At 37.2% G+C, this 72,089-nt stretch overlaps 3 protein-coding genes and 3 pseudogenes across 3 annotated transcripts; 5 read left to right on the forward strand and 1 right to left on the reverse strand.

The window, feature by feature from the left end:
• The first annotated feature begins 20,228 nt into the window (after nt 1-20,228).
• Nucleotides 20,229-20,557, forward strand: LOC125858802 (uncharacterized; annotated as a pseudogene).
• A 29,226-nt stretch (nt 20,558-49,783) lies between these two features.
• Nucleotides 49,784-51,229, reverse strand: LOC125858154 (PLAT domain-containing protein 3-like). The gene is made up of 2 exons (XM_049537840.1): nt 51,026-51,229; nt 49,784-50,297 (listed from the first exon to the last, which is right to left on the reverse strand). The coding sequence occupies exons 1-2, from the start codon at nt 51,113-51,115 to the stop codon at nt 49,833-49,835; spliced, it is 555 nt and encodes a 184-aa protein (XP_049393797.1). The 5' UTR covers nt 51,116-51,229; the 3' UTR covers nt 49,784-49,832.
• Nucleotides 51,230-54,362: 3,133 nt separating this feature from the next.
• LOC125858155 (PLAT domain-containing protein 3-like) lies at nt 54,363-55,587 on the forward strand. Its single transcript, XM_049537841.1, has 2 exons — nt 54,363-54,691; nt 54,849-55,587. The coding sequence occupies exons 1-2, from the start codon at nt 54,608-54,610 to the stop codon at nt 55,314-55,316; spliced, it is 552 nt and encodes a 183-aa protein (XP_049393798.1). The 5' UTR covers nt 54,363-54,607; the 3' UTR covers nt 55,317-55,587.
• A 2,188-nt stretch (nt 55,588-57,775) lies between these two features.
• On the forward strand, nt 57,776-59,984 carry LOC125858149 (pentatricopeptide repeat-containing protein At1g33350). The gene has a single exon (XM_049537838.1). The coding sequence runs from the start codon at nt 57,805-57,807 to the stop codon at nt 59,389-59,391; it is 1,587 nt and encodes a 528-aa protein (XP_049393795.1). The 5' UTR covers nt 57,776-57,804; the 3' UTR covers nt 59,392-59,984.
• An 8,363-nt stretch (nt 59,985-68,347) lies between these two features.
• On the forward strand, nt 68,348-69,210 carry LOC125858153 (F-box/LRR-repeat protein At3g48880-like; annotated as a pseudogene).
• Nucleotides 69,208-70,345, forward strand: LOC125858803 (F-box/LRR-repeat protein At3g48880-like; annotated as a pseudogene).
• The last annotated feature ends 1,744 nt before the right edge of the window (nt 70,346-72,089 follow it).

Genomic DNA, 72,089 nt, shown 5'->3' on the forward strand with positions numbered 1-72,089 from the left:
TGTTGTTTTCAGACCATTGATTTGAATTTACTGGGACTCAATTTCTTAGATGATCTAAACTGTTTCCTTTATTTATGATAAATTTGGCTTATGTTAATTGGCGTTGCGTTGTTATCGGGTTAGACTTTGATTCTACCACTATGTGGTTTAGTGTGGATTCACCTTATGACAGTTCAGGGTCATGACATAAATAGAGATATGAATATTTTATTTCTTGACCCAAATTATGAACCAAAAACATAATGTTTTACTCTAAAATATAAATAAAAGAAAAATGACTTAGTTTTTTGAAAAATCGATCAAACTTTTGATTTAAGAGAAATTGAATTTCCAAAAGAACAGAGTCACCACATAATTCTTTAGTAAAAATCAAGAAAAAAAACTATAAGGTTTTCAAAAGACTTAAACAGATAAAATGAATTGAAAATAAAAGGGTTCAAAGTTCAATGTACATTCCGAGAAGGTGTTAGGCCCTCGGAATGCCCGCTAACTCGCGGTTGACCGGCGATTTGACTAATTTTTGAGAAATTTAACATAGGAATATTTAAATAAATTACAATATTTAATTAATTTTGAGAAAATAATTAGATAAACGACACATTTTCTTTTTTAGAGAAAAGAATTCAAAATAACACATTTGGCTTGTGATACAAGTGAATAGAATTTTAATAAAACTAGATTAATTAAAATTTATTTAATTCATTTTTAAAGTAATAATTTGAACCAATTTAATAAATTAAAGCATGAGACCATTTTAAATCAATTGGTAAAAAGAGAATACACATAATTCTATTTATTTATTTATTTATTTATTTATGGTTAATTTGAGAAAAGTGTTAACTTAAAACCATTTAAATAAGCAAAATGATTAAAGGAAGAGGCATTCAAAACATATCTTTTAAAGAACAAAATATTTAATTAAAATAAAATATGGCCAATATATTTGATTAGTAAGATAAATGAATACAAAAAGAAATAAAACTCCGAAGAAAACTCCGATCCTTTTGAAGCTATTTGAGAATGCTTATGTTCAGCTATCAACTCCTATTTGCTAACTTCTAAAATCCTTTTTTTTATGAACTATAAATTTCTATATCCTAGTCTCAAAACAGAATCCTCTTTTTTTTTTCCAATAGTGAACAAGAACAAATATATATAGAAGGGAAACATTAGGGTTTTGAGACTTGGAGGGAAAGAGATCAAAAATCGGATTCTAGGGCCCAATTTAAAATTCAAAACTCCAAATACCTTTCACCAATTTGAGGATACAACTTTTCTCTGAAAAAATCGTCCTATTTCGGAAGGGGAAAGGTAGACGGACGCCTCAGATCAATCTCTCGTCCATGAGTGCCAATGTGGAGTAATCTCGCGAGGCAAGGACAAAAGTGAGAACTGTGAGAGCGAAGTCGCAAGTGCTTTTCTGCTGCGACTGAGATGGACGTTGGAGGAAGACGACAACCAAATCTCTAGGCGCGTCCAAAGCGTGAGTTCGACGTGTATCTCCATCAACTCGCTGTTGCTGGATTGTCGTTTTGGGATTCTGTTTTACGCCGTGAACTTGCTCCGCTTTGTTGACGTTGTTCCTCTGTTTTCACGTCATTTCTGGGTCTTTTTTTGAAATTCAGAAGGTGGGGAGGGTTGTTGTTGTTGTAATGTGCTGATGGGTATGCTAAATGTATTGGGCTAAGTTTTCTAAATGTAGAAATTATGGGCTGTCCGAAATTCAGAGAAAAGGGGCCCAACTCCTTGGTCTTGCAATTAAGTACGAATTTCAAACGTAGCCAAACCGAATTAACATTTTAGCCGAAATGAATTTAGTTGGTAATTCGGCTAAAAACTAAATAAGGTGAATCAATAAAAATTAATTAGCGAGCTTCTTAATTTTAACGAAATAAAATAATTAACTTAATTATAAATTAAATAATTAAAAATATAAACAAAATCTTTTTTAGACTATTTTCAAATATTCAAAGAATATACTAATTGATATATACATAATTATGTAAAACATATATATTATTCAAAAAATTATAAAAATGACAAAATTATTTAAAATAACTTCAAAAATATTTTGAATTTTATAAAGCTAATTAATTCATAACGCTAGGAATTTAAGAAGCTCGAAAATTAATTCCTATCAGGGAGGATCAAAATTGGGTGTCAACAACTGTCCCTCATTTTACTTGGATTGATGCAAGAAATTCGAGGAAAACATAAAATTGACTAATCCAATTTTGACCAACCACATCTCCATCTTTTGGAAAAGTAATTCGGTACGGACTTTAGGGATTATGGCCGGACCCCGGAAATGAGTTTCCTACATATCTCAGGCTATATGAGAATTCGGGCCACTTGTAGTTCGATACGCTTGATTTAACGCCCGATTTCGACAGAATTCAAAAGCTATCCGATATCGAATTATGAATAAATCAGAATGCTAGGAAATAAGATTTAAGAGCGAATGCTGGAATACAGCCGAGTTTTCAACATTGATCCCGCCTACATATCCCTCAACTCGGGGAATCAAACTGCTTGTAGTTCAACTCTATCGGTTGAAAAAGAAATCTATTATGCAAGATAACTTTTGGTTCCGGAAAAGCGACAAAGTTAGTCGAGTATGAAAAAGAGGTTTGCAACCTCTTAGTCATGAATGTGGCGCACTTCACACCCATAATTAAGAATTTACACAAACATAATTTCCAAAGCTCTTGGTGCATTGTCACTCAGATTGGAAAGTTGCTTCCGGTAGAGACCAAAAAATTTTCGGATACGAAACTAAAGACCGCAAACCCAAAGAAATGCCCACATGCCTTCTAATAGGGGTGTGGTTTGATTGTGGTGGAAGTCGGTCCTCTGCTCGCGTCCTAAGAGTTTTGCACTCCTCTTTAAACGATGTCCCAGTTCGCTGCTAAGAAAAAATTTCACATTGTGCTGCATCCTTTTTGATGTCGTCCGCACCTGTGGTTTGTTTTGGAGAATTCATCCTTTCTGATGCTCTCGACAAAGACTGAGATAAAACTCATTAGCATAAAAATGCAATTCAAATGGAGAGATAGTGTCTTTTACCATGTTGACACTTAATTGCTCTCTTTGAACATTTGACGTCAACTCCATCGGGTTTGACGTAAAGCAAATAAAGCTTGTAGATTATATTTGCAATATAATCTTCAATGCACTCTTCTTTTGATGTCGAAGCAATAAAATAGGCTGATGTAATATGTTGATAGTTTCTCTTGACGTCGTTGTTGACGGTTCTCTTAAAATATTCTTGCAGATGGCAATGATGCAGTCGATGTTGATCTTCTTGTGATAGGTAAATCTTTCTCTTGTGGTGCATAACTTTTTTCTCTTGCAATGCATGATTCTTTTTCGCGATGCATGACTTCCTTTCCGCGATGCATGAATCTCTTTCTTGCTATGCATGAATCTCTTTCCCACGATGCATGACTTTTTCTCTTGCTATGCATGGTTTCTTCTTCTTGCTATGCATAATTCCCTTTTCGTGATGTATGAATCTCTTTCCCGCGATGCATGACTTTCTCTTGCGACACATGACTTCTTTCTCTTGCAGTGCATGGATGTCTTTTCCGCGATGCATGAATTTTTCTCTTGCAATGCGTGGTTTCTTCTTCTTGCTATGCATAATTCTCTTTTCCGTGATGTATGAATCTCTTTCCCGCGATACATGACTTTCTCTTGCGATACACGAATTCTTTCTCTTGTAATGCATGGATCTCTTTTCCGCGATGCATGACTTTTTCTCTTGCCATGCGTGGTTTCTTCTTCTTGATATGCATAAATCTCTTTCCCGTGATGCATGACTTCTTTTTCGCGATACATGAATCATTCTCTTGCTATGCACGAATCCTTCTCTTGCTATGCACGATTTCTTTCTCTTACAATGCATGAATCTTTTCCCGCGATGCATGAATCTTCTCTCGCGATGCATGAATCTTTTTCCCGCTATGCATGAATCTCTTTCTCGCGATGCATAAATCTTCTCTCGTGATGCATGAATCTTTTTTCCGCAATGCATGATTCTTTTGATGATGCCTCCTTGATATCGAACGAAGATGATGCTTCACCCAGTAACATAGGTGATCTTCTGGGTATCTCTTGGACGGCGGTATCGTCTCAATCGACAACATAAATAAAAATGACCCTCGAAGTAGTGGTATCATCTCTTTTGACAATACGATATAAATGATTCTCTGGGTAGTGATATCGTCTCAATCGACAATATAAATAAAAATGACCCTCGGAGTTGTGGTATTATCTTATTTGACAATACGATATAAATGACTCTCTGGGTAGTGGTATCGTCTCATTCGACAATATAAATAAAAATGACCTTTAGGGTAAAAATATTATCATATCTGATAATATAATGTAGATAAATATCTTCCAGGAATCTTTAGTTGCTGGAAAATAATAATATTTCTCTCTTCAAGGTTTTCATTTGTCTCATCTCCCAACATAATTGCATGTTCATTATGAACCTTGTCTTGCTGAAAATTTGAATAAAGTAATGCTACTCATATTCCCAATTCTTGGTATAAGAAGCATAAGATATTTCCTGCATCCACAGAAAAATTGTCAATTTTGGAGAGCTCCTCCCCCTTTTGACTTCTCCATATTTATAGAATGGAGGAATACACTGATCTCGAGGCAAACTTATAGACCTGCATCCACAGAAAAATTGTTAGTTTTTTAAAAAACGAACTAATCTATGTCGATCTCTTCAGTTGTCTGCTCCTTGTCTGACTATCTTCGGTTCATTTTTCTGATCTCCTGCTTCTTGATAGATAAGACAAAACATTTTCATGCGAAAATTTAAACATGAGGGAAAAGTTTTTTTAAGAAAAAATAGATTTTCAAAAGTAATGTTTGGAAAAGTCACTACCAAGTGTCATGTCACGTCAAGCTTAATGAACGCCTTTGGGGATGACGCATTGAGGTTCATTTGATTACTTGTTGGGAAGTATTCAAAGTTGTTCTAAACTGCCGATAAGCCCTGTTGAAATTTTGAGGCCATCTCAAAATTTCTGTCCCAGTTAACTGTCTTGGCTTATCTTTAACCGTTGGTGAGCAAATCACGAAATTCTTTAGATCCTCTCAAAAATTTTGTCCCAGTTGCAAATTTCAAGGTAACTTTAGTCTCGACTTTGTTGGAGAGATTGTCTTCTTGAGAATTTTTGAGTCTCTCTCAAAATTTTGTCCCAGTTTCTATTGTGAAGGAAGAATAGAAATCTTACGGGAGATATGACCGAGCCGTTGTGGCACCTACGTATCCCGTTGAAGCAGGAATCAGGCCAAATGTAGTTCCCCTTCTCGAGGATTAACAGGAATAAGAAATTTACAAAGAAACCGACCGAGGCCGATGTAGGCCGCCTACGTATCTCAGTTTTGAGAATTCAGGTTGAACGTAGTTCAAATATAAGAAGAAACATTAGGAGGGGATAAAATGGGTGATCGAGGCTGATATACACCGCCTACGTATCTTATTCTTGAGAATTCAGGTTAGACGTAGTTCATTACAAAGGGATAAAATTCTAAACAAGCGATTACAAGAAAATAGAACGATTACAAGGAAATGACAGAAAATACAAACTGAACTTCACACATAGTATCTCTTAACAGCATCTGAGTTGATTGGTTTTGGCCATTTGGTGCCATCCATCTCCGACAGGACTAAGGCACCTCCAGATAATACTTTGCGAACCATGTAGGTTCCTTGCCAATTTGGTGCAAATTTCCCTTGGTACTCATCCAGATGAGGGAAAATGCGTTTAAGGACCAGCTGACCGATTTCAAATATCCTGGCTCTTACTTTCTTGTGGAAAGCACGAATCATTCTCTGTCGATATAGTTGTCCATGCAGTTGACATTTATGACATTTTTGCACAAACTTGCAACAATCATGCTTCATAGTCATCCAAAAATAATCGACCCGGAGAATCTTTCTCGCCAAAGTGAGCCCATACATGTGAGTACCGCAAACTCCGGCATATATCTGTTCCAGAAGCTTCGTAGCTTCGCTAGCATCAATGCATCTGAGAAGACCTAAATTTGGAGTCCTCCTAAAAATGATTTCCCTACTTGCAAAGAAATTGAGGGCCATATGGCGCATCGACTTCTTCTGGTTGAACATTGCTTTCTCCGGATAAGTCCCGATCTCTAAATACTTCTTGATGTCAAAATACCAAGGTAAACCATCTGGTTTCGCTTCAACATGTGAACAATGGACAGGCTGCTCTTTTACCTCTATATCCATTGGATCAATATAACTTGTATCTGGATGCTTAATCCTTGACGCGATGGTGGCCAGAGCATCGGCCAACTCGTTCTGTGTCCTAGGATTGTGATTGAACTCAATCTAGCAAAATTTCTTGCACAACTTCTATATATACTGCACATACGGTGTGATCTTTGGATTCTTCACAACCAATTCACCTTGAACCTGATGGATTAGCAAATCTGAGTCTCCAATAACCAGAAGCTCATGAACATTCATGTCGATGACCATCTTCAAATCAAGGATACAAGCTTCATATTCCGCCATGTTATTTGTGCAATCAAATCGGAGTTTAGCCGCCATAAGATAGTGCTGACCAGATTCTGACACTAAGACTACTCTGATACCTTTCCCTTGATGATTCGCCGCTCCATCAAAGAATACTCTCCAACCAGGGTATGCCTCAGAAATATCTTCATCCACAAATGAAACTTCCTCGTCAGGAAAATAGGTCTTCAGCGATTCATCTTCAACAATTCATACTCCTCATCAACTGGATTCTCTGCAAGATGATCAGTTAAAGCTTGTGCTTTTATCGCCTTTTGTGTTACGTACACAATGTCAAACTCACTCAAAAGCATTTGCCATTTAGCCAACTTCCCGGTCAGCATTGCTTTCTGGAAAATATACTTCAACGGGTCCATCCTGGAAATAAGGTATGTGCTATAAGAAGACAAATAATGTCTCAATTTCTAAGCAATCCAGGTCAAAGCACAACTTGTTCTCTCTAACAGAGTGTAACGAGCCTCATATGGAGTGAATTTCTTGCTCAAGTAATAAATGGCTCGCTCATTCTTCCCAGTCTCATCATGTGAACCAAGCATGCATCCCAATGCATTATCTGGGATCGACAAATATAGCAATAACGGATTCTCTTCTCGCGGAGGGACCAACACCGGTGGATTGACAAATAGTTTTTTATAGCATCAAAAGCAGTTTGACATTCTCTGGTCCACTTGGTCGAGACATCTTTTTTCAATAACTTAAAGATGAGTTCACACACCACAGTGGATTGAGCTATAAACCGGCTGATGTAGTTTAACCTTCCCAGAAAACTCATCACCTCTTTCTTGGTCTTTGGAGGAGGCAACTCTTGAATCGCTTTGATCTTGGAAGGGTCAAGTTTAATGCCCCTCCTGCTGACTATAAATCCCAACAACTTGCCAGCTAGCACCCCAAAAGCACACTTGGCGGGATTTAACTTCAAATTGTATCGGCGCAAGCGATCAAAGAACTTCCTCAAGTGAATCCAGTGATCCGAACTCTCACGGGACTTGATTATGACATCATCTACATACACCTCGATTTCCTTGTGAATCATATCATGAAAGATGGTTGTCATGGCCCTCATATAAGTATCACCGGTATTCTTGAGACCAAACGGCATCACTCGATAATGATATACACCCCAAGGCGTAATGAAAGCTGTCTTTTCCGCATCTTCTACATCCATCATGATCTGGTGATAACCCGCATAACAATCCACAAACGACTGCATCTCATGCTTAGCACAATTATCAATGAGGATGTGAATGTTTGGCAACGGAACAACATTAGCCGACCAAGTCGGATACTGCGTCACTTCCACTACTTATGACTCGATCTGCTTTGTAATCTCCTCTTTGATCTTCAAACTCAACTCAGGCTTGAACTTCCGAGTCTTTTGTTTTACTGGACTGGAATCTAAATTGATCGACAATTTGTGGGACACTATATTCGTACTCAACTCTGGCATGTCTTTATAAGACCAGACAAATACATCAATGTACTCTTTGAGCAAATGAACCAGGTCTCTTCTTTGGGCTTCAGTCAGATGGACACTGATTCTAACTTATTTGACAATTTCTCATCTCCGAGATTCACGGTTTCAGTTTCTTCAAGATTTGGCTTGTGTTGATTCTCGAATTGTCGAAACTCCTCAGCAACATGTTCGGGTACCTCATTTTCTTCTTCATATTCTTCACACTCATCATCACCTGCCTCATTTGGTTCACTCGGTTCATGACATGACATTGGCAGGTTTTAAATTAATATTACTGAAATCATTAGCAAACAAAGTTAGGAAAGTAAAATATAAATAGATAAGTAAACAAACAAATTTCGATAAAAGAGGCTTTTCAAAGACACATGTCTTTTCTACCCGAATGAGTGGGAAATCAGGAGTGGTGTGGAGGTCTAGTTCTGCAATCGCTCTTCAGGTTCTGCATAACGGATGTCTGATGTCCAGCCTCTTCCTCGAGGACCGCATCAATCTCCTCAAAAAAGGCTCCAGATTCCTTCCCCGAGACCACCATTGTTGACATCTTATAGTACCAAAAATGACTGGTACAAATGAGTAATTGGCCTGGCCAATGCTTGATCAACACTCTTACTCTTCATCTCTGCTTCATCAGCCTCTGTGGGGACATACCCAAACCAAACTTTGCTCTTTTAGCGGGAATTTGGACAGGCTCGACGATTTCTTGAAAGTGCTTCCCTAATCCAAAACCTGGTTCAAAACCATTCTGGAGCATGACGATAGCAATCATCTTGTACACGGTAGGCATAGGAGGTTGTTGAGCCAAGTCATCACCGGTGACATTTACCAGCTCCACCGTGTAGAAATCACAACCTCGAGAGACATCATCAACGATCGGTGCATACCCATTGGAATGGCTCCCTTCACCATAAATGACCAATTCCTGGTCCTTCCAAAAAAACTTCATTAGTTGGTGAAGGGTAGACGGCACAGCCCCAACCATATGAATGAACGGTCTTCCCAGAAACAAGTTGTAAATGGTGTTGATATCCAACACCTGGAACTCGACGTTGAATTCTGTGGGACCCACCTGAATATCCAAGTTCACAGCACCCAATGTGTCTCTTTGCACTCCATCAAAAGCCCTCACGTTGACTTGGTTCTGGTGAAGCTTTCCCAAATAAAATTTTAGTTGCCTCAGAGTCGAAAGTGGGCAAATATTAAGACTGGATTCGTCATCGACCAAGATGCAATTTATTATCTTGTCTCGACACATAGTGGTGATGTGCAGAGCTTTGTTGTGCATCCTGCCTTCAAAGGGTAGCTCTTCATCACAAAAACTAATTTGGTGTCCTCGGATGACCTGGTTTATCATGGCTGCTAGATTGTCACTGTTGGTACCCACGGGCACATACGTATCATCCAGAGCTCTCATTAATGCTTGCCTATGCAGTTGTGAACTCATCAACAAAACCCATACAGAAATCTGAGCTGGTGTCCTCTCCAAATGCTTCACAATTGAATAATCTTTCGGCTGCATTTTCCTCCAGAACTCTTCGGCTTCAGCTTCACTAATCGGGCTTTTAGTCTGATCCTTTTTCTGCCCCCCTTGGGCCAATTCTTCCGGTGTGTAGCACCTGCCAGATCTGGTCATGCCTTGAGTAACAGCCGTTTCAATCACAAATTTTGGTCGGGTAAGAGTTTCTCTCGACACCAAGGCAAAAACCTTCTTGGGTGTTAGAATCACAAACTCTTTCTTCTCTCTAATGCTCAACGAAGCTACAGCCCTTTCCAGTTCATCAGGAGCAATCAGAACTATTGCCTTTGTCACGCACCAATCATCATCTGTCTCTATCATAGTGATGGTGACGCCTCCATGATTTGGCAAAGGATTACTATTGACATTGGGGGCGCTTTCTGAAGAGAGACCACATTCTGGTCAATCAGGTCTTAGATCTTATGCTTCAGGTTGATACAGTCCTCGGTATCATGTCCAACACTGTTGAAGTGATACGCGCACCTCTGGTCAGGTCTGTAAAACTTTGAGCTACTGTCAACCGGCTTGTGCCCCACTGGATGAATATATCCTGCTGCAATTAATCGCTCGAATAACTTTGTTCGACTTTCAATAAGCGGAGTGAAATTCTAGTAGACTTTTTCTCAAATCTAGGACGGGAGGGATCTTAATTGCCTTGTTAAGGGGGAGGCATTTGGCGATAATTTGGAGCATTCGAACGGGGGGCTTGATATCCGGGATATAAGTTGGTTTGATAATTTGGTTGTGGAGCTTGGTAGTTCGAGGGGGTATTTTGGTAAAGTGGAGTTGGGGTTTGGTACATTGGGGGAGGCGTTTGGTAATTCATTTGAACGTTGGCACAGTTGGGGGCGGCATTTCGATAGTGATGAGATGGAGTCTGGTAAACTGGAGGGGGAGTTTGGTAGATAGTGGGGGAGTTTGGTAGTTAGGAGGGGGAGTATTTTGATAACTGGGAGGGAGGTATTTTGGTAACTCTGGGAGGGGTATTCTGGTGATCAGACTGTGCATAACAAGCTGGGTATGAACTCTGTGAAGGTCGAGAACGACCTTGGTACGATGAGGATTTCCTTGGGGTTTTCTTCCCTCATAAGAGATAGAGGACACATCCTCTCTTTCCTTCTTCAACAAGCCCGAAGATCCGGGCGAGACAGCAACACGGGCAATCTTCCTGGTTCTCAATCCATCTTCGATAGTCTCACCTACTTTGACTATCTCGGCAAATTTTGCTTCAACGAGCAACATGATTCTGTCATAATATTTGGGATCCTACACCCGCATAAACACTTCGATAATTTCTTTTTCTGACATAGGAGGTCTAACTTTAGCTGCCTCTTTTCGCCATCTATACGCGAATTCTCAGTAACTTTCGGTCGGCTTCTGCTTCATCTTCTCCAAAGAGTAACGATCTGGAACGATTTTCACATTGTAGGCGAATTGTTCAATGAAGACCTTAGCCAGAGCGTTCCAGGTAGACCACTGTATCGTTTCATGAGACGTAAACCATTCTAGAGCCTCTCCGCTCAGACTTCGGCTAAAAGCCCGCATTAACAAAGTTTCGTCTATCCCAATTCCCCCAAGTTGGTCACAGTAGGCCCTCAGGTGTGCTAAGGGGTTCCCCGTTCCTCCGAAGATGTCAAATTTTGGCACCTTGAACCCTTTCGGGAGGTCCAAATTTGGATGAATGCACAGTTCTTTGTAACTCAACCCGGCGACCTCAGGAATACAATTTAACTCCTTCATGGCTTTTCTAATTTCCTCCTTCATATCTATCTTGGCAGTCACTTCCTTTGACCTCCACTCTCTCTCCCTCTTCTCATAGTAGTCGAGCTCCGAACCATGGGCGTCATACTCGTTGGGGACTGGTATTTGGAAAGTGACTTTTTGTGGTAGTGGTGGAGCAACAGAGGGACTCTGTCCATTTAAAGGGGCGTGATAGTTTTGGGGAAAAGTCTAGGAGTTGGTGTACTGGTTTTGGTGAAGAAGGGAAGTGTGTGGGTTATTAGTGTTTTGGCTGTAGGGGGGGTAGGCCAGTTTGGTGGTTTGCATTAGGGGGAGGGAGTGGTGCTTGGAGGTTGGTATTTCGAGGAGGGGGTGGTGTTTGATAAGAGGTTGAGGCATAGTGGGGGTTTTGGGTGGTAAGGTCAATGATTGAGGGATTACGAGCAGGACTTGAAGGTAGGTTTTGAGCTTGTTCCACGTTAGGAGAGGGAATTTGAGCTGGAGGTCTTCCGTCTGGTTGACCGTTGACAGCAAAATTCGAAGGAGGCAAATCTTGTTTTCTCTACATCTCAACCCTCATCTCAGCAATTTGTTGCATCAGCTGTAGGATCAATTCATTCTGATTAGCAAGGGGGGGCTGAGCCACCACGACATCAGTAAGGCTGGTTTCTTTGTTGTATCACCCATTGCTGCTTTTCCCTTTTGTGAGCTTTGACTCGGGAAGGAATCTGTAGGACCTTTAGATCTAGTGAAATAAGGATGATTGGCCAGTGTATCAACATAGATCAGTTCTAACTACCTGTAGAGAAAAGCAACTCAAAGGCAAATCTGTCAGTATTAGTTCTGGATGAATAATGCAAGATATCACATAGAAAGAAGATAAACACATAAAAGTTGCTTCGTTTGAGGACACGTTAACCCACGAGTAATGGAGACTGATTTTTTGAACAAGCAGGAATTTGCTCGTTTTATTTTGGAGCTAGTGACTCAGAAAGGCTAAATTACGTTGAGCTAAGGTCTTCTTGCTGCATCTTTTAGCATATGTTGATCTGAACTCAATGTTTCCTTGTAGAATGAAAGAGGGGGAAAGAAAGTTTGAAAAAGATAGGGGTCGGGCCTTGAAAGGCTGCCTACGTATCTCCCAAGGAGAATTCAGGCCCTACATAGTTCGAATACAAAGGAAATTTTCATCTTCATTCATTCATTTCTGGTGATTACAAGGAAAGTGAAAAATAGATAAGAAAGTTCCTAAAAGATAGATGGTGCCTTCACCGGTGCTCCTTCATCTGACTGTCGTATTAGCCACTGGGACAAACTCAACTTGAATCTTTCCCATGTTGACGAGGGATTCCACGTCATAGCGAAACCTAAGGCACTTTCCAATGTTGTGATCTATGGCACCATTATAAGGGTAGGGTTTCCAGATCTCAATTCCAACGGGATTGATTGTTTCATCATCATTTCTGATAGAGGCCAAGACTCCTTTTTGAACTAATAAAATGTAGATATCCAGCAACGTTTTCTTGAAAGGCGTGAAGTAATGACAATAAAACAAAGTATATCAGGTTGCAGATTGATGTCTCAAGCTCCACACATTCCTCTATAGTGTGTCCTCTTTGGTTCGGGTGGTAGGCACATGTCTTTTGAGAGCTTTCATGCCCAAACCCAAAATTGGTTCCTTCGAGAGGCTTCAGCATACCTGACGCCTTAAGGTGCTCGTAAATGAGAGTACACGAAACGACTCTTGCCCCCACGCTATATGTTCGCTCATAAGTCTGGAGAGTGATCTTTTGGTCCCCTCCTTTTAGACGTCCCAGGAAGGGAGGCGTATAGATGATTTCCTCATCGGCATCTTCTTCAGTAACTCCAGGTTGAGTGTCTTCTAGACCACTATTGGCTTCTTGATTGAAGAAAGAGCATTTCCCGCGTATTTTCTAAAGTCTCATAGTTATGTCATTCTTGAAGGCGCCATGTTCCTTCAGCACATCAACTGTCTTTTTACTTATAACATCGCATTTTGTAATCTTTGTTGCCAATTCCGCGTCTAGTGCCGCATTTGCTGGTTGTGCGACTGCGGTGGCAAACTCCACTTCTATTCTCCTTTCTCTTGTTTCTTGGATCTCTCTCCTGAGCCGCTGTAATTCCATCCTCAAATCCTCCTCGGTTAGCTCTTTGTCGATACCCTTGCCTTTTTCCATCTTAGCAACAATTTTACCTTTCCTGAGATGATAGAGTAATATTTTAGGATTTGGTATTGGGATTTTATTTCTAGTTGAAAAACTCAAGACTCATGGAATTTTGGTCGGACATTTTGGTAGTGACTTGTATATGATATTATAGGAATTTTTGAAAATTTTGAAAATGAGTGGGATAAGGATGTCCTCATTCAAAGCAACTTACCACATAAACAATTAAAGCACACAAGTAAACAGACAAATATCGCGTCCTAAACATACATGTGACCCTTTTGCGCCAAGAGTAGGCCTAGCGAATTGAAGGATGTATATGTCTTTTTAAGCTAATTCATTATCCCCAAAATATTTCATTAATAGCATTCAAAAATGTTTGACAAACATAAAATTGGGGAAAAGAGTTCGAAAAATAAATTACAAGACAAAGTTCAAACAAAGCAGTCCCATGCAGGGGATGATAACAAACTCCAAGCTCATCCTGATCTTTCACCAAGTCTGCTCATCTTGTCTATTCTGAACTCTTCCCACATAGCATATCTGTTCGCCCATAGGTGATCTCTTGCCAACCGAGCCCCTTCTTGATGTCTGAACCTCTCGATCGACTGAATCTGTTGCTCCATGCTATCATCTAATTCTGACATACATTACCTAGATTTTTGTAGCTCTTGCTTCAACTGAGCTATGACTTTGGTGTCTTCTGAGTGTCGACGTTGATGCTCTAACTCATTCCTATCAAACTTCCCTTGGCGTTGATGAAGTCGGATTTGATGCTTGGCTCCAACATCTGCAATAATATGGGGAACGTTTGGACCGGGTTCGATAGTTCCGGCGAGACTTTTCTTTAACCATTCTTTGTAATCCTTAGAACATTCCGGACGAAACCTATTTGGCACCGGCTCACCCAATACCCTTCTAGTCTTCCATAATTGAAGTATATTTTTAGTAAAAGTGACTTCGCCATTTTCATGATCCGTCACAAATCTTGTCATGTCTTCGATCTGAGGAAGCTCTTGTTTCCCTCCTAGCTGTCTAAGTACTCGAGAAGGAGCATATGGCCGAGTTCCTCTCAACCTAGCAAATATCAAGTAGGGGGCCTTTCCACTTCGGATCACAATTTGTTTTGTTACTACGAAGCATTGGATCGACCATTGCACATTTTCATCTCTCAAACCCTGAAGTCTCGGGTACCAAAACTCTTGGCCTACAGTCCTGTTAAAATGATTACGTTGCACCCACCAATCGTGACTTTCTAGTCTGTTTGGTCTTTCCAAGGGATCTGGTTCTGTTGGATCATGAGCTTTGATCAAGTGTCTCATCATCCACCATTGAAGTATCAAGTTGCACCCTTGAAAGAAACGTGTACCGCTTTTGCATCTATCCAATGCCCTGTAAATATCAGCAAGGATCATAGGGGCCAAATTGTAGTACTTTCTTGCAGACCCGTAGCCTACTCCATTAAAAATAGCATGAGTAACCATTACTACACTTGGATGGATGGTGTAGTTTGGTCCTTAGGAAAACACCATTGTCCCAAGTAGACTTATCGCAAAAGCGAGGGGACGTGTTTTCTTCTATTTTTCTTCCGAAACAAACTCTTCTTTGGACTTCTCGTAAGCTCTTGGGCGTCCAAATCGATAATACAACTTCCGAAGTGGAATATTTGACCCGGGCAGCCTGTCCATCCATTCAGCTTTGACGAATGACAATTTTTCTTTGATTTCGGCAAAATCCCATACTTTTGGAAAGAGAAGATCAGTATCAGGTTGGTGTTTCCTCTTGTTGCACATGCCAACACTCTCGTAACTGGCAAGAACTTCATCTATAGTCGGAGTCAACTCTACTTCCCCAAACCGAAATACCATGTTGTCGCTGTCCCAAAATTTCACCATCGTTCCAATCAAATCTGGGTAAGCCACCATTTCCATTAATGACGGGAGATGACCTATGTGTCTTTGAACTTTCAAGAATCTTCCTTGTTCATGAATTTCCACCAAACTTGGAGGTAAGGATCGGGTATAGCCACCATTCAGGTTCTCAACGGCTCAAACGTCGAATTTATCCTACAAAAAAAACAAACAGAGGTAAGTTAACCCCCACCCCCACTTGATAATTGATTCGTTTAAAAATGACATATACATCCTTCAGTTAGAACACATAAGTATGATTGTCTTTTTATTGGCAAATGGGCCAAATAGACACAAGGTGTGCTTCTAATGGGCCCAACACGCCTTGGGTGTTAAGTCGACTTAGTTCAAAATGCGCTAAATCAGGGATTTGGTTTCGCTCTACGCTAGTCGACTAACAGTGGCTTTGAAAGACTGAGAACCCAAGTGGACAACTTAGGCTGGAATTCACGACAACCATTGGATGCATGACGTACTAATAAATTGCCGATCCTTTCGAAAAAGAGTTAAGTATAAGAAGTCTGGCTGCGATTATGCAGAAACCGTCCTTAATATACCATACATACGATGAAATATGCTATGAAATGCAATGAAAGTTATAGCAGTTTGAGCACTTTAAGCACAACTAAATAATTCAACAGTCAATAACAATTAATCACATAAGTCAAATCTTATTGTTAGAACTTAATTAAATCACCAGCAGAGTCGCCATTTCTGTTTTACTCTAAAAGATAAATCAAAGAAAAATGACTAAGTTTTTTGAAAAATCGATCAAATTTATGATATAAGAGAAATCGAATTTCTAAAAGTACAGAGTTGCCACTTAATTTTTTAGTTAAAAAAAAAAACCATAAGGTTTTCAAAAGACTTAAACAGATAAAATCAATTGAAAATAAAAGGGTTCAAAGTTCAATGTACATTTCGAGAAGGTGTTAGGCCCTCGTAATGTCCGCTAACTCGCGGTTGACCGACGATTTGACTAATTTTTTGTGAAATTTAACATAGGAATATTTAAATAAATTACAATATTTAATTAATTTTGAGAAAATAATTAGATAAACGACACATTTTCTTTTTAAGAGAAAAGAATTCAAAATGACACATTTGGCTTGTGATACAAGTGATTAGAATTTTAATAAAACTAGATTAATTAAAATTTATTTAATTCATTTTTAAAATAATAATTTGAACCAATTTAATAAATTAAAGCATGAGACCATTTTAAATCAATTGGTAAAAAGAGAACACACACAATTTTTTTTTTTATTATTTTTGGTTAATTTGAGAAAAAGTGTTAACTTAAAATCATTTAAATAAGCAAAATGATTAAAGGAAAAGGCATTCAAAACATATCTTTTAAAGAACAAAAGATTTAATTAAAATAAAATATGGCTAATATATTTGATTAGTAAGATAAATGAATACAAAAAGAAATAAAAAAATGTATTAAAAGTAAGCCAATACAAGGAAAAAAAACTTATTGTTTGGGGAGTTTAATTAGGTTAGCTAACAATTTAAAAGTTAGAGTCAACACACAATAAACAATAAATAATCATAATTAAATGATTAAAGAGTAGGGAGAATTTTTTGACATGTGGCTCTCAGCCTACACGATTCATGCTAGCTAAACGAATGAAACAACCATTGCCTAACAGACTATAAGAACCGGCATTATAGATCCAGAAAATTCACAATCAAACTAACCCACAACCAACCAACAAGCTTAACAGCGAGACGATTAGGAAATAGAGAGACAAACAACTCAGAATCACATTGAGTCAGCTAGACTTATAACCAAATGAACTAGGAAATTTAAATAAATAAAACAAAGAAACACCACTGATTTTGACCTTTAGAGCAAGTCAAGATTATTTTCGAATTTCAGCATTTACCTAGCTTATAACCTTCAAGCAGTGAACAATCTACACCTTAAGAAATAAACGACACGAACAAGAATAGAGTTTACCTTTCTGAGTGCAGCAAACAGGACAACAAACGAGCAGAGCATCGAGGAAGATCTTTCACCACTGGAATGAGATTCCGAACACTTTGGCGAGCCCCGACGATCCGAGAAAAAAGAAACCAAATCCAAAGAAAACTCCGATAATTTTGAAGCTATTTGAGAATGCTTCTGTTCAGCTATCAACTCTCTATTTGCTAACTTCTAAAATCCTTTTTTTTTATGAACTATAAATTTCTATATCCTAGTCTCAAAACAAAATCCTCTTTTTTTTTCCATTAGTGAACAAGAACAAATATATATAGAAGGGAATCATTAGGGTTTTGAGACTTGGAGGGAAAGAGATCAAAAATCAGATTCTAGGGCCCAATTCGAAATTCAAAACTCCAAATACCTTTCACCAATTTGGGGATACAACTTTTCTCTGAAAAAATCGTCCTATTCCGAAAGGGGAAAGGTAGATGGACGCCTCAGATCAATCTCTCGTCCTTGAGTGCCAACGTGGAGTAATCTTGCGAGGCAAGAAAAAAAGTTAGAGCTGTGAGGGCGAAGTCGCAGGTGCTTTTCTGCTGCGACTGAGACGTTGGAGAAAGACGACAACCAAATCTCTAGGCGCGTCCAAAGCGTGAGCTCAACGTGTATCTCCGTCAACTCGCTACTACTGGATTGTCGTTTCAGGATTCTGTTTCACGCCGTGAACTTGCTCCGCTTTGTTGACGTTGTTCCTCTGTTTACACATCATTTCTGGGTCTCTTTTGAAATTGAGAAGGTGGGTCAGGTTGTTGTTGTTGTAATGTGCTGATGGGTATATTGAATGTATTGAGCTAAGTTTTGCTAAATGTAGAAATGATGGGCTGTCCGAAATTCAGAGAAAAGGATCAAAATTGGGTGTCAACACATAAATCTAATTTTAAAAAATATTTTCAACTAGATTGGAGAGTTCTTACCACCCAACCAACATTATGCGGAAAATCAGTTAACAAATGCATTTTTAATGTCAAAATTTAAGAAACCCATAACATTAATGAGTAAAATAATCAAACCAAATGACTAACTCTCATGATTTAGTCGAGACATGTACAACAACTTCTTAATAAAGTAAGACAAGAAACGACAAAATTATGTTATAGTATAAAAAAAGGGGAAATGTAGCACAAAAATATCTTTAACCGCCATAACTCGCATAAAAATATGTTTAACCATAACTCGCATTAGTGGTTTGTCGGCATATTATGATATGTATAATGAATAATATATATATATATATATATAAGAGATTTAACTTATGTGCATCTAATATATATTATATTAAACATTTGTGTTATGCAGTCATTGGGCCAAGGAGAGAATGTTATACTTCTTTATTAATTTATGTGTGACCCAATTATAATATAAAGCCCATAACTAATTTTTAATGAAAAATAACTTTATTTGCCAGATCAGTCACTTGTTGGACGTACCAGATTAACCCTAGTCTTTTATAAATTGATCCTCCATTCATTAGGGTTACACATATTCTCTACACTTTTTTATTACTGGTAGCGGCTAGGGCAAGGAGGCAACCAATTTTTCAACTAATGCTCTCACTAAGTTCTTCTCATCAGGTATGCTTTCTATGAATTTTTTTAGTGATATTATCATTTTTAAGACCCTAATTTGTATATCGAATATATGTGGTACTATGAAGTTTGTGCTTGAAGTTTTTGTAAACAAAAAAAAAAATCTAAAAGATTTAAGGAAAATTAGGGAAAAACTTTAAGACATCTTTGTAGATAAAAACACTAATGAAATATTTCTTATATTGTTAAGATTATTCACGAAAAAATTTATTTCTAATCAAACAAAGCTTTACAAGACTTCCTGAAAAGAAAATTTTATTTTTCTAATAAATTTATGATAGGTGCACCATTAATAATTCTAATCATACTCTTTATTTTTATCACATCATGCTACATAGGAAAAACCCAGCTGCCGACAATTTTATTCAACATAATCAATTAATGACGGGAAAATGCATAAGTACCCCCAGCATATCCCCAAAATTCTTGAGACACACTTAACCTTTACTAAGGTCCAATTATCCCGTCAAACTTATTTTTTAAATAATTTTCTACTCCTTTTTGGCCTACGTGGCACTATCCTTGAAAAAATTGTCAACACGCACTGGGCCCACGAGATAATGACATGTAGGCCGAAAAAGGGTAGAAAATTATATATAAAATAAGTTCGGAGGGTAATAGGACCTTCGTAAAGGTTAGGTGTGTCTCAACGATTTTGGGCATAGGCTGGGGGTTCTTATGCATTTGTATCTTACTTACCCGCTTAGTTTATCATTGAGCGAGTTATTATAATAGCACGTTTATAAATAATAGCTATATTTGTGTAGTTTTATTTAATCATTTTAAGTTTATATTTAGTTCCAAAATAACTTGTTTTAGCAAATTGAATTTGTTTCTACACATCTGATAATAAATTAAAGTCGCTGGTTTTTTTTCTTCAAAATACTTATGCGAGCAAATGTTAATTAAGTGTTGATGCATATACATTTTTAACACTTAATTATAGTTAAATAATAATTTTCATTACATTTTATTTATTAATTCTTAAAATATTTAATTAGGAAAAAACAGACAATTCAAAAAGTATTTATTATTTACCCTTATCTATTTTTTTTTATAAAGAGAAATGTGTTTATCATGAGTTATCACTATTGTTTTTTTTTCCTTATATAAGTTCTAAGTATGATTCATTTATAATATCAATCTACTTAGGGAAAAGTAATAAATATCCACTTTAGGTAAAAAGTTAAAAATTACTAACAAAATCCTTAATCAAATTTATTTGACTTTCTTCTTTTTTCATGTCAATTATAATGGTTAAACTATGGTGGAGGAGCTTGATCAGAAGCGAAATATAGCTTCATTGAGGCGTGAAAAAGATTATCTATTGAAGCGAAAAAACTTGAAATTTGGTTTCTAAAGCAGAAGCTTGATGAAGTAGACAGCACTCTGAAATTCTACAGTGGTGTATTTAGAGCACTGGAAAGGGAAAATATAGACCTAAAGGTGAAGCTTGAGGAACAAAATCAGTTGAAGAACAAGTTGGTTAAAGAATTGCAAGCTGAAGTTTCCGAATTGGAGAATAAACTGAAGATCCATGACGATGAGAATTCTCAAAGTCTCATTGATGAGAACAAACAAGTTAGTGGATAATCTAGTGTAAGAATAAATTGATATGCGTGCGTATTTTGTTATTACTTGTTTGAGGAGTGTTGTTGACTATAATTTTTTATCTTAAGAGAGTATTTCAACAACAACAACAACAACATACCCAGTGAAATCCCACTAGGTGGGGTCTGGGGAGGGTAGAGTGTACGCAGACCTTACCACTACCTCGTGGAGGTAGAGAGGCTGTTTCCGGGAGACCCTCAGCTCAAGAACATCAAATCTAAGTGACAGAAGAGATATATATAAAACATAACAACCAATCCAAAAGATAGTGTATAATCAACAAATGATACAATAACATCAAGAAAGTAATGTGAAGAGTGAAACGCAGTAAACAACATAAGGCTAGGACTGCTCCAAACGCTAACAACCCATACCCTCGCGAGGGACGGCAACACGCTAACCCTACTAACCTTCAACCTTAATACGCGACCTCCACTCCTTCCTATCTAGAGTCATGTCCTCGGTAATGTGAAGCATAGCCAAGTCTTGTCTAATCACCTCTTCCCAATACTTCTTGGGCCTACCTCTACCCCTCCGCGTACCCTCTACCACCATTACCTCGCACCTCCTCACTGGGGCGTCTGCGCTCCGTCTCTTCACATGTCCAAACCATCTCAGTCTCGCTTCCCTGAGCTTGTCCACCACAGAGGCCACTCCCACCTTCTCCCGGATAACCTCATTCCTAATCTTGTCGCTCCTAGTGTGCCCACACATCCATCTCAACATCCTCATCTCCGCAACATGCATTTTTTGAACATGTGCGTTCTTGACTGGCCAACACTCCGCTCCATACAACAAGGCCGGTCTAACTACCACTCTGTAGAACTTACCTTTAAGTTTCGGTGGAATTTTCTTATCACACAATACTCCAGAGGCAAACCTCCATTTCATCCAAGAAACCCCAATGCAATGTGTGACATCATCATGGATGTCATCACTCCCTTGGATTACAGCCCCAAGATACTTAAAACTTTCCTTCTTAGAAATGATCTGTGCGGCAAGTCTCACTTCGACATCTGTCTTATCCAACACATCACTGAATTTGCACCCCAAATATTCTGTTTTGGTCCTACTCAACCTGAACCCTTTGGACTCCAGCGTTTGTCTCCACACCTCCAACCGCGCATTACTCTGTCCCGCGTCTCATCAATCAGTACTATGTCATCCGCAAATAACATACACCATGGGACCTTCTTCTGAATAGACCGTGTCAACTCATCCATCACCAAAGCAAAAAGGAAAGGGCTTAGGACTGATCCCTGGTGCAGCCCCATCTCAACTGGGAAATGTTCTGAGTCTCCTCCAACTGTTCTAACCCGAGTCTTTGCTCCAGCGTACATGTCCTTTATCGCCCTAATATAAATCATCGGGATTCCTTTAGACTCCAAGCACCTCCAGAGGACATCCCTCGGTACTTTGTCATATGCCTTTCAAGGTCAATGAACATCATATGTAGGTCTCTCTTCCTTTCTTTATATTTTTCTACCAGTCTACACATAAGATGAATGGCTTCGGTAGTCAAACGTCCAGGCATGAATCCAAACTGGTTCTCCGAGATGGACACCCCTCTTCTCACCCTCATCTCCACCACTCTCTCCCAAATCTTCATAGTATGGCTCAACAATTTGATACCCCTGTAGTTGTTACAGTTTTGGATATCACCCTTGTTTTTATACAACGGAACCATTGTACTCCACCTCCATTCATCAGGCATTTTTGTTGTCTTAAAAATAACATTAAACAGCCCAGTTAACCACTTTATGCCTGCCTTGTCCATGCTCTTCCAAAATTCTACAGGAATCTCATCGGGTCCGGTCGCTCTTCCCCTGCTCATCCTACTAATAGCCCGTATAACTTTCTCGGTCCTAACGCACCTACAGTACCCAAAATCCTGAAGTCTTTCAGAGTGTACCAAATCACCCAATACAATGTCTGCTTCCCCTTTTTCATTTAAAAGTTTGTGAAAGTAGCTTCGCCATCTTTGCTTGATGGAGGTCTCTTCCACCAATATTTTGCCTTCCTCATCTTTGATACACTTCACTTGGTCCAAGTCGCGTGCCTTCCTCTCTCTTGCTTTTGCAAGCCTATACAACTTCTTATCCCCACCTTTGTCCCCCAGCTCGACATACAAGCGTTCGAAAGCTGTCGTCTTCGCCTTCGTAACAACTAACTTAGCTTCTGTCTTTGTCGTCTTATAGACTTTCTTAAGCGTCCGCTTCTCTTCCTCGACTACACACTCCGCCAATTTTGTGTATGCAGCCTTCTTCGCTTCCACTTTGCCTTGGACTTCCCCATTCCACCACCAGTCTCCTTTATGGCCTCCAAATTTACCCCTTGACACCCCTAAAACCTTAGAAGCAACTTCCCTAATGCAACTAGCTACTTTATTCCACATGCTGTCCGCATCCCTGTTACCACTCCAAGCCCCCATCCCCATCAACTCCTCACCCATCTCCCGCGAAAGGGCAGGGGTCAACCCACCCCATTTAATCCTCGGTCGATCAGGTACCATCTTTTTCCTCCTATCCCTCTTAATTTTCAGGTCCATCACCAAAAGCTTATGTTGGGTAGTGAGGTTTTCACTTGGGATGACCTTGCAATCCTTAAAGAGACCTTTATCCCCCTTCCTAAGGAATAAGTAATCTATCTGAGTCTTAGCTACCGTGCTACGAAAGGTAACCAAGTGGTTCTCCTTTTTCGAAAAGCATGAGTTAGCAATCACCAACTCAAAAGCCTTAGCAAAGTCTAGAAACGAAGTTCCACCTCCATTTCTCTCCCCAAAACCAACGCCTCCATGAACATCATCAAAGCCACTAGAAGTTGCCCCGATGTGTCCATTAAAATCTCCACCAATGACAATCTTCTCGGTATTCGGAATACCTTTAACTACCTCATCCAAATCCTCATAAAAGAGCTTTTTGGCCTCCTTGTCCAAGCCCACTTGAGGAGCATAAGCACTAATAACACTCAAAGTACATCCTCCAATGACTAGCTTAATCGTCATCAGCCTATCATTGATCCTCCTAACCTCCACCACTTGCTCCCTCAAATCCCCGTCTACTAAAATACCCACTCCATTTCTATCCCTTGACCATCCTGAGTACCACAACTTAAACCCGTCAACATCCCAAGCCTTGGAGCCTACCCATCTAGTCTCTTGGACACAAGCTATATTTATCTTTCTCTTCTTGAGAATTTTCACTAGCTCTATGGACTTCCCCGTCAACGAACCTATGTTCCATGATCCTACCCTCACGTTATGTTAACCCGTAACCCACTTACCACTATTTTCCCTCGACCTCGGCCTCAACCGAAGACATGACTCACTACCACCATCAGATACCAAATCCACTAGAACGATATTGCAACCACAGTAAGATCTACACAGGAATACACTAAAAAACTGCAATAGGAGTAAACTCTAAAAGACAATATAGCAACAGCTATACTATAGAGTCAAGTACAATGTGTATTCTAAAGGACACGATAACACCCAATATACTATATACTGAAGCACAGGTCTAAAGTATAAAAGAAAATAGGAAATACTATTTCGGGATATAGGATCTGCAAGAAAGGGCCCAGCAACTAGATTCAGAGCAAAAAAAAAGAGAAAGGAAAGATAGAACCTGGTCGGTGAAGATGGAGGGTTTCGGTGATTTATGGGCAACTTTCCGGCCAGATCTGGTTGATCTCCGGCGACAAACAATAGCACTGCCGTCTCTCTTCTAGGCTGGTCTCCGGGGAAGATAGGTGAGTTCGCTGGAGAAGCTGAAAAATGTTATTGCCTTCGTCGGGGTTTGCTGTTCGCCGCTCGCTGGTCCGAGCAGCTGGAGCTGCTACTTGTTGTTATTGTCCTCACTGGAGCTTAGGAGAAGCGAGAGAAAGAGGCTCGCCGGTCGGAGCTGGTCCTAGCGTTGCTTCTGGCTGGCGCAACCTTTGATTGCGGCCGAGAAGACCAGAGAGAGAGAGAAGAGAGAGAAGAGAGAGAGGAGAGAGAGAGAAAGCTTGTCTGGATTGGTAGGTAGCACCACTAAGAGAGTATTTCATTGAACTAAATTATTGAATGAATATGTAATTGAGTTTTTTGATTGAATTTAAATTATTGGAAAAACAAGAAAAGGGTAAACATAAAATACAAGGTAACTGATTATTATTTCTTACATATTTGAATGAATAAATTCTTGGGGGTTGTCCATTCCTTTCTTTTGAAAATGTATTTTCAAGAAATTATTTTTTGAAAAAAAAGTTCTTTATTTAAACATAATCTATGTTTACTAGATAAATGTAATAAATATATCCTCACGTATTTGAGCCATGCAAATTTTATTCTCGTATGAATTTTACATCCATAAAAGGGCAGCCTAGTGCATTAATTAAACCTCTCATGGTGTATGGGGTTTGAAAATGGACTGAATCATATGGATCCACAGTGTGTAGCCTTAGGCCTTATTTATTTTCATTAAGATTTAGATGTCTCAATCTAAATAAACGTTTGAATGATTAAGATGTTGTGTCTAGATCGGAACACTTAATGATTAAGATGGCTAGTTTTCCATGTCAGAATATACTTAATTAAATATGTATAAATAATTAATAAAATAAAATTATTATTTGATTAAAAAATGAAATACTTATAGTTGCTAGGGATGGTGGAGATGGTTTGTAGTGGTAATGGAGATGGTAAAATTTGTTGGTAGTGATTTGTAATGATTGTGGTGCTATTTGCAAATGTGGAAGTCTTGGTGTTGTGGTGACTATAATGATGGTGGAAATTGGTAATGGTGTTGGTGGTTGTAATGATGAGGTTGGTTGATGTTAGTAATTGGCAGTGTTGATGGCGATTGATGAAGAATATGCGGTGGTTGGTGATGTGTTTGTGATAATTGGCGGTGATTTCTTGATCTTTTCTCATATTTAGCTATCTAAAATCATTCCTAAATATCATGAGATCTTTACTATTACAAATCACAATCCTTGAATCCATAATTCAATTCAAGGAAAGTTAAGAGTCAAGTTAGAAGTTAAGAAGCAAGTCAAAAGAAGTTTTGTAAAGTTTTCAAAAAGTCTTTTCCAAATGTTTTAACTTTGTTTTAATACTTAAAGTTCAAGTTGAGTAAAGATTAAAGAGTAAAGTTTGAAGTTCATTTATTCAAAAGTATATGGGGACTATGTATTCCCAAAGGCTTTAAATGTTTTCACATTTAAACAAGAAAGGAAACCTCAATTTTTCAAGAGCCTTCGAGCCAGTTTTCATAAAAGAGTAATCGCTTTCTAAATGAAGCAAGAGAGGAAACTTTGATTTTCAGGATAGCCTTTGAGCTAAGTTTTTGTGCACTAATCTCAAATCACAGAAAGAAGTATGTTTTAAACATAAGAGCTAATATCATTTTTTGGGAATAGTATTGAGCATCGATATGGGGACAACTCACAGCCCCCATAAACCATGTAGCCATCATGGGTAGAAAAGGGTCATACATTTTATATGTGTAACGTCCGGCAATTTGAAATTCTATGAAGAGGTTAAAACTTGGAAATAGTCTTTTTGGAAGGAATTTAAAAATCTGGAAATTTGGCCAAGTATGGAAAATAATGAATTTTTAGCCAACTTTGAACAGTCATAACTCCTAGCTCAGGATGAGTTAAGTGTATTTATAGTCATGTTTGCAAAGTCCATGGAATGATCTTTCCAACGCCATAGAGTTTGCTCATTTTCTAGTTCGTATGAGCGAGTTATGCCCTTTGAAAGTTGGGCAATTGGCAGGAAATCTATCCGGAAATTGTAAGGGTATTTTGGTCTTTTCCCTAGCCTTGTCTTTGGATATATATTAAGGTGTAAGACTTATTTGTGATCAGTTTTTTTTTCCTTTTTCAAAAGGAGTAAGAGTTAGGGTTCTTGAGAGAAAATGAGAGAAAGGAGAAGAAGAAGCAAACTTCGTAAAGATCGTCGTGGTTTTCTTCGGGGGTGATCCCTATAAAGGTATGTGAGTTCATAGTGTTGGTTTGGTTCTTTCCCCCACACGCCAAGCTCGTTTAATTTTAAGAAAAGATTGATTGTGTTTGATTGAAGTTGTTGGTTGGAATTGTTGAAGTTGTAGTTCTTGTTGGTTTGGTGTATGTTTCCGGTGGTGTTTTTGAGTTAAATCTAGTGTATGTTAAGGTTTTTGATGATCCTAAGTGTTTGGGGGATATAGCTTTGAAGTTTAGAAGGTTTAGAGTTGGAGAAAAGGAGAAGAAAAGTCAAGTTTTTGGGGAAAAGGGCTAGGGCGTCGCGCCAGCCAGCGCGCCCCAAGAGGGACTCTAAGGTCCAGCCCTTGGGGCGCCGCCCCTACCAGAGCCCCAAACAGACCTCTCTAAAGTTTGAGGTCTGGCGCTCCGCGCCTCTCAGAGCGCCAAAAGCGCCAAGTCTTCCCATTTTTTCCCCACTTTCTCATGCATGTTCCTAGGTATTGTACCTACGTTCCCAAGTTGTTTCCAACACCCCAAGGTACGTTTAAACGTCAAGAACTCATCCATATCATGTGATCGAACACCTTGAATTCATAATTCCAATTCAAGGAGAGATAGTTTCCAAGTCAAGTGAAGTTAAGAGTTGAGTCTAGATGTTCAAGAAGCAAGTCTCTAAAGCTTTTCAAGAGTCTTTATTGAATGTTTTAACTTCATTTTAAGGCTCAAGTTTCAAGTTAAGTCAAGAGTTTCAAGTCAAGTCAAGTTAAGTCAAGAGTTTCAAGTTGAATAAAGAGTTTAAAGTTGAGTTCATATCTCAAAAGTATTAGGGAACTATGTATTCCCAGAGAAGTTTCTAAATGTTTTTACATTTGAGTAAGAAAGGAACTATGTTTCCAAAAGAGCCTTTGGGCTATTTTTCAAGAAAGAGGAACATCGATTCCAAGTGAGCCTTCGGGCAGAGTTTTGAGTAATTATCTCAAATAAAGAAAGATGTGTTTAAAACACTTATGAGATAAGTATTTTTGGGAGTAGTCTTGAGCACCGAATTGGGGACACGAATTTATATAAACTCAACTCTCCATAAGAACCATGCGCCAACATGGGAGTTAACGGGTCATACTTTTTAGATGAATCCGTAAAGTTAAGCTAGTGGATCCACTTGGTAAAGTTAGCTTCCTATATCACGGCAAGGTATAGGATGGTCCTTGGGCAACGTGAGGTAAAATGTTGTATCACCACTATGGCTCATAGTGGTGATTGTCGGTTAAAGAGTGTCCCACTAAAGTTATATTACTTTTATATAAGTAAAGTTGAGTTGTTATTGTTTTATCTTTAACAAGCTAAGTTGTTTACATTGTTTTACAAGCTTTATATATTGTATGTGTCGTATTGCTTTATAATTGAGTTCACTTATTCATGAGTTGAACAGAACCAAGGTAAGAGTTCTTTTGTACTCCTTTCAAGCTTGAGTTGTGGTTTAGCTTTCCAGCTCGCATACTCGTACATTCAATGTACTGATGCCAGTTGGCCTGTATCTTATTATGATGCAGACACAGGTACCCAGGGCCAGCATCCGGTTCACCGTTGATCCAGTTGAGTACTTCAGAGTCAGTGGTGAGCCTCTTTGTATTCCGGAGGACTCAGTTATTTTGTTCTCTCAGGTTGTGTTTTATTAGGATGTCGTGGGGTTTGTCCCAACATCCATCACAGTATTTTAGAGGCTTCATAGACAGTCAGTCAGTTAGTTTTGAGTCTCTCAACTATGTATATATGTACATATTCTATTTTGAGACTCGAGTTGCCTTTTTTGCCAGATGTTATTTCAGTCAGAATGTTTTAAAAACCTTGCATTGCATTGAGTTATTCCGCTGAGTTAAGAAAGCCAGACCAAGGGTTCGCTTGGGGGCCAACGATGGTCTTTGAGTGCCAGCCACGTCCAGGGTATAGGCTCGGGGCGTGACAAGATGATTCCTTTAGTGCTTTTTAGCATAGACTAGTGGATCCACTTAGTAGTTCAGGTTCTATAACCTCAGCAAGGTATAGGACGGCCCTGGCAGCGTGAGATAAAATGGTGTATCATCACAACAGCTCTTACGTGATGGTTGTCGGTAGAGAAACTCCCACAAAAGTAATTGTATTCTTATATACACAGTTTGTTGTATTTTTACATACATTTCAGAATTATATGTATCTTTGCATACACACAGAGTTGACATCATGTTTTAAACAATTTTTCTTTATATTGCACTTGTTTTAAACTGCTTTATATTGAAATGAGTTCAGTTATTTTGAGTTGAGTTGAGCCAGGTAAGTTCTTCAAATTCTTTTCAAGCATATGTTGTGTTTAGAATTTCAACTCGCATACTCGTACATTCAATGTACTGATGTCAGTTGGCATGCATCTTATTATGATGCAGACATATGTAACTAGGATTGTTATCCAACGCATTTATGATCTAGTGAGCACTCCAGAGTTAGTTGGTGAGTTTCCTTACATTCCGGAGGACTCCTTTTATTGCTTTCAGTTACTTTGTTAGTTCATTAGGATGTCGTGGGGTTTGTCCCGACATCCATCTCAGTTGTTTTAGAGGCTTCATAGACAGTCAAATGTTAGTTCTTTAGTTTTTTCATTGTCATTTCAATTAAGTTGAGACCTGAGTTGCCACTTTGGCAGTGAATGATATTTATTACATGTTAAGTTATATTTTGAGCAGTTCAGTTTACTTGCTTTAAAAGTATTTATCTTGAGTAAAGTCTTCTGTTGAGTATGTAAGTCAGGCCAAGGGTTCACTTGGGGCCAGCAATGTTTCTCGAGTGTCGGCCACATCCAGGGTGTAGGCTCGGGGTGTGACATAACAATAGTTGTGGTTGTGATTACTGAGATGGTCAATAAAGTGATGGTGAATAATATCCACAACAATACCTCTTAATGATATTAAGACTATGTCCTAGATTTTTAATGAATAATACATACTCAGACCAAATGCACTTAGTGGCCGTATGTCTAAACAATTTAAATTCAGACCTCCATTAAGTGCAATCAAATAAGGCCTTACACCGCCTCAATCATAATGTACTAAAAAATAAAAAGTTACGACAAACTAAGTTAGAGTTTGACCATAGATTTGAGAGTAGATTTTGAAATTTTATTTTAAAATATATGTTAGGCCATGTAATTTGCTAAAATTTTGAAAAAGTAGTCTTCAAATATTTTCAAATACTCATAAAACACTATTTTTATTTACCTAAATAAAATGCATGTCCTAACATAACTTCAAATTTCAAAAATCACAACTTCAAAACTCAAATATTCAATTTCAATGTCAATGATCAAATGTGAGTTATACATAATTATTTATATATGTTCAAATGATTAATGTTCTTATATAGGGGGGGGGGGGAGCCTTAAGTGACATGTCTTAGTAAACACGCACCTCGACGCATGAAACAACCATTGCTTCCTCCATCACCGTCATTGTAACCACTTCCACCTCCACCATAAATAAAAAATAAATATGTTCTTTCTTTTTAGTTGTTACAAAAAAAAAACTTTTTTCTTTTTTATGTAAAGATACAATTATGTATTTAAATTGTAACGACCTGACCCGATTGTTATAAATAGGCCTATAGGGATGAAATTTGGGTTAGAAAACTTTCCGGGTCATGAAAATTCTTGGCTAGCCCACCCTTAGATAAGATTTGGGCTATGTGAGGTCTAGGGTCATTTGGGAAAGGATGGGGTCCTTTATTATGATTTGCTTGATGTATACTTTAGCCAAGCTATTAAGGAATCCCAAGGTCTTTCAGAATATAATTCGGGTAAGTAGAACTCCTGAAATTGAACTTGGCATGAAAGGTATAAGTTGGGACGTCAAATGAAGAGTTTATGTTGTAAAAAGGACCTTTTTCTGGGGTTGAGGTTTTTAAACTTTCGTCAATCTTGCTATAGAGACCGACCTCCTGCTATAGCGGTGCCAAGACCAGTGCATCGAGGTAAGTTGTCTCTATAGCGGCATCACTATAGCGAGGGAGGAGTCTCTATAGCAAAAGAATCATAATTTTATGTAGAAAACTGCCCAAAACCTCTATTTTCTACCATATCAATTCTTGAAGCAGAGATGGGCAATTTTGTGCAGCCAACATAAATTTTCCAATGAAAATCGTCGGTAAAGGTGAGAATTTGACTCCCCGATCTTGTCAATTATTTCTTAAGACTTATAAACTAGCTAGTTAACGTTGGGGAAGAGGTTTAAGCATGAACTCACGGTGGGAAAGAGCCCTAAATTGGGGAAGATGATCATATTTTGGTCGGGGTTGGAATTTGTTAAAAAATTGGGTAAATTAGTAGGTCATTTGTGACTGATTGAATGTTATATTGTTTATTTTAGACCAATAACAAGTCAAGACATTTCGCAAGAGAAAATCTGGGGCTATCTAGAGTTTTTAAGGGGCTTAATTTGAGGTAAGTGATAGTTCTATGCTTGTGGGATATGTGTATTTGCATGTTTATTGCTTATAATGTCATATTGTACAATATGTGATAGTAAGCATTTGAAATAAACTAGTGATATAACCTGTGGGTTCAAATAGTCTTGTTCATTGTGCTATGTGTTGATGCATTATAATCATCCTCGGGTCATTTATGTGTTTTATGCATGCACTTCCTATTTTTCCCCTCCCTGTATTTATCTATAGCATGTGTGTGGTGATGGGTAGGGTGGCACGCTCTCCGAAGTGTTTGGTTGAGTTTGGTGCGACGTTTGAATTTTGGAAGCTTAAGTACTTGGAAGAGTTGACTTCAGTCAACATCCAGAGATTCTGACGTCGGATCGAAATTCCGTCAATTCCATCAGTGGGCTTCAAGACTTCATTATTCTTACTACTCGCTCTAAGTATTCCACTCGTTGGATCGGGAACACTAAATGTTGAGATTGAATCTTTCGCTAATAGATCGTAGCTTAGTTTATTCAATCCATTCCTGAAGTGGATGGCACTGTTCAAGAAAGCTCACCATTTTTTGCCCTTAAATATTGGTGGGATTGCCTGAAAATAGAACTGATTTCACTTCAAAACCTGACAACCAGGTTTGGAAGAAGCAAACCAAATGGGTTTTTGATGATTTCTCCGGTTAGGGAACGCCTTATATATTCCTTGAGCGGATCCCACGTTAGCCCTAAGACATTGGTCTATAACTAGAAAAGCAAATGCTAGAGCTTGAGAAGCTTTTTGTTCAGCAGGCCTCTAGAATTCACTAGGATAAGTGATTACAACGTTCTTTTTTTACAAAGATTTTTGGTGAAAACTTCAATCTTGACGCATGGGAGCTTCTTAAGATGTGCATGAACAACTGTTTGCATGACTTGTCGTTGAGACTTCTGCCCCAAGTTAAGGGATTTGATGACTTGTGCACTAAAGCTCACAATGTTGATTATAACCTTTAGTTTTGATTCTTTCAATAATTCTATCTTCTATCTGTTGAAGAAGAAGGAAGCTGGCGATTGGAACATGTCAAAGGAACATGTCCAACGAAGCTGACTGGCGTGTCTGTAGCAAGTGTTGATGAAGAAGGAAGCTGACGATTGGAACATGTCAAAGGAACAGGTTCAACGAAGCTGACTGACGAGTTTACAACACTACTGTAGAATTAGAGTCGCACTAGGATTAGACTACTTATATTAATTAGGATTATAATACGACTAGAATTATATTATTATTAGGATAATATTACGACTAGGATTAGATTATTTATAATTGCATTATTATTATAGTAGTAATAGGTATTGTAGTAGGACTCTAAGTATAGTTAACTTAGGACTCTACAATTCTCTCCCTATATAAGGAGGTTGTAACTCAACATTATTTTAATCAATAAAATCCTTGATTTCTCTAATCCTAGATGTGAGATTTCTACATGGTATCAGAGCATAAATACCCTTCCGCTCTCTAAGTATTGATCCAAAAAGAAACAACCACACATTTCAATGACCACTTCTACCAAAAATATGTCGACCTCCTTACTTTACCAACTCATTGTCGCCTGCTCCATCAAACTTAAGCCAGCAAACTACCCCATAAAAAGGACACACATATCCTAATTGATTCATATCACAAAGAATGAACCAAGTAAAAGTAGTTGTTCCGCTGGACAAACTACTGGGAAAGTTATAGTGATTGAAAAGGATGAAAAAGATAGTGGCACCATTGATGATTGGAAGGAGAAAGATGTCTTGCTATGAAGTTGGATCTCAAGCACCTTGACCGAAGAAAGCATGCACCTAATTGTGGGATGCTCAACTGGCAAGGAGATGTGGAAATGCTTGGAAAAAGCTTATATTCAAGCAACAAATATAATTAATTTTGCTAGAGGTTTAGGTCTCAAATACAAGACCTTTGTAATATTAGGTAAGACACCATATTTCACTCTTAATCAATTTGTTTATGCTCTCACGAGTTTTGATATAAGGGAAGATGAAGAAGTGCTGAATCACATTCACCTTCTCCATGGCTTGGTGAACTAAATCTGGTCCTATCAACCCTACTTCACCAACTTCAAACCATCCAATAGGAGATATGCATCTTCTCTCATAAAAAGCTTCATAAGGAGTCATTTGGATGACAGAGTGATAACTGTTGTTGTAATCAAATTCAATAAGAGGCAGGTGATCATCCAAATTCCTTTTGAAATCAATCACACAAGCCCTCAACATATCCTCTAAGGTCTGAATAGCGCGCTCTACTTGCCCATCAGTCTGAGGATGAAAGGCAGTACTTAAGTTCACTTTCGAACCCAAACTTTTCTGAAAAGATTTCCAGAACTGTGCAGTAAATTGTGCACCTCTATCTGAAATAATGGAGACTGGGACTCCATGAAGTCTTACCACTTCTTGAATATATAACCTGGCATAATCTTCTGCTGAATGGGTAGTCTTTACTGGCAGAAAATGGGCTGATTTTGTCATTCTGTCGACAATCACACAAATAAAATCATGTTGTCTGCGAGACCTTAGTAAACCTGTGATGAAGTCTATATTAATCATCTCCCACTTCCATTCTGGAAGTTCTATATTCCGCGCCAAACACCGGGCCTTTGGTGCTCAACTTTCACTTGCTGGCAATTTGGACACTTAGCAACAAACTTTGCAATGCCCTTCTTCATGCCATTCCACCAATACACTTCTCTCAAATCACAATACATCTTTGTGGAACCCGGATGAATGTAATATCTAGAGCAATGAGCTTCCTCCATGATCCCCTCTTGGAGTCCATCCACCATAGGTACGCACAATCTACCTTGATATCTCAATACACCATCCCCCCTTGTTCAAAAGCTAATACACTTTCCTTATGAACATTTGCCTTTAAGTCTAGCAAAATGGGATCTTGGTCTTGCTTTTCTTTCACTTCTGACACTAGTGATGATTCAGCCCCATTCGTCACCACTATTCCTCCTTCTGTGGAATCCATAAGTCAGACTCCTAAGTGTGCAAGCCTATGCACATCTTTTGCTAACTCTCTCTTTTATTTCTCAACATGGGCGGTACTACCCATAGACAACCTATACAAGGCATCAGCAACAACATTAGACTTACCCGGGTGATAAAGAATACTCATTTCATAGTCCTTGAGTAAATCTAACCACCTTCTTTGTCTGAGATTAATCTCTTTCTGAGTGAACACCTATTGAAGACTCTTGTGATCAGTGAATACATCAACATGAACACCATACAAATAATGATGTCATATCTTCAAAGCGAATACTACATTAGCCAACTCTCAGTCATGGGTTGGGTAGTTCTTCTCAATAACTTTCAACTGTCTGGAAGCATAAGCTATAACTTTGTCATTCTAAATTAAGACACAACCCAAACTAACTCTAGATGTATCACAGTACACCACAAAACCTTGAGTACCTTCCAGTAAGGTCAAAACTGGGGCAGTAGTCAACCTCTTCTTCAATTCCTGAAAGCTTTTCTCACAAGCTTCAGACCATTGAAAATTCATTGTCTTCTTTGTTAACTTCGTTAAAGGGGATGAAATAGAACCCCTCTACAAACCATCTATAATAGCTAGCCAAACCCAATAAACTCCTAATATCTGTTGGAGATGTGGTCTAGGCCAATTCTGCACTGCTTCAATTTTCTGAGCATCAACTTTAACCCCATCACCAGAAACTATGTGGCCCAAGAATGCAACAGACTCAAGCCAAAACTCACACTTAGAGAAATTGACGTACAACTCCTTATCTTTCAAAGTCTGAAGAACTATTCTGAGATGGCTAGCATGATCATCTTCATTCCTAGAATAGATTAGTATGTCATCAATGAAGACGATAACAAACATATCTAAATAAGGTTTGAAGACTCTATTCATAAGGTCCATGAATGCTGCTGGTGCATTTTTTAAACCGATCGACATGACCAATATCTCATAATAACCATAACGGGTCCTGAATGTTGTCTTTGAAATGTCGCATTTCCTTACTTTCAAGTGATGGTAATCTGATCTGAGGTCAATTTTTGAGAAATATGAAGCACCCTGAGCTAATCGAAAAGATCATCAATCCTCGAAAGAGGATACTTATTCTTGATGGTAACCTTGTTCAACTGACGGTAATCTATACACATCCTAAGGGAACCATCATTCTTCCTCACAAACAAGACCGGAGCGCCCCAAGGTAAGACACTTGGTTGAATGAAACCCTTATCTAATAGTTCATTTAACTGTTCTTTCAACTCTGCTGGTGATATTATGTATGGCGGAATAGAGATAGGACGAGTATATGGAGCAAGATCTATACCGAAGTCTATCTCTCTCAGAAAGTACTCCGGGAAGATCATTAGGAAAGACTTCTGGAAACTCTTTTACTACTGGAATTGACTGAATAGAAGGTACCTCAACACTTGAGTCATTAACTCGGACTAAGTGATAGACACACCCCTTAGAAACCAACTTTCATGCCTTAAGGTATGAAATGAAATGACCCTTAGGCACTGCTGAACTATTTTTCCACTCTAAGACTGGCTCATTTGGAAACTGAAACTTAACTCTGGAGTTCTACAATCAACTGAGGCATAACAGGCATGAGGCCAGTCCATACCAAGAATTACATAAAAATCTACTGTGTCTAACTGAATTAAATCAGCCATGGTACTCTTGTGATTGACGGAAACAGGACAATCACGATAGACTGTCTCTGCTAGAATAGACTCACCAACAGGTGTAGAAACGCTGAATGGTTCACTAAGTTGCACAGGTATAACATCAAAGTTCATAGCAACATAAGGAGTTACAAAACATAAACTCGCTCCTGGGTCCAGAAAAGCATATACTGTAAAGTCAAATACTTGAATCATACCAGTGACAACGTTTTGTGAATCCTCTTGCTCTTGGCGACTGTTGATAGCATACAAGCGGTTTGTTCCTCCACTAGTATCGAAAGTAGCCCCTCTAAGGGCAGCTCTGTCTGGTGGAGCAACTGAAGAACACTGGGCTCTATTACCCGCATTACCATTTCCCTCCTTGTTCTTTTGACACTCTCGCATGAAATACCCAGTCTGACCACACTTGAAATAACCAGTGGAGCCCTCACGACAAATACCTGAGTGGTTCCTACCACACTTGGCGCAGACAAGAGGCTTACTACCCTCTTAAGCCACACTTCCCTGAGAATAGGCAGGCTTCGCTCTAGCATTCTAACCATAGTACTCACCCTTGTGCTTACGTGCAGGTGCACTAGCAGATGATGGAGCATGTCCCTTCTATTTCTATTGGAGAGATGACCGGTTGGCATTACTCTTTTGCTGCCTAGACTCGTTCCCTGTCTTAGCCCTCTTCCTCTTGAGCTCCTCAATATCTCTCAGCTTCTCTTCCTCTACCTGCTGCACATAGACCATCAACCTTGAAATATCTATTTCTCCAATAAGCATTCAGCCCGACCCTCTTTGCTTGACAGACGGCCCATTCCAGCAACAAACAAGCTCACTCTACTCCTCATGTCCTTAGCTATCTCTGGAGCATATCAGGATAGTTGGGTGAACTTCAACCCATATTTATGAACGCTGAGAGAATCCTGCATAAGTGTTAAAAATTATAGTACATTAGCCTCATTCAATTCTCGGGGAAAGAAACGCCCCAAGAAAGCCTCTTCAAAATATGCCCAACTCACAGGTGGTGCATCCTCAGCTCTACCCCATTTTCATTGATCAAACCAAGTCCTAGCAACATTCTTCAATTGATATGCAGCTAGCTCAACTCGTTCAGCATCAGCAACATGTATCACCTCGAAAACCTTCTTCAGTTCCTCAGTGAAGTTATTTGGATCCTCAATAGTTCTCGAACCAGTGAATCTTAGAGGATTCATCCTCAAGAACTCACGAATCCTCGAAGTGTCAGCCTCTTCTTATCGATCTCCTCTTTGTTGACAACCTGGTTAGTCAAAGCTTGACTCAACATCTGAATAGCCTCACGAAACTCGGCATTGGTGACTTCGCCTTTCGATTACGCTTCAAGTGCATTTGGAACTCTTGTTCTTGTGGTTCAACATTTCGTCTCGCAAAATGACCTCTGACAGCTCTTTGTGAAGGCATGATTATCTAATTAGAAGAAACTTTTTAGAGATGAACTCTAACGCCCGAAAAGAGTGTTAAAGAAGTGAGAAATTTCCAAAATGTTGCAGCCTTCCAATTATAGATGTAGCGCCCTTCACACCGATAACTAGGACTCTACAGACACGGCTTCAAAGACTCCCTAGGACTCTTGAACACTGGGCTCTGATACCAAGATTTTCACTCTCCAAGCCTACACCCTGGGCGGGACTGGCACTCGAAGAACATTGCTTGCCCCAAGCGAACCCTTGGCATGACTTACTTAACTCAGCAGAAGACTTAAACTCAACAAAGACAAGTTCATATAATAAACTGGAAGGTTATAAAGGAACATTCAACTGACCATTGAGGCAAACTCAAGTATCATCGTGGAATAATGACAATGAAAAGACTTAAGAACTAATATCTGACTGTCTAGGATGCCTCTAATAACAACTTAGATGGATGTTGGGACAAACCTCATAACATCCTAATGAACTAAACTAGAAAATAATGAAATGGATCCTTCAGAATGCAATAGGGCTCACCGATTGACTCTGAACTGCTCACTAGATTAACGGTGCGCTGGAATGCGGATCCTAATTACATGTGTCTACATCATAAGCCGATGCAGGCCAACTGGCATCACTACATTGAATGTACGAGTATGAGAGTTGGAATGCTAAAACAACAGAGGTTGGAAAGAGAATCCGAAAGAAACGCTTACCTTGGCTCTTCTAAACTCATGAAAACTTAATTGAACTCATTTCAATATAAAGAAGTTTAAAACAAGTGTAATATAAAGAAAAGTTGTTTTAAAAACATGATGACAACTCTGTGTGCATGCAAAGATACATATAATTCTGAGATGTATGTAAAAAAACCATAAACTGATGTATATAAAAGTACAATAACTTCTGTGGGAGTTTCTCTAATCGACAACCATCACATAAGAGCTATAGTGATGATACATCGATCAATCTCACGCTGCCAGCGCATCCTATACCTGGCCAAAGGTATAGGACCTGAACTACTAAGTGGATCCACTAGTCTACTGTGAAAAGGGTTCATCTAAAAAGTATGACCCTTTATCTACCCATGGTAGCTATACGGTTTATGAGGGTCTGTGAATTGTCTAATCTCTCCCCTATATCGGTGCTCAATACTACTCCCAAAATATATTAACTCTTTATGTTTTCAAAACATACTTCTTCTGTGATTTGAGATTAGTGCTCAAAAACTTAGCTCAAAGGTTATCTTGGAAATTTCAGTTTCCTTGCTTGCTTCATTTAGAACGCTATTACTCTTTTCCAAAAGCTAGCCCGAATGCTCTTCGAAAATCTTAGTTTCCGCTCTTATTTAAAATGTGAAAACATTTTTAAATGTCTTTGGAAATACATAGTCCTCATATACTTCTTTGAAGAAACTAACTTCAACTTTACTCTTTACTAAACTCAAATTTAAGTCTTAAAACAAAGTTAAAATATTTGTGAAAGACTTTTGTAAACTTTAAGAACTTATCTTAACTTGACTCCTGACTTCTCTTGACTTTGACCTTAACTACTCTTGACTTGACTCTTAACTGATCCTTGAATTGAATTATGGATTCAAGGATTAAGATTTATGACCGGAAATATCTCATGTTGTTTAGGAATGATTTTAGATAGCTAAACGTGAGAAAAGACCGAAACTCAAGATTTGAAGATGGGTCTGCGGCGTGGAGGCATAATTAAATTTTGGTTTCGAAAATGTCTTTAGAGGCCGAACACCTCGTTTCAGCTCCGCAACGCGAACCTGAGATGTTCAAATTGGGCATTAGGCGCGCGACACGCGGCCACCCTCTAATTTCGTGCAACGAAATTTCTTCTTCATTTTCCAACCCCAATTCACCCAAACTCGATTCTTTTTCTCAAATCACTTTTAGATACAGATACCCAGTAATGTACCTAAGAAACTAACTCTAAACAACCATATAATGCGACGTAACAAACTCGGGAACTTCCCAACTCAGTCAAATTCAAGAACAATATATGAATTCAAGAATAGATATCAAGATTATCAATATTCAAATGCCTTTAGGACGAATCCAAACTGAAATAAATATGCTTGGCACGTCGGAGAACAATCCCAACGTTATGAGAGCCTTACATACCTGATAGAAGTAAATCTTTGGCGAAACACCAAGTTCCTTGATCGATTTTGATGAATTTGCCTTTTTCTCCTTCTTCTTTTCTCTCCTCCTTTCTCCTTAGCCTTAGCGTGAAATCTCAAGTTCTAAAACTAACTAAGTTTTGAATTAGCCCATATTAAACTAAAATTAGATTAAAATAATAGGCAGTGAAAAGACTAAAATACCCCTTATATTTCTGGATTGGACATTTTCCTTAATCCAACAGCCCAACTTCCAAAGGGCATAACTTGCTCATACAAACTCAAAATCGCGCAAACTTGGCGGCGTTGGAAAGATCATTCCAAGAGATTTCCAACCATATATGTAACTACACCTAACTCATCCTGAGCTAGTAGTTATGGCCGTCTGAATTTTACTAAAAACTCAACTCTAACTTACAATTTTCCAGATTTCCTTATACATTCTAAAAATTAATATTTTCATATTTTAAACTCTTTATAGTCGTTTCTAGGTGCGTGATGTTACAATATCTACCCCTTGGGAACATTCGTGCTCGAATGAGCTTTATTTCACTAAGCTAAGGGTGGTAACATCTAGTTCAAACACCCAACAAGTAAATGCAACTATCAACATGCTCATTCATAATTCACAGAGTATTAAGAAGAGAATTTGTACCTTGATCTACATTCCCTCCGGATTCAAAGAGATGTAGATATCTCTTCTTCATATCTTCTTCAGCTTCCCAAGTAGCTTCCTCAATAAATTGGTTCCTCCAAAGGACTTTGACTGAAGCTACTTCTTTGGTCCTCAACTTGCGAACTTGGCGGTCTAAAATCTGAACTGGAATCTCCTCATAAGATAAGTTATCCTTAATCCCAACATTTTCAGTTGGTATAATCAATGAAGGATCTCCCATGCACTTCTTCAACACGGAGATGTGAAACACCGGATGAACTACTGCTAACTCTTGAGGTAGCTCCAACTCATAAGCTACATCACCAATCCTCTTGACTATGTGATAAGGTCCAATTTACCGGGGACTAAGTTTCCCCTTCTTAGCAAACCTTATGACACCCTTCATGGGTGAAACCTTCAAATAAACCCAATCATCTACTTAGAACTCTAATGGACTTCTCTTAACATCTGTGTAGGATTTATGACGACTCTGCGCCTTATTCAACCTCTCCTGAATCACCTTAACCTTCTTCATGGCTAAGTGAACTAAATCTGGTCCTATCAACCCTACTTCACCAACTTCAAACCATCCAATAAGAGATATACATCTTTTCCCATAAAGAGCTTCATAAGGAGCCATTTGGATGCTAGAGTGATAACTGTTGTAGTAAGCAAATTCAATGAGAGGTGGGTGATCATCCCAATTCCCTTTGAAATCAATCACATAAGCCCTTAACATATCCTCTAAGGTCTGAATAGTGCGCTCTGCTTGCCCATTAGTCCGAGGATGAAAGGCAGTATTTAAGTTCACTTTCGAACCCAAACCTTTCTGAAAAGATTTCAAGAACTGTGCAGTGAATTGTGCACCTCCATCTGAAATAATGGAGACTGGGACTCAATGAAGTCTTACCACTTTTTGAATATATAACCTGGCATAATCTTCTCCTGAATGGATAGTCTTTACTGGCCGAAAATAAGCTAATTTTGTCATTCTATCGACAATCACCCAAATAGAATCGTGTTATCTGCGAGACCTTGGTAAACCTATGATGAAGTCCATATTAATCATCTCCCACTTCCATTCTGGAATTTCTATATTCTGCACCAAACCATCGGGCCTTTGGTGCTCAACTTTAACTTGCTGGCAATTTGGACACTTAGCAACAAATTCTACAATGCCCTTCTTCATGCCATTCCACCAATACACTTCTGTCAAATTGTGATACATCTTTGTGGAACCCGGATGAATGGAATATCTGGAGCTATGAGTCTCCTCCATGATCCTCTCTTGGAGTCCATCCACCATAGGTACACACAATCTACTTAGATATCTCAATATACCATCTCCCCCTTGTTCAAAAGCTAATACTCTTTCCTTATGAACATTTGCCTTTAAGTCTAGCAAAATAGGATCTTGGTCTTGCTTTTCATTCACTTCTGACACTAGTAACGATTGAGCCCCATTCGTCACCATAATTCCTCCTTCTGTGAAATCCATAAGTCGGACTCCTAAGCGTGCAAGCCTGTGCACATCTTTTGCTAACTCTCTCTTTTCTTTCTCAACATGGGTGGTAACCTGTTCAAGGCTTCAGCAACAACATTAGCCTTAACTGGGTGATAAAGAATACTCATGGCATAGTCCTTGAGTAACTCTAACCACCTTCGTTGTTTGAGATTAAGCTCTTTCTGAGTGAACACATATTGAAGACTTTTATGATCAGTGAATACATCAACATGAGCACCATACAAATAATGACGCCATATCTTCAAAGCGAATACTACAACAGCCAACTCTAAGTCATGGGTTGGGTAGTTTTTCTCATGAACTTTCAACTGTCTGGAAGCATAAGCTATAACTTTGTCATTCTACATTAAGACTCAACCCAAACCAACTCTAGATGCATCACAGTACACCACAAAACCTTGAGTACCTTCCAGTAAGATCAAAACTGGGGCAGTAGTCAACCTCTTCTTCAATTCCTGAAAGCTTTTCTCACAAGCTTCAAACCATTGAAATTTCACGATCTTTTGAGTTAACTTCGTTAAAGGGGATGAAATAGATGAGAACCCCTCTACAAACCTTCTATAATAGCCAGTCAAACCCAAGAAACTCCTAATATCAGTTGGAGATGTGGGTCTAGGCCAATTCTGCACTGCTTCAATTTTCTAAGTATCAACTTTGATCCCATCACCAGAAACTATGTGGCGCAAGAATGCCACAGACTCAAGCCAAAATTCACACTTAGAGAACTTGGCGTACAACTCCTTATCTTTCAAAGTCTGAAGAACTATTCTGAGATGGCTAGCATGATCCTCTTCATTCCTTGAATAGATTAGTATGTCCTCAATGAAGATGATAACAAACATATCTAAATAAGGTTTGAAGACTCTAGTCATAAGGTCCATGAACGCTGCTGGTGCATTAGTTAAATCGAACGACATGGCCAAAAACTCATAATGATCATAACGGGTCCTGAATGCTGTCTTTGGAATGTCGCATTCCCTTACTTTCAACTAATGGTAACCTGATCTAAGGTCAAGTTTTGAGAAACAGGAAGCACCCTGAAGCTAATCTAAAAGATCATCAATCCTAGGAAGAGGATAGTTATTCTTGATGGTAACCTTGTTCAACTGACGGTAATCTATACACATCCTAAGGGAACCATCCTTCTTCCTCACAAATAAGACCGGAGAACCCCAAGGTGAGACACTTGGTCGAACGAAACCCTTATCTAATAGATCATTTAACTGCTCTTTCAACTATGCTGGTGCCATTCTGTATGGCGGAATAGAGATAGGATGAGTATCTAGAAGAAGATCTATACTGAAGTTTATCTCTCTCAAAAGGAACTCCGGGAAGATCATCAGGAAAGACTTCTGGAAACTCTTTTACTACTGGAATTGACTGAATATGAGGTACCTCAACACTTGAGTCGTTAACTCGGACTAAGTGATAGACACACCCATTAGAAACTAACTTTCTTGCCTTAAGGTACGAAATGAAACGACCCTTAGGCACTGCTGAACTGCTTTTCCACTTTAAGACTGGCTCTTTTCGAAATTAAAATTTGACTACTCGAGTTCTACAATCAACTGAGGCACAACAAGCATGAAGTCAGTCCATACCAAGAATGACATCAAAATCTACCATGTCTAACTCAATTAAATCAGCCATGGTACTCTTGTGATTGACGGAAATAGGAAAATCACGATAGACTCTTTCTGCTAGAATAGACTCACAAACAAGTGTTGAAACGCTGAATGGTTCACTAAGTTGCTCGGGAATAACATCAAAGTTCATAGCAACATAAGGAGTTACAAAAGATAAACACGCTCCTGGGTCCAGCAAAGTATAAACAGTAAAGTCAAAGTCTTGAATCATACCAGTGACAACATCTGGTGAATTATTTTGCTCTTGGTGATTGTTGATAGCATACAAGCGGTTTGTTCCACCACCAGTACCGGAAGTAGCCCATCTGGGTACAGATCTTTCTGGTACAACAACTGAAGAAGACTGGGATCTATTGCCCCCATTACCATTTCCCTGCTTGTTCTTTGGACACTCTCGCATGAAATGCCCAGTCTGACCACACTTGAAACAACCAATGGAGCCCTCACGACAAATACATGAGTGGTTCCTACCATACTTGGCGTAGGCAGAAGACTTACTACCCCCTTGCGCCACACTTCCCTGAGAATAGGCAGGCTTCGCTCTAAAATTCTAACCATAGTACTCACCCTTGTGCTTAGGTGCAGGTGCACTAGCAGATGATGGAGCATATCCCTTCTGTTTCTGTTGGAAAGATGACCAGTTGGAATTACTCTTCTGCTGCCCGGACTCGTTCCCTGTATTAGCCCTCTTGCTCTTGAGCTCCTCTCTATCTCTCAGCTTCTCTTCCTCTACCTGCTGCACATAGACCATCAACCTTGAAATGTCCATGTCTCCAATAAGCATTGTTGCCTGGCCCTCTTTGCTTGATAGACGGCCCATCCCAGCAACAAAAAAGCTCATTCTACTCCTCATGTCCTTAACCATCTCCGGAGCATATCGGGATAGTTCGGTGAACTTCAACCCATATTCATAAACGCTAAGAGAATCCTGCTTGAGTGTTAGAAATTCTCGTACCTTAGTCTCTTTCAATTCTCGGGGAAAGAAACACCCCAAGAAAGCCTCTTCAAAATACACCCAACTCGCAGGTGGTGCATCCTCAGCTCTACCCCATTTCCATTGATCAAACTAAGTTCTAGCAATAGTCTTCAATTGATATGCAGCTAGCTCAACTCATTCAGCGTCAGCAATATGCATCACTTCGAAATCCTTTTTCAATTCCTCAGTGAAGTTCTCAGGATCCTCAGTAGTGCTCGAACTAGTTAAACTTGGAGGATTCATCCTCAAGAACTCACGAATCCTCGAAGTGTCAGCCTATTCTTCTCGAGATCCTCTTTGTTGACCAACCTGGTTAGTCACAGCTTGACTCAACATCCGAATAGCCTCACGAAACTCGGTATTGGTGACTTCACCTTGCAGTTGCACTTCAGGTACATTGGGTAACTCTTGCTCTTGTGGTTCAACATTTAGTCTCGCATGACGACCTCTAACAGCTCTTCGTGGAGGCATGATTATCTGAAAACACGCGCAAGCACAAATTAGAAGAAACTTTTTAGAGATAAACTCTAACGCACGAAAAGAGTGTGAAAAAAATTATGAGATAGTTCCTAAATGTTTCAGCCTCCCAATTATAGATGTGGCGCGCTTCACACCGATAACTAGGACTCTACAGACACAGCTTCATAGACTCCCTATGACTCTTGAACTCAGGGATCTGATACCAAGTTTTTCACGTCCCGAACCTACACCCTGGGTAGGACTGGCACTCGATGACCATTGTTGGCCCCAAGCGAACCCTTGGCCTGGCTTACTTAACTCAGCGGAAGACTTAAACTCAACAAAGACAAGTTCAGATAATAAACTGGAATGTTATAAAGGAACATTCAATTGGCCATTAAGGAAAACTCAAGTCTCAACATGGAATAATGACAATGAAAAGACTAAAGAACTAACATCTGATTGTCTATGAAGCCTTTAATAACAACTGAGGTGGATGTTGGGACAAACCCTATAACATCTTAATGAACTAAAGTAGAAAACAATGATATGGATTCTCCGGAATGTAAGGAGGCTCACCGACTGACTCTAAACTGCTCACTGGATCAACGGTGCGCTGGAATGTCGATCATAGTTACATGTGTCTGCATCATAAGACGATGCAGGCCAACTGGCATCAGTACATTGAATGTACGAGTCTGCGAGTTGGAATGCTAAAACAACATAGGCTGGAAAGAGAATCCGAAAGAAACACTTACCTTGGCTCTTCTCAACTCATGAAAACTTAACTAAACTCATTTCAATATAAAGAAGTTTAAAACAAATGCAATATAAATAAAATCTGTTTTAAAAACATGATGACAACTCTGTGTGTATGCAAAGAGACATATAATTCTGAGATGTATGTGAGTTTCTCTAACCGACAACCATCACATAAGAGTTATAGTGACGATACATCGATCTATATCACGCTGCCAGCGCATCCTATACATGGCCAAAGGTATAGGACCTGAACTACTAAGTGGATCCACTAATCTATTGTGAAAAGGGTTCATCTAAAAAGTATGACCCTTTTCTACCCATGATGGCTACATAGTTTATGGAGGCAGTCAGTTGTCTGATCTCTCCCCCATATCGGTGCTCAATACTACTCCCAAAATATATTAGCTCTCTATGTTTTAAAAATATACTTCTTCTGTGATTTGAGATTAGTGCTCAAAAACTTAGCTCAAAGGCTATCTTGAAAATTTCAGTTTCCTTGCTTGCTTCATTTAGAAAACTATTACTCTTTTCTGAAAGCTAGCCCGAAGGCTCTTCGGAAATCTTAGTTTCCGCTCTTATTTAAAATGTGAAAACATTTTTAAATGTCTTTAGAAATACATAGTCCCCATATACTTCTTTGAAGAAAATAACTTCAACTTTACTCTTTACTGAACTCAAACTTAAGTCTTAAAACAAAGTTAAAATATTTGTGAAAGACTTTTGTAAACTTTAAGAACTTATCTTAACTTGACTCATGACTTCTCCTGACTTTGACCTTAACTGTTCTTGACTTGACTCTTAATTGATCCTTGAATTGAATTATGGATTCAAGGATTAAGATTTATGACCGGAAATATCTCATGTTGTTTAGGAATGATTTTAGATAGCTAAACGTGAGAAAAGACCGAAACTCAAGATTTGCAGATGGGTCCGCGACGCGGGGCATAATTAAATTTTGGTTCCGAAAATGTCTTTTGAGGCAAAACACCTCGTGTTCCGCAACGCAAAGCTAAGATGTTCAAATCTGGGCACTAGGCACGTGACGCGCAGCCACCCTCTAATTTCGTCCGACGAAATTTCTTCTTCATTTTCCAACCCCAATTCACCCAAACTCGATTCTTTTTCTCAAATTACTTTTAGATACAGATACCCAGCAATGTCCTAAGAATCTAACTCTAAACAACCATATAATGCGACGTAACGAACTCAGGAACTTCCCAACTCAGACAAATTCAATAACAATATATGAATTCAAGAATAGGTATCAAGATTATCAATATTCAAATGCCTTTAGGACGAATCCAAACTAAAATAAATATGCTTGGCACGTCAGAGAACGATCCCAACATTATGAGAGCCTCACATACCTGATAGAAGTAAATCCTTGGCGAAACACCAAGTTCCTTGATCGATCTTGATGAATTTGCCCATTTCTCCTTCTTCTTTTCTCTTCTCCTTTCTCCTTAGCCCTAGCGTGAAATCCCAAGTTCTAAAACTGACTAAGTTCTAAATTGACCCATATTAAACTCCTAAAATTGGATTAAAATAATAGGGTAGTGAAAAGACTAAAATACCCCTTATATTTCCGGATTGGACATTTTCCTTAACCCAACAGCCCAACTTCCAAAGGGCATAACTTGCTCATACGAACTCGGAATCGCGCAAACATGGTCGTGTTGGAAAGATCATTCCAAGAGCTTCCCAATCATATGTGGAACTATACCTAAATCATCCTGAGCTAGTAGTTATGACCGTCTGAAGTTGACCAAAAACTCAACTTTAACTTACTTACAATTTTCCCGATTTCCTTATACTTTCTAACAATCAATATTTTCATATTTTAAACTCTTTATAGTCGTTTCTAGGTGCAAGATGTTACAACTAGCTTGAGGGGAAGTGTTGAAGAAGAAGAAAGCTGACGATTGGAACATGTCAAAGGAACAGGTCCAACGAAGCTGACTGACGAGTTTACAGCACTACTGTAGAATTAGAGTCGCACTAGGATTAGACTACTTATATTAATTAGGATTATATTACGACTAGGATTATATCATGATTAGGATTATATTACGACTAGGATTAGATTATTTATAATTGCATTATTATTATAGTAGTAATAGGTATTGTAGTAGGACTCTAAGTATAGTTAACTTAGGACTCTACAATTCTCTCCCTATATAGGGAGGTTGTAACTCAACATTATTTTAATCAATACAATCCTTGATTTCTCTAATCCTAGACGTGAGATTTCTACACTATCACCAAAGAAAAGGTCATTATTATCTAATTTACTTTGATTTCGATAAACTAACTACCTTTTGCTACAAAAACAAAAATATGAAGTGAAGTAAAGGCGAGTTACAAAAAACATAAAGGAAAGGTTCGCTTCAGGATCATTTGAATAATGTGAAGATACAGGCAAAGCACCTGAAGCCGAATCAGAATATTCCGCCGAAGCTGTTGAAGGGTCATTTTTGTCTAGTGTGATGATCGGTTTGGGTTTGGAGGCTTCCGCTTGAAAATGGTTCGATTAGGTCAAAATGCTGGGATACTTCTGAGACAACAATGTCAAGTTGTACCAACGCTTTTCTTTATAAGAAACTATTGAGCCTGTAACCTATTATGATTGAAGAAGCTTTTGAACCTCTTAAACACTATTCATGTTTAATACTACAAGCTTTTTGTGAAATGCCAACTAATCTAACTTTTCCTGTTATGCTTCTTGCTTTCCCAACTAATAAGAATGCAAAATGTTGGGCTCGTGCTCAACAGGGGCATCACTATCTAGTACAATACTATATGAAAAGTCCAACAGAAGAATAGCAAAAATTAAGGAAGCCACAAAAACAAATGAAGAAGAAAAGAAAAAAAAATGAATTAAGAAGGGGAAAAAAGATAGATACTATCTATGCTGTGAAGATTATGCGTAGGCGTAAATGCACAAATGTTTACGTGTATGCTGGAAAACTGATACATTGATCACTCATTTACATGTTATTTAAAGTAATCATAATTTGAAATATAAATCACCCATTTTCATGTTATTGGAACGATAATTTGGAATATGAATAGACTTGAAAGGAGTTGGAAAAAAAAATTATGTGACATTTTTCGTTTAAAATGTATTCAGTCTGTCCTAATTTATGTGCTATTTTTCATTTTTTTAAAGTCAAACAGTTTAGGTTTGATAGGAGATTTGCACATGAAATATTCAATTTTTTTGAAAAAAATAAATAAAATTTATTTTGCACTTTTCGTTTAAAATCTACTCAATTTACGTGGCATTATTTTTCATTTTTCGAAAGTCAAACAGTTTAGGTAGGGCTGGGCATTCGGTATTTCAGTTCGGTCTTGGTTTTTTTTCCCGGTTTTTTCGGTTTTCGGTTCTTGTACAACGTGTATCGAACACCAAACCGAAATATTCGATTCAGTTCGGTTTTTATTATTTCGGTTCGGGTTTTGTTATTTCGGTTCGGTTTTTTGTTATGGGCCTGCTTAGTGGACTTTTTAAAATTTTGTAATTTTTTTGTTTATTTTATTTATGTTTATTTCTTTTTGCTTATTTTACTCTGTTTTTCAAATTATTGTATGATTCAAAATAATAAATTGTCATTAACATTAAAATTTAGCCTTGTTATAACATTGAAATTTACAGGTCGTTGTTGTGCTACGGTTGCCCCGCTGGTCGATTGTCAACTGCTGCGTGCTGCTGGTCGCCGGAACGATCGACGTTGCAATAGTCTGTGTCACGCCCCGAGCTATCCCCAAGACGCGGACACGGGACCTAGGACCACAAGTGATCCCAANAGACCACGGACCGTGGTCTGATCTACTGACCGTGGGTCTGTCCGTGAGTCGAGACTTAACCAATTTTCTGAGCTGGCTGGGGAGGGGTTGCAGTGGCGAACCACGGACCACCAGCACGGGCCGTGGTCTGACCTACGGTCCGTGGATGGTGACCGTAAGTTGCACCTGCAACTTCTCAAAATCTGTATTTTTGTCTATTTTGAATACGGGGTGTTACAGTCTGTAGACGACTAGACGTGGGAAGTGGGAACGGTAATTTTTGCCTTTTGGGAAGTGGGTTTGTAAAGTTGAAAAGTTTGAAAAGACAAACTTTTGTTTTTAATTTTAAATTATAATATTTATTTTTAAATATTAATAATTAATATAATATTAATATATATTATAATTTAATATATTTCGGTAAACCAAAATACCGAATTACACAAAAATTACATACCGAAATATCGAAAAATACAAAATCATATACCGAACCGAAAACCAAAATACCGAAACCAAATTACCAAAATAATTCGGTTCGATTCGGTTTTTCGATTTTTAGGTGTTTATGCCCACCCCTAAGTTTAGGTTTGATAGGAAATTTGCACATGAGATCTTCAAATTCTTTGAAATGAAATTTATATGTTTTTAAACCACGTAAAAATTATTACAATCACAATAATTGACAATTCAAAATATTTAAAAGATATATGCAAAACTATGATAAAAATAGACTTATTGAATCTTGAAATCTGAAAGATGGCACAATTACACATCAACAACATTATTTGACTCAGAAAGGTAAAGCAACTGTTGCTCATCGGACAAACGCCTACAGTTGTTCCTGGTGGCGGAGAGCTGATACGGTGAACGATTGGTGCTAAGCCATTGATCCACATTGAACAATTGCTGGCTACATTGTTTGTGGTCTGCTGTTGAGGTGACTTCGACGTAGTTACAGTACCATTCATGATTTCTTCCTGTACCATCTGAAGTTAACACCATTTTGCAGATAGGGCCAGACAAGCATGGGCCTTTACCATTGAACATATCCATGCTATCCCTTTCAAAGTAGTTGTAACCATTGCCCATAAGCCCACCCCAAACCACAAGGTTGTTGATTCTAATTCCAGATCCACTCGAATCATACAGAGTTAAGGTAATTTTTGAGTCAGTTGCATCCTCCACGAATGGTCCAGTACGGACATACGCTGTGTATATACAATTTGATTCCTGTATTCATCAACGTCCTACCAAATTAGCAAGTGCATAATAAAAAATATATAATTATAATTTATATGACATTTTTCTTTTTAAGACACTATAAATACTTTATCGATGTTGGTGGGTTCCACTGGACAAAAGGTCTATAAAAATGTATTCTTTATAAAAATAGTTTTGAAACATTGTAAAAAATTTTCCTGTTTCATAAACTTGTACTCAATCAAACTACATAATATATAATATATATATATATATCTTGGGACATGAGGGGAATATATAATATAATGTAGAATTAGCATGTTATGCATGTACATGAGGTGAGAATTCGCTAGAGATGGTGAATTTAAAAGAGCATAAATACATAAATATATTTTTTAACTTGCCCCCAGTTGTCATGACATTTATGTTCACCAACTTTAGATGTGTGAACAAGTAAACACTCAAAGTTATATAAAATTGAATTAGCTAGACACATACATCTTAAATTATGTGACATAATACATATAGGACGATATGTAGGATGCAAATTTATCATATAACACATCATCACATAGGACGCATGCATATGTCTACTTGTTCAATTTTTTAAAAGTTTAAGTGTCTACTGTGCACATCCAATATATATTGAAGACCATAGATACCAACTGAAATCATGTTTAAAGTGCATGTTTATTTTCTATTATGCCATTTAGAAATAGAGATATTATGCAATTTAGAAATAGAGTTGGGTGACTTACAGCTCCAGAAATAGAAGAAATGGAGATGGAGAAGGAGAAGAGGATGATCATGAGATGGAACCACATTTGGTTAACTTGAGCTACTCCCATGGTTTGCTCTCCTTCTGTCTATAGTTACTAGTTGTTTCTTTCTCTAGAACTGATAATTAAGTGAGAGGATAAAGGAAAATATGATGTGGAGATAGTAGGAGTGATTGTATGATATACATATAGTTTATTTATATTAATGGATCAATGTTGTTTAGAGGGGAGAATATTATTATATTATATGGTATTTGAATTAAGTGGATGAATAAAGTAAGAAGTGTGCTTCATGGCGGCTATTAGCTTGAACTGCAAATTGGATGAAAATAAAGTAAGAAAAGTATGACTCATGACTCATGGCGGCTACCTCCTCCACCATTCTGCAAGTTGTATACATGATTTCGGGATGTTGGTGGATCCAACTATTATATTGCTCTATTATTGACTTCATATCTCATATCTGAATTAATATTTTCTCCCCAACATAATTTCTTGTATAAAAGTTTTTTAAAAAATATAATAATTAGCCTTAAAAGATAATACATTTAGTTAGAAATTTTTTTAAAAAGTTAAACCGATAAAATTTAAATTTAGAATAGGTAAAACAAGCACTTGCCTCTTGGCTTAGTCCGGAACTTCTTTTAATTAAATGAATCACTCATATTTTCTAAAGAGGAAATTTCAAAAGGGAAAAAGGACAAATATACCCCCGAACTTTGATAAATGGTACGTCTATACCCTCCGTTATACTTTTCGTCCGTCTCAACCCTTGCCGTCCAATTATCGGTGCACATTTGCCCCTCCCACTAACGGCACCCTCTTTGTGTACACGTGGCGAAATCCTAAGCCACTACCCGGTTGACCAACTTTTTTAACCCAAATTCTAAGAACCCGCCCCATAACCCAATAAACCCACCCAATTTGTGGGTAAAATATACCTTCTAAAATTTAAAATTTGGGTCTTTTCTTTAGATTTTAAACTCAATAATTAGTAAAATTTACACTCAATAATTAGGAAAATTAAACCCAATAGACCTTGTCTTCTCAAAGCCCTCAAATCAAGAAGCATGAATCTTGATGAATATGGAGAAATCATTGCCTCTATTTGCAATGAAATTCCCAAGGGAGAACAAATGGTGTGTCCTACTCATGACATCTTTTTGTATGCAACTGTTCTTTTCCTTTTTTGCTAACATTAGTTTTCTGGTCAGACGGAAAATGAAAATGTGACTGCTGAAAAAGTTGGTCCATCTGCTACTGTTATCTGTGAGACACTGCTGGAGGATGGGCCGCCTTCAAATAATAATGGCACCTCTTCAAAAACATTACAGCATTGCAGTCAGATGGAGCAGCCAAAGAATATTGATGTTAGCAATAAAATTTGCCCAAAAAGACTCCAATTCATTAACATCTTCACTAACAAAGGCAACAAAAACAGGCATAAACTTTTTGCATCTGGGAACCACAAGCAGCAGCAGCAGACATCCAACTTTAGCTTATGAATCCTCTAACCCTTTGACTGCATTTAAGGACGAGGCTGGACAAAATGATACACTGATGTGTGTTTCTAAGAAATCGCCGGCATTTGAGGCTGCAATTGCATCGATGAACTCTCTAAAATCTAATGAACTAGGTTAGGGTTTGTGAGATGAACGAAAACGATTTAGGATTTGAGTCTTTTCTTTAGATTTTAGAGAGTATATTTTACCCACAAATCGGGTGATTTATTGGGTTATGGGTGGGTTCTTCAGATTTTAGAAGGTATATTTTACCCACAAATTAGGTGGGTTTATTGGGTTATGGGGCGGGTTTTTAGAATTTGGGTTAAAAAAATTGGTCAACCGGGTAGTGGCTTAGGATTTCGCCACGTGTACACAAAGAGGGTGCCGTTAGTGGGAGGGGCAAATGTGCATCGATTATTGGACGGCAAGGGTTTTGACGGACGAAAAGTATAACGGAGGGTATAGACGTACCATTTATCAAAGTTCGGGGGTATATTCGTCCTTTTTCCCATTTCAAAAATAGCTTAGACTGAAACACAATAATGCTTCTTAACTATAGTTTACTTAATTACAATTTGTACCTACATATGTTATAATGAGGAGAGAGGCAAGCGAGATTGGGAGAGAAAGAAGAGAGACAAGCAAGATTGGAAGAGACAAGAGAGAACAGAAAGATGAAAGAGGCGAATTGTATATTGTATATCTATGAGATAATTGTATATATGTAACTAGTATAATCATTTAACTTAAACTATTAAAATCACTCTTTAATTTTATATTTTTAATTATATGTTGAGAATGTCCTCCCATATACGTTGGACCGATTTTTTTTGGTATGTCCAATACATGAAAATATTCTTAATAATGAATGAAGATGAGACTCAAATTCAATACCTTTATTTACTCTAATCTCATATTGAAAACCATCTCAATTATAATCATCAAACTTTCAAAAACAAAAAACTTTGTTTACTTAATTATATTTTCAATAAAAGCGAAATTGAATTAATATCAATCGTGACAAAGAACGCACATCAATGCTAATAATGTGGTTATAGTATGGATCAGGAGTGTCAAAACAATTCTTAAAACCGACGAAATCGAACCTAACCCAATCAATTATTAATTTTTAAAACTAAAATTGCAGGGTTTTAATGTATATTCATAATCATATTAGGATAAGTTCTTTATTATATAAAAAAAATATCAAAAATTTATCAAATGGTATATATATATATATATATATATATTGTTGTTAAGTTTAAAAATAGAAAATATGAAAATTTTGACATTGTACTTTGGGCAAATTCAGATGGAAGCAATTACAAAATACCTAATCTACCATACCTTAGATGTGTATTTTTAAATTATAATATTATTGATATGACCATGTACATTTTTAGTAAATAGCCAAAGAACAAATGTCAATCAAGTGTTCAAAATTTATAAACTTACGTTTGATATCGTTGAAATTATTTTTTAGAAAAAGTAACATCTTGGTGGGTATATGAATGGCAAGTAGTGTCAATCATGATGTATTTGAATTCTTCTTCCGCTAAAGGTCAAATATTTTATTTGCAATCAGCACGTAATGTTCATTTACTAATATATCTTTGTAAATATAGCATAGTTTTTTTGTTTTGGTTTTACTTTGTAGCACATAATGCCTTTTAATCAACAAAATGGTGCATGCATATTTCTCTCTCATGGCGGCTTCTGAATAGATCTGATATAATATATAGTGCATGCGATAATCATTTTACGATAAAGACGAGAGTGCGCATATTGTAATGGAATGACCAAAAACTTTACCTTGCAAGTCGAGTTAGCCGCCACTAGTTATAGTATTCTTCTTGAAATTTATTCTTCCACTAGACTTTTTAATTATTTATAGTGTGAATGAATTCACGGGTATTGCCATATAATTTTTTTGACCCTACAATTCTCAATAAAATACCATATCACCCTTATGAACTTTAATATATACAGTATAAATAAACTATCATATTATCACTCCTATATATCTCAAAAGCATTTCCCTTGAGTTCAAGTAGCCATGGGAGTAGCCCAAGCTAATCAAATGTGGTTCCATCTCACGATCATCCTCTTCTCCGTCTCCATTTCTTCGATTTCTAGCTCTGTAAGTCAACTTCTACATTATTGGTGAATTACTAAATTATGCGCCTAATTCTAACGTCATGTATACATTCATAATCCAAAATTCTTACTTATAATACCAAAATACGGTTGTGTTATTATTTTGGTGCAATTGTTGAATTGACGGGAAATTAATGCAGGAATTAAATTGTGTATACTCAGTTTACGTTCGAACTGGGCAATTCTTTGCGTCTGGAACTGACTCAAAAATTATCTTAACTCTTTACGATGCGGATGGATATGGACTTAGAATCAAAAACCTACAAGCGTGGGGTGGGCTTATGGGCGAAGGTCACGACTACTTTGAAAGGGACAATTTGGATATGTTTACTGGTCGTGGTCCATGTTTGAATGGTCCAATCTGTAAAATGAACTTGACTTCTGATGGTACAGGGCAACACCCTGGATGGTATTGTAATTACGTTGAAGTTACTTCTACAGCAGAGCACAAACGATGCAACCAGCAGTTGTTTACCGTCGAGAATTGGCTTGGTGCTGATGTTTTTCCAGATGGGCTAACGGCTATTAAGAACAACTGTGGCCGTAAGTCAGATGAGCAATTCTCTATTTACGATTCTCAGTCCTATCATGTTGTTGATGTAATTTAATTTGAGCTTATAGTGCTTTGTGCCCCCAGGCTCAGAATTTCTCTGTTTCTGTTTGTCTATTTTTTTCCCCTTTTCCCTTTTTCAATTAAAATACCTCACATTGTGAGTAATTTACATGTTGATCTGATATTGTATGATTTGTACATGAAGGTCAATTAGGATAATGGCATGAGTGATACATAACTTAACTGGAAGGATAATTTCCCCTTCATAAGTATTGTAACTCGACAACATTATTTTTCTATTGCAGATAATAGACGTACGTACATAACTGGAATGGCAAGTTATACAAATTTAAATGACATAATATATTAACGTGCCTTTTAATTTGGTCTTAGCTAATATTTATATCCTCGAACTTTAGGTGTGCGTGCACAAATAGACACTTAACTTGTATAAAATTGAATAAGTAGACACATGCATCCTAATTGCATAATTCAAATCACTTCGAGTCTATCTCATGTGAATTGTCATGTAAAACGTGTGTCTACTCATTCAACTTTATGGAATTTTAAGTATTTACTTATGTACAGTCAAAGTTGAAGGACATAAATGTCAGCTAAGGCAAAGTTAAAGAACACGTTTATATATTATGTCAATGTAAATTGATATCTTCATTGAGGAATTATCTCTCTCATAATATGTACACTATATATGTGTCTTATCCATCACAATCTTATAATCTTATATTCGTATATTCGGTATTTGAACAATTAAATCAACTTATAATCATGTGTTTGACCAATATTTTGAATCAAATATTTTGGCTTAATAAATGGACATATCTTGAACTTATTAGTAAACTGTATATAGACATTTGAACTGTATATAAACTTATTAGCCCTGATCACATGATATGATACAATATTCATATTATATATATATATATATATAGTAAAACCTCAATAAATTAAGGGAAAAGGGTTTGATATACCTCTCAACTTTGTCATTTAGAGCTGATATACCCCTCGTTATGAAAGTGGCTCATATATACCCCTAATGTTATACAAATGACTCACATATACCCTTTTCCTCTAACGGAAGTGAAAAAATTAATTTAAGTTTAATTTTTTAATTTTTAAAAAAAATATAATCCCATATGGGTATATTTAATCCTCTTCAAACATATATTATTTTTTTAACTTTTTTTTGTTTCAATGACTAATTTAGATTTATTATTTTGATGGTCAAATTTATTTAAGTTTCCCTAATATTCTTGTAAAATTTATTATAGATGACCCAATTTTTTTCTTCAAATACAAAAACTAAATTACAATATATCCGAAAAAATAGTTTTAAATTATAATACAGCAACAAAAAAATAATTTAAATTTTTTTTTCTTTACGCTAAGGAATGAAAGAAAAAAAAATAAAAAAAGAATAAGAAACTCAAATAATGATAATCAAGAAGTCAAAAAATAATTTATATCCGAAAAAATTATAACATACCTTGAAATTTGCTAGAAAAATCATATATACCCCTAAATGAATTTTTTAAAAAAATCAAAAGTCAAAAATATAAATTTAAAACTATTTTTTTCACTTCCATTAAATGAAGAGTATATGTGAGCTCATTTTGTAACGGTAGGGATATATGTGAGTCGTTTGTATAACGGTAAGGGTATATATGAGTAACTTTCATAACGAAGGGCATATCAGCTCCAAATGACAGAGTTGAGGGGTATATCAGACCCATTTTCCATAAATTAATATAGGTGGGACATGAAATATTATTATTTTATAGAGATATTATTTAATCAAGAAATTAATATTTATTAATTTAAAAGAGTGTTTCAACACCGCAAAATTCGTTTGGGGATGAAATCTCAGAGAATTTAAATGAATCCACTTGTAAAAATGTCATTCATGAACTTGAACTCATGATTAATGATCTCGGTTACCGCAATAAAATGGACGTTAATAACCTGTTGGATGAGTGAAAATGATTAATATTCATAGGTACAGAACTTAGAAGAAATTGTGGATACCATTGTAAAAAATAATGTTGAAGATAAAGTAGAAGATGATACAATACCTTTGGAACAAGTTACTGTCAGAAAACACTTATTACATTTATAACTCTTCACAATTTTATGATGTAGTTCAAAAATACAACATCGAAACTTTTGGATGCAATAAGAAAAGTTAGAGATGAGCTCCAACAAGATTAAAATTTTAACAAAAATAGAACACAATAGAATAATGTTTCACTAAATTGTCTCAGATATATTTGTGCTTTTAACGAATTATTAATTTATAATATTAATGAGACCATATATTTATATAGGGGTCTTCAAAAAATTTATTATCTTATTATCTTATTATCTTATCGAAATGAGTGATTTTTTCCATTGACACAAGTCAGAACCGAAAAAAAAATATTATCTTAGAAAGGTTATTAATTATTCGAGTGTTAATTTAAAAATTAAGAGGCTTATGTGGATGATGTATTTATACCTCCAATTTTGAATGTATTGTTAACAAGGAAATGCTGGTCGGACCAAATTTACATCAAGACATCCTAGTTATTCTAGAAAAATGCAGGAGTCTTACTCAACTCAAGCAACTTCAAGGCCATCTCATCACCATTGGCCACGGACAAACTCAGCTTTATGCATTCAAGCTTGTTCGTTTCTGCACCATCTCTCTCTCCAACCTCAGTTATGGTCGCTTAATCTTCAATTACATCACTGTCCCCAATGTTTACCTTTATACTGCGATGATCACTGCATACACTTCCCTTCCTAATCATAAATCTTCTCTCTTGTTATACCGTGAAATGGTTTGTAGTGGCTTGTCAAAACCCAACCAATTTGTATTCCCAATTATTCTGAAGTCTTTCCCTGAAGTTACAAAGCCTTATGGGGTTGAAATGGCGCATACCCATATTGAGAAGATGGGTTTTGGGAAATACCCTGTTGTGCAGACAGCTCTTTTGGATGCTTATTCGAGGTTTTCGTCTGATATTAGAGTTGCACGCCAGCTGTTTGATGAAATTTCTGAGAAGAATGTGTTTTCATGGACTGCGATGATAGCGGGATATACTAGAGTGGGGCGAATGGGGGATGCTATTTTGCTTTTTGAAGAGGTACCTCAGCATATAAGAGATACTCCTTCTTGGAATTCAATAATTGCAGGATGTACACAAAATGGTTTGTTTAGTGAGGCCATTTCACTGTTACGAAGAATGATTGTTGAGGAAGGGATGATTCAAGGGAATAAGCCTAATGAGGTTACATTTGCATGTGTACTTGGTGCTTGCGGGCACACTGGGATGCTTCAGCTCGGGAAATGTATTCATGGGTACATCTATCGAAATAATCTTCATTTGAATTCTCTTACTGTAAATGCTCTCATTGATATGTATGGAAAATGTGGTAGCTTGAAAGAGGCAAGAAATATTTTTGATAAGGCTAATAGGGGCAGTTTGACATGTTGGAATTCTATGATCAATTGTTTGGCTCTTCAAGGTCATTGGGAAGGTGCTATTGGAGTTTTCAAAGATATGTTGCGATATGGAGATGATGTAAAACCTGACACAGTGACTTTTATTGGCTTGTTAAGTGCCTGTACTCATGGAGGATTGGTGGAAGAGGGGCTTAGTTATTATGATTTGATGACACGGGTATATGGAATTAACCCTGAAATTGAGCACTATGGGTGTTTAATTGATCTTCTCGGACGAGCAGGTAGGTTTGAGGAAATTATGAAAATCGTGAGCGAGATGCACATAACACCAGATGCAGTTATATGGGGTTCCTTGCTTAATGGGTGCAAAATCCATGGGCGTCTAGACTTGGCAGAATATGCACTAGAAAAATTGATTAGTATTGATCCCAACAATGGTAGTTATTACTCTATGCTTGCTAATTTATATGGGGAGTTGGGAAAGTGGGATGAAGCTCGAAAGGTAAGGAAGATCCTAAACCAGCAGAATGCTTATAAAGCACCCGGTTGCAGTTGGATTGAGCTAGATAGCCAAGTTCATCAGTTTTATTCGGTAGACAAATCTCACCCTAGAATGGAAGAGATATACTCAATTTTGGAATGTTTGTTTGATTTGCATTCACATTAGCATGTACCTTCTTGCTAATTTTAATCTTCCGAAGAGACTCACATTCCTACATCCCTCTTATAACCAAGATCTGATTTAATTTGGAACACCAGTTGCTTCTTGATCAACAGCTTGCGCTGATATGCAGCTTTGGCATATGCGCTAGACACTAGCTAATTCTAGTGCTTCCGGGTTAATCTGGAACTTTATGAAGCAAGAATTAAGGAAAATCATTGATGGAACACTAATGTGATACTCCCACCAAGTCTTTGTTTATTCTGAGCTTGAAGATAATGGTATTCACTTTCTGCATCAGACATTCAAAATATGGAGTTATTCTTAGCTACACGGTATGACATATTGCATCAGACTTTAAGCATATTTATCGCATGTCCAAATGCTAATTTCATCTAATGATTTCATATCGCGATATGAAATCGCATGTCCAAACGCCTACTTAGAACATCAGCAATCCATATACTTTATGGAAATTTAGACGATATGGTCTGTTAGAAATGCAAATTTATCCTAATATGATTGTATTCTTTGAAAGCTTTGTTAGTCAGTTCTTACACCCTATCTTGTTTAAGGCTAAATGTTTTATGTATTTTCTTGGGATAAGGCATAAGTACCTCCTAGACTATGACCGAAATTTCAGAGACACATCTTAACTAATCTAAGGTCCTATTACCCCCTAAACTCATTTTTTGTGTAATTTTATACACCTTTTGGCTTACGTGGCACACTCCGTGACTCCACTTAAGTGAGGCGCGTGGGAGACATTTGGAGGCCACGTAGGCCAAAAAGGTGTACAAAATTACAAAAAAAATAAGTTAGGGGGGTAATAGAGCCTTAGTTTAGTTAAGTTGTGTCTCTGGGATTTCGGTCATAGTCTAGGGGTACTAGTGTCTTATCCCTTCTTCTGTTAATAATGAGACTGTTAATGCCAAGCAGGAGGTGCCCTTGAAACTGCAAACTATGTAGGTCTAAATACTTCTCTTTATGAGAACTATTTAAGCTTCCATATCAACTGCAGCTTCTTCACACTGATTATCCAAAAAATAGGAGTCCACTTCTATCTCCATATATTTCACATCGAAGGCACAAGTATTTATTTGCTAGCGTATTCTCCACATGAGGTGTTGTACTGACCTGGTTGATCATTTTTTTTTTGGATATTTTCATGAAATTACTATTTTGCCCTCCCAATCTTGACCCCAAGCCTCTTACATTTGAGTTTTAAAAGTTTGTTTCGAACTTCGAGTAAAAAGTTGAGAATTTGAGTAAGTTTGTGATTTCGAAAGGCTAAGTTGCTTAAAATTGGTTTTCGGAGTCTTGGAGTTTTGAGTGTCGGAATGGAATTCTGTCGATTCCATTAGTTCCAGAAAGCGGAAATTCAGATTGGGAGTCATTTTGAGGATTTGAGGTCCTAAGTTGGAAATTTGTTGAGATTTTAGCCTTTGGTTTGACTATGGTCAACATTCGGGGTTCGAATGCTCGGATTTGAATTCTGAGAGTTCCATTACATTCGAGGGACACTTTTAGGCATAGGTGAGGTCTCAGTTGAATTTTTAGACGTCCCGAGCTTTATTGGCCTTTTTAGGTGTTATGTTCATTCCTTGTGACTTTCATGCGTTCCGGGTTGAGGAGACCGCAAATTCGTGTTTTGATGGTTCCATTGTGTCTAGAACGTCGAGTTTAGTCAATCTGCATCTATGATTTGTGTGTACGGGGTTCCAAACGAATTTCGAGGGTCCTTTCGATGATTTTTGAGTTGGCTGATTTTTCTGTTCTGGGTTGTTGAAGCCAACGATCGCGGAGGGGTGACCGCATTTGTGGGAGGTCAAAGCTTTGACCTCCACGTTCACGGAGTGTAGGGCGCGTTCGTGGGCTCAGTTATGAGCTGTCTGGCTGCATTTGCGAACAGGGGTGCGCGTTTGTGGAGGACCCCTGGCAGTGTTTTGATTCAAATTCGAGGTTTCTTCCCCATTTTCCATTGGAGTTGTGAGAACTCGGTGGAGGCGATTTCAAGTGACTTTTTCAAGATAAAATAGTTGGGTAACATTTCTTGACATTAAATCTTCAATTACCCATTATTAATATTGGATTTATGTGTTCAAATTGAGATTTTGGATGGATAAATTGGGGGTTTTCGTGAATTTGAGTTGTTGAAGTAAAATTGGGTTTCTGAACTAATTTCAAAACCTTTTTCGAAATGATTTTCTCCAATGAGTTTTGAATGCCTTGAGTAATGTTTTTAATTTCGCATTGAAACCTCAATTTCAGAATTGGGTTTTTGATTTTATTGACCCTTTTGTCTAAATTGCTCGAGTTGGGTAGTGTTAATTCCAGAATCTTATTGTGACTACTTGATTGAACTAGATTGTGGGGCATTGGATATCGTTCGAAAGGAGAAGGCTCAAGCTTTGGATTGATTAATTGATTGAATTAAGGCAAGTGGTCTCTTAAACTTTGTAACCTAGTAGAATCATCTATTTTCTTTCATTGTGTGTTGGGGAGTAATGGGATTGAGGAAGGGCTCATTGTTGCGCTTGCTTAATCTTAATGAATAAGAAAGAGATTAAAGAAAAGGGGACTTGTTGATCATAATGCTTGTGAATTGCCTTGTTGTGACCCCTTTTTGATTGATTGATGAAGTGCTTTGATGGCTCAAATGTGGACTTGAATTGTCTGAATTGATGCCTTTTTTTTTATGGTGTGACATTGCTTGTTTGTGTTAATTGTTGAACACCATGATGAGACATGTGATATAAGTCAGAAGGGAAATTGTTCCGGCTAGTAATTTTGATATAAACTGGAAATGGTTTCGGCTAGTGATTTGATATAAACCCGAAGGAAAATGGTTCCAGCTAATGATTCGATAGAAAACCAAAGGGAAATGGTTCTGGCTTGTGATTTGATATAAATGCGATGAGAAATAGTTCCGGCTAGTGATAATGTGCCGAAGGGAAATGGTTCCGGCAAGAGTTTCATTAATTTCAAAGATCATATGCTAATGGGCAGTGAAGGAAAAGGTGGTTGACTCTCTCCTGAATTGTCTTGCAAAAACAACATATGTTGACCAACTGCAATGTTTTCCTATTCAGGTTGTCTAGAGTAAGACAAACATTGTTTAGNAAGGGAAATGGTTCCGGCAAGAGTTTCTTTAATTTCAAAGATCATATGCTAATGGGCAGTGAAGGAAAAGGTGGTTGACTCTCTCCTGAATTGTCTTGCAAAAACAGCATATGTTGACCAACTGCAATGTTTTCCTATTCAGGTTGTCTAGAGTAAGACAAGCATTGTTTAGTGTGATCCAATTGAAGCATTTAATCTTCATAGGTAGTTTGGTCTTCCATACTAGCTTCCATGGCCATTTATCACTTACTTGACTTTGTTAGCATACTTGTGTATAGCATTCATTCATTGTGAATATACCTTTGTTTCCCCACCTTAGCTTACCTAGTTTATTTTCATCAAAACTGTGAGCTTCCACCATTGCTAACATTTCCATCAAATTCCCAAGTTCCTAGTCCCATAAAAACCTTTTCAAATGCACATCCCAAATGTTGTTGGTCCTGTTTTGAGCAATTGAGGAGTCCTTATCCATAACAATGTTGAAGATATTGGGATATTCCTCCTTGAGAGTTGTATTATTTCACTATCAATCATTCTAGAACTTGTTATACACACCATCCCCAGGTTACAAGGGAATTCCATGAGAGAATTTAGAGTCTATATTTCCAAGGCCCAACTCCATAAGGCAAATTTACGGTGTTTGAGCTCCAATTGTTCTTTCTACCGTGTGTAGCAATGATCACATCCTTATGAGACTACCATCACCAGAGCCAGATCTCTAATGCCATTTCATAAGTAAGGATTTGTTATGAATTTTCAGATCTTAACCCCAATGCCCCCATTGCATTTTGGAAGCAAAACTTTGTCCCATTTTATCAAGTGGAACTTTTGAGTACTGCTATTGCCTTCCCATAGGAAATTTCTCATGATCCTCGCACCTTCTCTGGGATGGGAAGCAGGGACATAAATAGGTTGGTATACTATATAGAATATTCTTGATAAGTGTGAGTCTTCCGCCCAAAGAGATATTGAAATTTCCAAGTAAATAATCTTTTCTCAAATTTCTCCACCACCTCATTCCATATATCACAAACTTCAATTTGGCACCCAAGGGGATGCCTAAATAAGTGCTAGAAAGTGAACCAATGTTGCACCACAAAATTTCTTCAAGCTCCTCTGTGTTATTTACATCAGTAACGGGGATAGATAATACTCTTCAACATGTTGATATGTAAACCTGACGATTTTTCAAAAAATATCAGTGTAAGATTTGGGTTAGAGGACTTGAACTTGTTTGCATCACAAAGAATTAGAGCATCATCAACATATAGTAAGTGAGAAATGATCAAAGTGTTTCCTGAGTTTGAACCCATACTAAATCCATGTATCCATTGCAACTGTCTAGCCTTTTCCAACATCTTGCATAGTCCTTCCATAGACAAGATGAACATAAATAAGAGAGAGAGGCTCTCCTTGTTTGATTCATTTCTATGGAGAGAAAACCCCCATTGGTCCTTTGTTTATCAAGATTGAGTATTTGAGTATGGAGATACAATATCTGATCCATTTGGTGTCAAAGACCATTTTTTTATAATAGAGAATCGATTTAACTTGTCAAAAGACTTTTCTTAATCAAGTTTGCACATGAATCCAGGGACTCCTGATTTAATCCTTCAATCCATGACCTCACTAGCAATTAAGGATGCATCAGTTATTGTCTTCCCTTGATAAATGCATTTGGTGACTGGAAACTAGTTTCCCAGGTACCTTCTTCAACCTTTCTGCTAAAAGTTTGGCCACTATTTTATTGGCATTGCCAACAAGACTTACCCCAATCTTCTCAGGAATTAATGAGGTGAAAATGGCTTTACATGATCTCACCATATAGCAGGGTTAGTGGAAGTGATTGATTGCCCCCAAAATATTGGTTTTATGAACTCCTATGACTTCGGGAAGAAATACATCATGGTGGGAAGGGTCTATGGAGATGTGGGGGAGGGATCCAAAGAGATATTTTGGGAGGAATTAGGGGTAGGTTTGTGGAGAAGGGATATTACTTGGGTGTTAGGTGAGTTTTTTTGATACTATAAAATCTTGGAGGAGAGAATAAGTTGTAGGGTGATTTTCTAGTGCCATGGAAAAGTTTTCGGCATTTATTGTTGTTCTTTACACGTTTGTCAAACTACATATACACTTAATCTCTATTTTGCAAGTCAATCAATTTGCGTGACCTTAACCTCATAACAAATTCAACTGTTTTTCGAGTAAACAAAAGCATGTACGTTTTTGTCAAAAACCTAAATAATAAAGTGAAGTGATATTAGGAAAATATATACTAATAATTCTTTTCTTTCTCTTCAAATCCCAATAAGAATTAAGTAAAAAAAAATCTGTAACATTAGTTCACCTTCTTAAAGAGAAATTTTAATACAAATATTTTCTATATAAGAAAAGAATTATTTGTCAAAAAAATGTAGAAAATACGGTACTTTTAACTATTCTCATAATAAGAAAAAAAAAGTTAAATCTTACAGTTGGATGCTCTCAATAAAAATTATAGTTTGACAGTCGGGCACTTGTCGATGTATGGGGGTTATTATCGTCATTTTTCTCGTATCTGAATCTCACTCATCATCACATGAGCTACACAATCATCTCGTTTACACACTATAAAGTGAACCAACTATCCAACCTTTGTATGCTATACGCTACAATTTACCTATGTTCTAAAGGCATGTCTTAAATATCTCTCGTTTCCATTCTTTAAGGTTGTTTTTCGGTTTAATTTCTTATTCGAGTTGGATCTTGATTCCAAAAGTGGTTGTGGGTATTAAAATAATTTAATGTACACCTTGTGAACTTTTTCCCCCTTTATTGGCACTTTATGGAATTTAATTGCAGAAACAATTGAGTTTTTCACATGCAGGTTTGAATTTATGCTTGTCTGAGTTTTGTTTCTTGGTTTTCAGCATTTCAATTATTAGTGTGGTATGATCAAATGCAGATTTTTTGTGCTTAAAATTTAAATCTTTGTCGAGATTGGTTTTAATTTACTTGTGATTTATCATTTTGTTATTGTGATGATTCATTTCTCGTTGTACTCCAATCGAGAACATAGCTTCTTTTGGAATATTATTACAGTTTTCTTAACCTGCGTATGTTAAATGCAACTGGTGCTTAGGTTATTCCGTCTTTTCTTTATACAAAAAGAAAATTGAGTTTCGGGCCATCTAGCCTATAAATTGTAGATACATGATTAGTAGTTTGAGAGATTGATGGGAAATATTTTTTTTTATTTTGACGAATTAAAAAGTATCACTGAAAGCATCCAGAAGATGCAAAAGAGCAGTACATTTGAGCTTACAAATTTATGAAAAGAAAGTTAGGAGAACAGCCTAACAAAATCTCATAATTAAATTTCCTCACTTTATTTGGAAAGCAATTGGAAAATATAAGGATATTGGGTTGGAAGGGTATACTGTATTAGGTAGGATATTCATTATCTTAACTTTATTGAGAAATCACAGACATCACTAACAAAGTTGAGTAAGAGATAGTTGTAGTAGACATGGACCTCCCTTCTCTGGCCGCACAAACACGCGCACACACATAGGGTCAGTGTTGGATTCTAGGTCATCAGAGGTGTATCCTGGATTGTAAGAGGATGGGTGCACTTTACTATCCTTTGGTTTGATTCCATAAAATTTTATGATAAGCAGACTATAATGTATACTATTATAAAATAATATCATTGAATTTACAATTGTTGTGTGTATGTAAATTAATCATAACCAACCACCAAGCTCTTGTCCTCAATAGCCTTCTAATAGAAACAGCTAGACTCGGGCAAACACCATTCATGGCACGATAAGTATGAAGGGTAGTGGGTGGCTATCATACCCTTTGTATAACTTAGGGAGAATCACACCCGAAAAGCTAGCTATTAAAGTGGGAGAGCCCAAGGTTATATAATCCCCACATCAACACATTTCTGTACCGATTTGGGTCTCAAGTCCCATGCATATTTTGTGCTTTTAGGGGCTAAGTTTTAGTCTAATATTACTTGTGTTTTTCAGCTTTTATTGGAAGAGGATTGACGATCCATCAGTTTTATTGGCTAGTTTAGCTTTCAATTTAGAATCTAGTCATATACATATCCGCTACTAACTATCATTAGATCTGTTGTTGAAGAGTTGTTATCAACATTCTATTTTTTTCAATTTATATGACACTTTATTTCAGGACATTACAAAATATTTGTTGTCATTTCTCTAACTAATTCCTTATTGTAAGGATAAACTAGTATCACATTGATAATTAATTTACAACAACACTTCTTTATTCAGGTTAGAGATCATCAAAGTGAGTTCACATAGATCATTCATATGTCTAGGCTCTGTTTCCTCGTCAATGGTGTGATAGTCTGATAGACGAAGATGCAACACTTAAGTTAAAGCCCTATAGTTGAAATGGTGGAGTGGTATGCAAGAAGGAAATTCATACCAGGGTGAATGATAGGTTTTATAAGACAGTTGTGAGACCAAGAGTGGTGCAGGTGTGGATGTTATGTATCTGAGGTCTGACGTTATCAAAAAATGAGTGTTGTAAAAATCTGAATGGTATGATGGTGTGTTCAAAACTAGACAAAATAAGTGATGATTATGTCAAGTTACAAAAATCACATGTAGAAGATAAAAGAAAAGAAGGCCCTGAATTATAGTTTGGAAATGTCTACGTTAGAAGTTCAAATGCACCGGTGTGACTCTATGATGGTTGAACGTTTTAAAATGGACGAGGTAAACAATTCTATCTCATGGACAAAGTTGTCTCAAAGGATTTACAACTTCTTGAGATTCTTGTTGAATTCGCCAAAAAATAAAATATAAATAAAGCACAAGATCCATACTAATTCCAATGGTTAGGATTAAGGTTTATTTAATGTTGCTACACTTATATTAGGTACTTTGTTTCCAGGAGTCCTTTTAGTTCATTACTGATTTGTATTTCAGTAGTAAACATAGAAAAAACTTTAGTAATAGAGAATCCTTAGTAATTATCCTAAGATTGGAATGAAACTGCTTCAAATGGAATTTAAAACCCGGGTAGAGTGGAATGGTTACAAAGAAACTGCACATTTGAGATGAAGACATAGTTATTGTTGTATGAACCGCCCAAATTTAAGGAATTCATTCAACGAATTGTTGTCAAACTTTGACATGGTGTTTTTTCCTTTCACCTAACTTTTTAATAACTACTACACTTTGCTAATATACCCCAATGAAATTAGGTAGTTTATTTTCATTCCCATAGAAGAGGTGAAGTATTAAGTTTTTGCATTCCCTTCTATTTGATTCCTGGAAACTATATGCATCTTTGTCAGCAGAGACTAGTCTCATTCCCCATACTATTTGTACTTGTCTTGTTATTCAAAATATATAACAACTCTTCAGCTTTTCCGTCCTTCTGCTTAGGCCATTGAATGTTCCTCTTTAGAGAATTTTATGTGCAAATCCATGTTACTTCGTCCTTTTTGTATAATTTTGCTTTTAGTAATGATTATTTTCATCACTTAAAATGTGATGCTTCCAACAGCTATGGCATCAAGAACTTACTTCTCTCTTATTATCTACTACCACCTTAAGTTCCAGTTCATACTTTCCTAGTTTCTTCACTTTTGGGCACCCCAGTACTCCTCAAATGTATTTGTACATTCTTCTATGTTTCTTTGTATTGCAGGGCTCAACTTTTTATTCTTCATGATCTGAGTATATTCACAAGAATACAAAATGGCGATCAAAAACATTAATTTGACATCAGGAATTCAAATATTCTTCATGGATATAGAAAAGTAAAAACCTTTCTTGTTTCTACAGGAGTTTAGGAGATTGGGGTTTTTGTGATGGAGGAAGGAGATTCTCCTGTAACGATCTGGGAGGACCTCGATAATGATATCTTGGTGAAGATACTCCAATCTTTCGACGTTTTTGAATTGTCTGCTGGACTTGCTCATGTTTGTAATGCGTGGCGATTGGCTTGTTGTGATCAACTTCCCTTGAAGACGCTGGACTTTTTGGTACTAAAATCAAACTTTATAAAAAAATATTCACTTCTTTGTTGATTAATTTTACACTTTATTGAAAATCAATGTTTGACTATGAAAATTCTAAATCCAATTTAAATTTTAAAGTTATATTTCAAATTGGAAATGACTTATAACCTGTTTTCCAACTCATTTTTCACTTTTAAAGTTGTATCTAAAATTTGAGAAGTACATTCAAGCATGAATATATATGGCCAAACGCCTACTTATTCAAGAGAAGCAAAAATACTGTGAAAATGAATAAGACAACTAAATTAGATTTCCTCTTTTTTCAGGTGTCCACGGCTTAAACGCCTTGTTATACTTTCTTGGAACAAAATAAAAAAGCGAACGATATGCAGGGCTATTTATATATGGAAAGATCTTGAATCACTAATAATGCCTAATATTGCACATGTCATCGAGGAAATTGCCAGAAGTTGCCAATGATTTTCTGAGCTCAAGATTATGGCGCCCAGTGATATGTTGTTTGCATTTACACTAGTATAACTTCTTCCAAACTTGGAAGTATTGAGTGTGAGGTGCACAGTGTTATCTAAACCTTCTTTGGTTATTATATTGGAGGGGTTAAAAAAGTTGAAAGTGCTCAACATATCTCATTGCATAATTACTGATGGAGTTTCAATATAAAAAGAAGAGTGAAGTTGGTGTGATGGAAAAAAGGAGATTCTCCTATAAGGAAATGGGAGGACCTTGATATTAATATATGGGTGAAGATACTCCAGTCCTTTGACCTTTTCCAGTTGATAGCTGTAATTCCTCAAGTTTGTCATGCATGGCAATTGGCTTGTTCTGATCAACATCTTTGGAAAATGCTGGACTTATCGATATTGCAATCAAATGTCATCAGAATCTCAAGGAAGCCTTACGTATATGTCTACAGTCCGTCTCAATAAAAATTGACCTGACTCCTAAATATTTGCTTGAACCTCAGTCGTGGAAACATACAAACGTTGATCTTCCATCATAATTTGTATGTTAACGACAATCAATACACTTTTACTGCCAAGAGGTATTCCCCCAATAAACTTTCATCTTTTTATAGTATTATAATTATAACTCAAGTGCCCTATGATTTTCCATTATTCTTAGAGAAGCAAAAATTACTGTGAAAATGAATAAGACAACTAATTAGATCTCCTCTTTTTCAGGTATCCACGGCTTAAATGCCTTGTTATGCCTTCTTGGAACAAAATAAAAGAGCGAACAATATGCAGGGTTATTCATATATGGAAAGATCTTGAATCACTAACGAGGCCTAGTATAAAAAATCCTGCATATGTCATTGAAGAAAATGCCAGGAGTTGCAAAAAATATTCTGAGCTCAAGATAATAGGGCCCTTTGATATGTTGTTTGCATCTGTATTGGTATCATTTCTTCCAAACTTGAAACTGTTGAGAGGTGCACGGTTTTATCTAAACCTTCTTTTTATTATCTTGAAGGGGTTAAAAAAGTTGAAAGTGCTCAACACATGTCATTGCATAATTACTGAAGACCCTCCACCCCGCACCGATGAAAATTCTGACCAAGCTTGATGAATCAATTCTTGGAAAAACATCTAGGTTAGACAAATTCCTAACCCTAATAACTGACTCATGCATCAAGTGTCAGCACACTCTATATGATGAAGGGCTGATGAGGTGGTATGAGACTGAAGAAGACCTCTGGAAAGTGGATGAGGTGAGATCTCTTGCAATTTGACAACTTTAAGAATGTATTGTTTTATGAGTTAAAAGGTTCAGTACAATGTGTATAGTTGTGTATATGAAACATACTCTCTATATTCAATTTATTTGGCTTATTTTATTTTATTTTATTTCTTTTTTTAAAAATGACTCTTTCCTATTTTAGAAACAATTTAATTTGAACGATCCACCTGACATGTTTAAGACCTCAATATTAAAGGACATCTTAAATCTTAATACATTTGACATATCTTTAATTTAAGACCACAAGATTCAAAAAAATTGTTTACTTTCTTGAACTTCTACTTTCGTGTTGTAATTTTGTAAATGTTAAATCTATTCTCTTTAACAGACTTGTATCCATTTACATATGTATTGCTGAGCATTGTAAGCTCACTCTTCTAGCACCGTTTGGTAAGTTTCATATCTAAATTATTAGGTATTTGCAGAACACTCCTTAATTAGCATAAACTCATAATAAAATATTCCTTACAGGAAAATGACATGCTATGTGAAGATCACGGTTCAAAAGCTTCTCCAAAGAGTTCCAAGTGGCAATACACGCATGGAAATTTTGTTGAGCGAAAAGTTTAGAACTCTTTCAAACTACCACTGTTTTGTGTGTTTCATACATAAATAATTAGATATTTAAAGAATTTCGTGAACCACCATGAACTTGTTGTGTTAGGTGAATTCATTTTTAAGACTTTTTTCATTTTTCACGGATCTCACAATAAGGTATTTCAAATATTTGTATAAACTTGTATAAAATTGAATAAATAGACACATATTCTAATGGCATAAATACAAATCAGTTATAGTGTATCTTATGTTAATTGTCATGTAGAACGTGTGTGACTATTCGTTCAACTTTATAGAATTTTACTAGTTGTTTCTCTCTTTAGAAATAGAACTAGAAATTAAGTGAGAGGATAAAGGAAAATATGATGTGGAGATAGTAGGAGTGATTGTATAAATGGATCAATGTTTAGAGGGGAAAATATTATTATATTGTATGGCATTGGAATTAAAGTGGATGAATAAAGTAAGAAATGTGCTTCATGGCGGCTATTAGCTCCAACTGCAAATTGGATCAAAATAAATTAAGAAAAATATGACTCATGGCGGCTATTAGCTCCATCCTGCAAGTTGTATACATGATTTCGGGATGTTGGTGGACCCAACTATTGCTCTGTTATTGACTTCATATCTGAATTAATATTTTCTCCCCAACATAATTTCTTGTATAAAAGTTTTTAAAAATTATAATAATTAGCTAATACATTTTATTAGAATTCTTTTTAAAAAGTTAAATCTATAAAATCTAAATTTGGAATATGTAAAACCCGCACTTGCCTCTTCGGAACTTTTTTAATTAAATGAATCACTCATATTTTTTAAAGACGAAATTTCAAAAAACAGCTTAGATTGAAACACAATAAAGCTTTTTAACTATAGTTTACTTAACTTCAATTTGTACCTACATATGTTATAATGAGGAGAGAGGCTAGCCAGATTGGGATAGGAAGCAGCGTGGCAAGCAAAATTGGGAGAGGAGGGAGAGAGGTGAGCGAAAGAGAGAACATAAAGATGAGAGAGGTGAATTGTATATTGTATATCTATGGGACAATTGTATATATGTAACTAGTATAATCATATCATCTAACATAAACTATTAAAAATCACTCTTTAATTTTCTATTTTTAATTATATATTGAGAATGTCCTCTCATATACGTTGGCCTGATATTTTCCCCATGTCCAACACATGAAAATATTCTTAATAATAAGTGAAGATGAGACTCAAATTCAATACCTTTATTTGCTCTAATCTCATATTGAAGACCATCTCAATT

This window comes from Solanum stenotomum, chromosome 3 (genome assembly GCF_019186545.1).
Source record: "Solanum stenotomum isolate F172 chromosome 3, ASM1918654v1, whole genome shotgun sequence".
In the NCBI taxonomy this organism is placed as follows: Eukaryota; Viridiplantae; Streptophyta; class Magnoliopsida; order Solanales; family Solanaceae; genus Solanum; species Solanum stenotomum.

What these genes read in the sequence shown, in the direction of transcription:
- LOC125858154 (XM_049537840.1), bottom strand. Translation starts at nt 51,115, where the DNA reads ATGGGAGTAGCTCAAGTTAACCAAATGTGGTTCCATCTCATGATCATC. An exon ending in TTTCTTCTATTTCTGGAGCT is followed by an intron (nt 50,298 to 51,025) that starts GTAAGTCACCCA and finishes TGATGAATACAG; the next exon opens with GAATCAAATTGTATATACAC.
- LOC125858155 (XM_049537841.1), top strand. Translation starts at nt 54,608, where the DNA reads ATGGGAGTAGCCCAAGCTAATCAAATGTGGTTCCATCTCACGATCATC. An exon ending in TTTCTTCGATTTCTAGCTCT is followed by an intron (nt 54,692 to 54,848) that starts GTAAGTCAACTT and finishes AAATTAATGCAG; the next exon opens with GAATTAAATTGTGTATACTC.
- LOC125858149 (XM_049537838.1), top strand. Translation starts at nt 57,805, where the DNA reads ATGCTGGTCGGACCAAATTTACATCAAGACATCCTAGTTATTCTAGAA.